We start from the raw sequence: 60,948 nt of genomic DNA, 5'->3' as shown, positions 1-60,948 counted from the left end.
ACCACATTTTAGTTGAACAAAATAATCTTATACAGTACAGTAAATATGTACATATACAGTATGATATAATACTTAATACACAGTATAATTCTACGTGTATATTTGCATATATATTTGTATCCGTTTACCGACCGCAATATCCTGTTTTATTTTGATCATGATAATTGTATTTCAAATCTATGAGCACTGCTCCATCCATGCCTTCTAGCGTTATCGTAGAAATCAGGCGTAAGCTGGCTGGTTGTTAAGTGGGTCAGTCCAGCCTTCACTTCGTGCGTGCTGGAGCTCATTGAGTAGCTGGCTGCGTAGTAGTAGACCCGTGCAGCTCCAACCCTCACAATCAGTGGCGTAATCATGCAACTATAAGTACATTTACTCAAGTAAGTAGGCTACTGTACATAAATAAATAAAAATACTTTCTTCGGTATTTCACATTTTTTAATACTTTTACTTCCGCTCCACTACATCTCAGAGGCAAATATTGTACTTTTTACTCTACGAGTGAAATTACTTGACGGGTTTAGTTTTGCAGATTTAGATTATCACAAGACAAAACACTCTGGGCCCTATATATATTTCAGCCGCTCTACAAGCTGTCAATGCGTCGCATTGCGGCATTGTGAGCTTGTAGATCTGCTATTTTCAAAAGATTCTTTATACATTTTGAACTTGTGAAATGGGCAATTCTGCACAATGAGTACAACATTTGCTACTTTCAGTATATTTTGATGGCAATTGCTTTTGTACCATTTCTTTGAATGCTGTCTGTAATTTTACATTGTAACAAGAGTATAATTTCCGTAGTATTGCTACTTTTACTTAAGTACTAAAAACATCAGGCCAATCCCGTCTGAGCCATGCAGTCAGTCGTAGCGGAGCAGAAGCACAGTTGACCTGAACGTGGTTCTATTTCTAATCTAAAATGCGTTGCAAACACGCGCATTATTGGGCCAAACCTACACCGGTGGTCGCACTGGGACTCTGCCCGGGGGCTTGCAATATTAATGGAAAATGCCTTTTAAACAGACTCCTCGTGGCCATTTGCACATCTGTTAGTGGATGATTTCTTTTTCTTTTTCCACGCGGCTTAGCAGTAGCACAAGCATTTCACACCACGCTGTACACAGCTGAGTTGTAGCCTACTTTGTGTGGTGCGTGTGACCACTTTGAATGAATCGATGTGCATGTCTCAATTTGGTAGAAGGCTTATTTTTAACAGCTGGCAGAACCTGTAAACCTGTCTTTTGTGTCATCATAAATTCACACAAAGGTCACAGGTCTCATCTGTAGCAATTATTTTGGACCTACGTACGAGGTGGTAGAGTCACGCCACTATAGTCTTGGAGGTGCATGCAAGCAACGCGGGTATCAGCATTGAGTTAGTTTGTGAGACGGAGCGTATATAAAGTGAGATCTTTTTTTTTGTCCTAGCGCAGAACTATGGCGACGTATTGTAGCGCAGGGGATTCCGACTTGAAAAATGAAGGAAGGAAGCCACGAAGCTAAATCCACACAAGAAGTAGGCTACCTTTGTTTCCTTCCCCTTTGCACATACTATGGTGAGAATGAATCAGTGGTTCACAAAGTGAGGGACCTTCAGTGTTCCTCGGTGGGGTTAAAATTCCAAATCCCTTACATGTCTGTATAACTCTTGAGGGTTAATGAAAAGGTTTGAGAACCACTCGAATAGATCATTGAACGTCTACTGATAGGGCCTAGAACTGACATGGCATGTCCTTGACCCCTGAAATAGATTAATCACACATTCCTAAGCTTAACGGCAGTGGCATGTACAGTATTTCGGTTCCACTCTCTTCTCATGACTGTCTTATGACAATAATGTATTATGTAATGGAAAAAATTAATCAGAGTTATGTCAGCAAAAATGAAATGCAACATGTGTGCGTGCGCGTTGGGGAGTTTACTCCTATCTTTGTGGAAAAACTTAAATGTCCTCACAATTGGATGGAAAGATGAGGAAAGTTTTCAAGAGGCTGTTTTTAGCGTTAGGAGGTCTACGGTTTAGTGATAGAACCCGTACGTGTCCATTTGGTTTCATTTTACAGAGTTACATTATTGTTAAACCTCTGCATTACTTAATTTAGGAAGAAGATAGCAGAATGTAGAAGAATTGTTGTTTTGATCAACGTTTGCCAACAGCCTGTCAACGATAGCAAAAATATTCTTTAGTCTTGGGGCAGAGAGGCTAAATGTCATCAAATGGTGGTCTGTGGCTTAAATGCAGAATTAATAATGGGCCTTGATATGAAAACCACTGCAATAGACAATTACACACTCCATGAAGCCTTGAATTCATGGCTTCACGGGGTGTGTAATCTATAGAAAACAAGTAATCTTTTGGGTGAACTACTGCTGTAAGGTCATAGCTTTAATAATCAATGGAAATCGGCCTCCCAAGTAAATGCCGTTGATCTGCTATATATATATCTGCTGTGACACCGGAGGGCTTGTCCGGTTGACACCAAAGCATAAACATAAAGTTGAATGTTGGAGAGGAAAAAAATGAAAGAAAAATCGTAGTGGTCTGGAATTACCCGTTGGATTCCTGAGGCTTTTGTCTTTGTAATAAAACATAACAGAAAGTTCCCCCTCAAAGCCTCCTGTTTCTCTGCGGACGGAGTGAGGGGGAAGGAACACAGTGTCCCTTATGCAAGGATTCATACTTCCTCGCGCGGCTGTGTTGCGGCTTCATGTGTCGGCAGGGGGGCTTGCTTGCATTGTTGGAAAGTAACTGTGTATTTAAGTAAGTGCATTTACTTATGTACTGTACGCTATACCTAGGTACAATGTTGAGGTATTTGCACTTTACTCGAGTATTTCCAATATCCAATTACTTTTACTTTACTACTCCATATACATCTCAGATCCAAGTTACTAGTTACATGGATTATTATTACAACGCATATATTAACCACTTCAGCCCTATGTACATTTTGACCATTTGAAAATTAACAAGCTCACAATGCGCCGCATCGTGACACATTGTGAGCTTGTAGATCTGCTATTTTCTAAAGATTTTTATACATTTGAAAACTTGAATAAAGAGTACTTTTGGTACTTTAAGTACATTTTTATACCATACATTTTATACATTGATACTTTCACACTTTTACTCAAGTACAAAATGGGAATACTTTTTCCACCACTGGGGGCTTCATGGCTCTTATGTAAGTCAAGGTTTCTGCCTGGCAGCAGAGATGAGCTGTGTGTGTGTGTGTGTGTGTGTGTGTGTGTGTGTGTGTGTGTGTGTGTGTGTGTGTGTGTGTGTGTGTGTGTGTGTGTGTGTGTGTGTGTGTGTGTGTGTGTGTGTGTGTGTGTGTGTGTGTGTGTGTGTGTGTGTGTGTGTGTGTGTGTGTGTGTGTGTGTGTGTGTGTGTGTGTGCGTGTGCGCCCCCACGATGCCAACTGTGCACATAGCTAAAATTAATAAATATGAGCGCCATACAGTACATACATCGTCCCATGACTGCTGGTGGACCAGAGTGAGCGTGTGAGGGGTATGTTTGTGTGTGTGTGTGGGCGTGCATTCGCGAACTCCCTCAGGGACTGCCGATACACCTTTTGGTTGAGCATGATAGAAGAGTCGTGTGTGTTTGTGTGTGTGTGAGTTTGCATGCATTTCAGCGTTGCCCTGTGAAAGTCATGCTACTTCTTCTACGCTTGATTGAGTGGTCCTGCGTGATGGGTTAAGTATAGGCCTGCCACAGGCCTTTCTGTAAGCCATTGTGGTGTGCATGGACACTTGTCCTAAAATCACCGTATACAACATCCACAACAGTAGAATACAGCCAGCCAGGCCCGGCGCCACGCGGGGGGCCAAAGGTGTCATTGACTTCCTAAACTGACCACATTGACCCCCTAGTCAAGACTTGTTTTCAAAGGGCGCACGCCACTTACACTATAGCACAGAATGCACAGCAGCGCACAGAGCTGACGGATGGCGAGCATACCCATAGGTATGCAAATGTACTTTGTACTTTATTATTTGTACTTTATTATTTGACAACTTTATACAAGTTACTTTGTAGATTTAAGTTATTACAAAAAACTATTAATACAACTATTTTATACATCATCTAGTCAAAAATTGTCGCTATGCAATGCTTGTGAGCTTGTAGACTGCCCTTTTTTCCGACAAATTGGAGTACTTTCACTTTGGTTTATTTCTATGCCAATACATCTGTAAAGTTTACTTGAGTAAAGTTTTGAATTCAGGCCTTTTACTTAACAGAGTAGTTTTACATTTAATTAAAAAACCTTCCACCACAAATGTTCTGTGTGGGAAAGAAGATGGAGCTCAGAGGAGCGTCAGAGAGGGTGTCTGTTGTTTAGATGGAGCTCAGAGGAGCGACAGAGAGGGTGTCTGTTGTTTAGATGGAGCTCAGAGGAGCGACAGAGAGGGTGTCTGTTGTTTAGATGGAGCTCAGAGGAGCGACAGAGAGGGTGTCTGTTTAGATGGAGCTCAGAGGAGCGACAGAGAGGGTGTCTGTTTAGATGGAGCTCAGAGGAGCGACAGAGAGGGTGTCTGTTTAGATGGAGCTCAGAGGAGCGTCAGAGAGGGTGTCTGTTGTTTACAGAGGAGCGACAGAGAGGGTGTCTGTTTAGATGGAGCTCAGAGGAGCGACAGAGAGGGTGTCTGTTTAGATGGAGCTCAGAGGAGCGACAGAGAGGGTGTCTGTTTAGATGGAGCTCAGAGGAGCGACAGAGAGGGTGTCTGTTGTTTAGATGGAGCTCAGAGGAGCGACAGAGAGGGTGTCTGTTTAGATGGAGCTCAGAGGAGCGACAGAGAGGGTGTCTGTTGTTTAGATGGAGCTCAGAGGAGCGACAGAGAGGGTGTCTGTTTAGATGGAGCTCAGAGGAGCGACAGAGAGGGTGTCTGTTGTTTAGATGGAGCTCAGAGGAGCGTCAGAGAGGGTGTCTGTTGTTTACAGAGGAGCGACAGAGAGGGTGTCTGTTGTTTAGATGGAGCTCAGAGGAGCGACAGAGAGGGTGTCTGTTGTTTAGATGGAGCTCAGAGGAGCGACAGAGAGGGTGTCTGTTGTTTACAAAGAAGATGGAGCTCAGAGGAGCGACAGAGAGGGTGTCTGTTGTTTAGATGGAGCTCAGAGGAGCGACAGAGAGGGTGTCTGTTGTTTACAAAGAAGATGGAGCTCAGAGGAGCGACAGAGAGGGTGTCTGTTGTTTACAAAGAAGATGGAGCTCAGAGGAGCGTCAGAGAGGGTGTCTGTTGTTTACAGTGGAGCGACATAGAGGGTATCTGTTGTTTACAAAGAAGATGGAGCTCAGAGGAGCGTCAGAGAGGGTGTCTGTTGTTTAGATGAGCTCAGAGGAGCGTCAGAGAGGGTGTCTGTTGTTTAGATGAGCTCAGAGGAGCGTCAGAGAGGGTGTCTGTTGTTTAGATGAGCTCAGAGGAGCGACAGAGAGGGTGTCTGTTGTTTAGATGAGCTCAGAGGAGCGACAGAGAGGGTGTCTGTTGTTTAGATGAGCTCAGAGGAGCGTCAGAGAGGGTGTCTGTTGTTTAGATGAGCTCAGAGGAGCGTCAGAGAGGGTGTCTGTTGTTTACAGTGGTGAAAAGTAACTATTTTGGCACTGCACTGCGGCGACATGGGCATAATTAAGGGCTACTCTTGCATGCGGGCCCTTTGTCTAAGACAAATTTCTTCCTCGGGAGACAAATAATAATAAAGAACCTTGAACCTTGAACTAAGTACATTTATTTCCAATTTTCAGTACTTTTACATCTACTCCACTATACATCTCAGAGGCAAATACTACTAATAGTACTTTTCCTCCACTACATTTATTTGAAAACTTTAGTTACTTTAGTTACTTAGATTATTATTACAAACCATCCAGTAACCACTTCAGGGCTATATACATTTCGGCCTTTTGAAAATAGCAGATCTACATGCGCATCCATCTGCTATTTTCACAAGATTTTTTTATACATTATACATTTATACAGTGAGACATTCTGTATAATGAGTACTTTTGTACTCATTATCAAGTATAGGTACTCATTATCAAGTATAGGCCTACATTTTGAATTCCCGACTTTTCACTTGTAACGGAGTATTTTCTATTTATTGCAGCATTGATACTTTTACTTAAAGTAAATAATTTGAGTCGTTTTTCCACCACTGATACTTGTTGAACCTCGCTGAACCTCCTGACCGGCTGACCGCCTGTGGCAGCCGAAACCACACTGACTGACTGACTGGCAGACTGACTGACTGACTGACTGACTGACTGACTGACTGACTGTCTGGCCACCGCGTGGCTTGGCAGGAAAATCATTGGCTCGCTGTGAGCTTCCTGTCGCAGAGAGGGGAGGGGAGGGTAGGGGGAGGTAGCAAAGAGTACTCACATTTCTTATGTAGAATTACTCCATTACAAGTAAAAGTTCAGAATTCTAAATTTACTTGACTAAAAGTACAAATGTATTGGTATCAAATTGTACTAAAAGTACCAAAAGTAAGTACTCATTGTGCAGATGTCCCATTTCAAGTTTTCGAATGTTTAAACATCTTTTGAAAACAGCCGATCTACAATGGCAATGCATTGTGAGCTTGTAGATCGGCTATTTTCAAATGGCCGAAATGTATATAGTGCTGAAGTGGGTAATCTATGTTTTGTAATAATAATCCAAATCTACAAAGTAACTAGAGACAAAAGTTTTCAAATAATTGTAATGGAGTTAAAGTACAATATCTGAAATAGGAGTGGAGTAGAAATTGGAAATACTAAATGTACTTAGTTACTTTAGACACCGCTGGTATGAAGAGAAAGCGTGGCATATCCTGTCCTCCCCCTCGTAGCGTGCCCTCAGGGGAATGAACGGTGTACAGGACATCCTTCTCTTTCATCTAGGATGTAATCAGGAAGTTATTTGTCACAGTGCCAACGTGGGCTATAATCCCTCACGGGAGGGGAGGATGAGTGATGGGGGGTGCATCCCTCCATTCCGACATGCTGCCATTCCGACATCCCCCCATTCGAGGGTTTAATATGGATGACGGGAAGAGCATGATGGGATATGGAGTTCTTCTGATGTGGCCATGAAATGTGGAAGTTGAACTGAAACTGGAACTGAAACGCCAGTCACTCAATGTTAATTGTATTTGTAGGATAACAATCATAACAGTAACACAATTTGAAATTTGCACCCCATGGCCAGAAAAAATAATGTAGTCTGTGTGTTTTACGGGAGGCATACTATCATCCGACAGAGCATTGCTCCGAAGGAGCAATGCTCCGAGGTCCGCTGCGGGTCGGGAGAGGGTTGCGGTTAGGTTTACCGGGGGAGGTTAGGGTTAGGGTGAGGGTTGTCGTTCGGACCAATGCTCCGTCGGATGAAAGTACTGCACTCGTGTTTTACTAGGGTTTGACTTGATTGCTGGATTACTACAATGACCATAATGCTTTGGTGGACTCACCCCACCTTGTGGAGAGCTGTCTTAAGGTGCTGCCACACTATCAAAAGAGCATGTTCTCGGCTGCGCACAGCTTCAAAACCGGGTTTTTAGACAGCTGGTGGATGGAAAAGAAGCTCCACTTCCGCGGACGACTTGCGCGACGGCCAGATTCCCGGAAGCGCTCTCCTCCGCGTCAATCGTCCGCGGAGGTGGAGCTTAATTCCCATCCACCAGCTGTCTAAAAATCAGCTGCGCACACGCTGTACAGCTTCTTCTGTCCGCGGCGCAAAACCGTTTTGCGCTTAGGTGTGGAAAGGGCTTTACTGAGACAACATGTAGTCCAAGAAGGAAGTGAGACCAGTGTCCGCCGTGTCCGGACTCCGTGTCATCACAGACACTTTGAAATACTAAAATATCTAAAAACACACATTGCCCACATTTAAAAAAAAAAAACAGGAAAGTGTTTCTTCTCTCCCAAACATGATTAAAATAAGAGCTGGTTGCAAAAGGGGTGAAGTGGCCTTTTAACCTTACTTGATTGATCGGAGTGCCAGTGCCTCAGGGCTAGTAGTTTTCTGTTTTGGGTCTTCATTAAATCATTACTGAAAATAGCCAACCTACAAACTTAGCCTACAACGCGTTGATCGGCTATTTTCAAAAAACATTTCCTCCAGACTATTCTGGGGTTTAAATTGTTAACATATTGCTTGCTATTAATGTTACTTACACATTTTTAAACTCCCCTTCTATGAGTATGATGTTTATATAAGTCTGCCCAATTATGATTTATGGTCATTGGCAAATACTATTTATACATGACAAAAACTGTTCAGACAAAATTACTCTTCTTTAAATAAATTCTTTTATTTTGCAGGTTGCTATCCATAATCAATACAGACAATAGCAATACTTTACTTTAAATCATCATCATCTCTGGTGAGCATCACAATAGAACAGTATATTGAACTATGTACAATGGAAGACGAAGACACATTCAAACCCAGTTCCCAGACCACATCGTCTGGTAAATAAACCTGTATACAGAACAACGTGGGGCCTCGAGTGTGTCGAGACCCCCCAGTTTCCAGCAACAAAGCAGAAGTTGGCAGAAAGTACAAATGTACAAAGAGCAAAGAAGTATACCTTTCTTCACGAACGACGACGACAACCAAAAAAACAAACAAAGAAAATATACAAAGAAAGTCATCAATGCAATGTTACATTTGGTTCCACAGTTGTAAACTAGCTTCATGTTACTATTGCATATGCCATCATCAGGTGACGCGTCAGCAAGGCAAAGAGATTTCTATAATAAAATAGACTGAAAGTATGTTTTCTGTACAGTCACCTCAACTGTGAAGGACAATAAGCATACAATATACTATTAACCCCACCCCACCGCAAAACCCACCCGTTTAAAAAAATCTGTAGCCAAAGTCTATAGACAGGAATAACATCAAATCTAGATAATTTTCTATGCATCTTCAATAAACGTATTTGTTTTTTGTTTGATTTTCAGTTAAACTCTTTGTATGTACACATATATACATTCAGGAATTTGAGGACAAATAGATAGCCTTAATGTGTGGTACAGTGAGGTTTATTATTACTGTCCAAAGACCACTTCCCACACACGTGAAGCTGCAGTTGTAAGTTAGCGTACGCACTCAGTACAGTACATTCACACAGTGTTTTACAATCTGTGTTAAGCAGGTTGTGTTGAGCCACTCGCCTGAGCTGTGAGTTAGGGTGGGTTGGGGACAGGGACGGCAGGGGGGATATCAGAGGACCTCCGGATTTTCGAAACATTTTCACTGGCCATTCAACTGCTTTTACCGCAGTGGTTCTCAACAGTTTGTTTTTAAATTTAAAACAGAATCCCATAACTCAAAGAGTGTGCGAATGGATCCCCAAATCCGTACGGATCCGTTCGGTTCCATTCCGTGTACACTCTCAAGAGCTACAGACCTGTAAAGGGTCCATTTGGGTACTCACCCCCTCGAGGGTCCAGCCTGGACGGGAGGGTCTGAGTTACATTTAAATTTACATTTTGTCATATGACCATGCTGCTTTTCGGTGAGCGACAAGGTCATTTGGCTAAAGCAGTGGTTTTCAACCCTTAATATCAATTCATTGCGTCAGCATTTATTCGGCTTTTGAGCCACGGACCACCATTTGATGAGATTTAGCCTTTTGGACCCAAAACTGAGAATATTTTGTCGTTGGGATTAGATTTTGTCCACAATTCCATGCTGTAATGATGTTGGCACCATAGGAGAGACAACAGGGAAACGTTGATCAAAATAACAATTCGTCTACATTCTCTAATTGTGTAGACTTAAATTAACTAATGCAACTCTTGGGAGCATCAAATGTCATTTTACACTCTCAAGAGTTAAACATCTATAAAGGTTACCAACTTTCCATTATTTAGCTGGGGACCACCTGGAACCCCCTCAGGGACCACTGGTTGAAAACCACTGGACTAAAGTTTGGTTTAAGCTCTGTGCCGTTTCACAGCATCTCTGTGGTCCAAGCAGCCCCGCCCCCCCCCACCTACCCCTTTCTTTTTTTTGTCTACCATCACTACCAACACCGACAGCCCCCGTTCCATTTCAGCAGAACCGAGTGAGTAGTGTAGACTCCACTGGAGTGGAACGAGGCCCGTCGTCAGTGAACCTCCTCGCCCTCAACACCAACGGCGCTAACCTTTTTATCGGCATATTCAAGAAAACCGCCGTACCGACCGATGATAACAACACAGCAAAATGTGGCCAGCATTGAGAGTAAAGCCCCGGTTCATACATCGGTCACATATGTTGGTCTGTCCGCGTTGCAGAATGAAAATAACTTATTTTAGCTGAAAACCTGTGTCAGTGATGTACGAGTTAAGGCTTTTATGATTTACACAGCTGCTGGGTTGCAGGTAGGAGTGTCTGAGGTTTCTTTAGGCTTGACTGAGGAATTGTGGGAGATGCAGACAGTGCGTTCAGATGCCTTGGTGTTGTGGGTGGGTAGGTGGGGGATTCTGGGCTAAAGGTAATAAACGCATGCGTTACTCTTTAAACCACGTATGCCCTAATATTCAACAACTTTGAAACTTTGTGAACATCTGTGAAGATTTTCGGTTATAAATGACAAGCCCAAAAATAGGGATGTCGGCTGTGTAAAGTGGTTAAAGACATTTAGGAAATATTTCTTTCCAGTCCAGCATGACTTGTACCGAACTAACTAAACCACCCAAAACAAAACCTTGATTAGAATAAATAAGAAATTTATATTTAAGAAAATACTTTTTAATATCAATATAATATAAATCAGCTCTCAGGCAACCCCCACTGTACAGTCCCCAAAACAATATCAATATATATTTTCTGGTAAACTAGCTTCTGTTTTTTCTTTTTAAATAGATTTCCCATGAAAGAATAACAATATACTGATTATGATAGATGTGGTAGAGGTCCAAAAAACAGACGTAATACAATAATCTTTTTCTCATATTTGATAGAAAACATAAGGACATTATTAGACATTAAGGCATCGGGTTGGTCTATATAATATAATATCCAAACATTCATGTTCCAAAAATAAATAAAATATCTATTCTACCTGTCGTTGGTGTGTGATCAGTGTACCTCTCGGCAGTGGTGGAAAGTAACTAAGTACTTTCACTTAAGTACAATTGAGGTATTTGTACTTTACTTGAGTATTTACAATTCAATACTTTTACTTCACTACATCTGAGATCCAAATATTGTACTCCACTACATTTATTTGACAGATTTAGTTACTAGTTACTTTGTAATTGGATTATTACTTTTACTTGTAACGGAGTATTCCTACATTGCAGTATTGATACTTTTTACTTAAGCAAAAGATTTTAGTAATTTTTCCACCATTGGGCTTGACTGAGAACGAGGTCGGACGTACAGTAACGTTACGTCGCCTCACGGTGTCAGAACGCCCGCGTGTTGCGAGCGCACACTCTAGCGCATGCGTGCGTAGTACCCCTCCGTTCTTGAGTGAATAAATAGTGTGTGCGGGTACCGTTGTTTTTAGTTAGATTGCTTTGTACCGAGCGAGCGACACAAGTGTGCGTCGCTGTATTCTTGAAAATGTGGGTCACAGGTTATATGACCACTTAATGCACAGGGAACTGCCAGATGTACACACATATGCATACACACACGTACAGTATGACTTGCACAGAATGGTAGACCTGCTTGTTTATATTTATCAAGACTGTGCCCCTTTTTCCACCAAAAGAACTTTGGTTCTACAACTGGTTCCGTTCTAGATTCTTGGAACCTTGGTCCTTTCACGGAACCGGTGTCCATTGTTTTGGTTCCAGTTCCAAACCACCAACTTGTAGGAGACACTCTGAACTGGTTCAATGTTAGGCGAGAAAAAAAGATCTGAACCGGTTCAGCCCTGGTGGAAAAGGGGCCTAAGTGTGTGTGGGTGTGTGTGGGGTTGCGCGTGTGTGTTTATTCTGTTATGGGTTTCAGACAGTCCACAGGGCTGAGATGTCCTCTCCACTGAGCTGGAGTTTGGAGAGGCGGAGATGGGTGGTGGGGTGGGGGATGTCGAGCAGCAGTCTTCTCTGCCTTGCACCATGTCACACACACACGACACGGAGGGCCGGAGAGAGCCTGGGACCTCCCCCTCGGTCGGACCATCAGTCTGGAAGAGACAAGAGACCACAGAGAGGATAAGCAGGCGCATTCATTGAGATTGTTAATGTGATTGTGAGGAATCGGCATCACACATCAGTATCGTTGCTGTTTCTATGTCAGTGGTTCTCAAATTTCTTCATGTCAAGGAGCCATACAATTATATATATTTGGCCACCGACAACCAGCTCAAAATATTTTGTTCCCCCCCCCCCCCCCCCCCCCAGAAGCAAAGAATTGAGTTAAAAATGTTCGCTGGGAAATAATATATAATCAAAGATTTGCACGATTTTTCAAAAATGGCAGATCTACAAGCTAATTTATGCAGTAAAAAAACCAACCAGCACATCAGGAGCAATTAAGGGTTCAGTGTCTTGCTCAAGGAACGCCCTACTTGGTCATACTACAGTCACACAAAAGTAACACAGTGAAAATGGTTTGTCTGTGGGCTTAAAAAAGAATTAATCAATGAAAAAAGTGTGACTAAATGATGATCTAGTCCTCAAGGCTTGGATGTTGGTGGAATTCAAAATGATGAATGATGACAGATTTATTAAGCAGGTTTTGTATTGTAAAAGTCCCCAATGTCTTTTCACAAACGGTTTGTTTGTTTGTTCGTTAAGTAAATAATACATAGGAATGAACCTCGCTGACAGTTCAGACATCAGACGTATTAACCCATTGAGACCTGAGACCAGATTCTACAAATGTCTTCAAAAACACGAAGTTTTTTGAAAAACGTATGTTTCTATATCTCATGTCAAGGACCCCAAAAATAATATGTATTTGGCTACCGACCCCCTTCTGAAAATGTTGTTTCAGATAAAAACATTTGCTGTGAAAGAATATATATTCAAAGATTTGCACACGTTTTAACGATTTAGTGAAGCTATGAGCTTGTAGGTCTAAAAAGTATAAAATAATAGATAATGTGGTTAAACGCTAAAGTGACACAGATGCCTTCCAAGCCTCAAGTGCTTTGAATGACTAAAAGCCTTATTGTGCAGGCCACATTCGTTCCATGCCTCCCGAATGAGATTAGTCCGTTTATTAGTGGCACAATAACAACTCCTCCACACTGGACAAACAACCACTTTCAACCTGCTGGGATCTGTCCTTTTGATGTGTGTTGTTATCGGCAAAACATTTCAAGTCTTCCAAAAGATCCATAGATTTGTAGATGGGATATATATACAGTATATATATATTTTCTTTTTTACTTTTTGTTTAAGATTACATGCCCAAATTAGGGATTGAATATTAATCCACCATCATATTAACCCATTTTGGACTGAGGTCGATAAAAAGAAAGGCTTCTAAATCCAAAAAAAAAATCTGAAAAACCGATGCGATGTTTCTATGTCAGTGGTGCTCAACCTTTTTCATGTCAAGGATCCCCAGAATTATCTCTATTGGGCCACGGACCCCCATCTCAAAATATGTAGTTCCAGGGATCCCCCAGAAGCAAATATTTTAGTTCAAAATGTTTGCTCTGAAATATATATTCTATGATTTGCGACACATTTGAATGATTTTTAAAAAATAGCAGATCTACAAGCTCGTAGCGCGCCACCGAGTGGAGCTTGTAGATCTGCTATTTTTCAATAGCTAAATTATAACATATTTAAAAAAACAAAAGGGGTTCCCGCCCAAAATGGGCTTTTTATTAAACAGAAAATGCATTTTTATCCAATCAGGATAGAGAACTCGGTCAGGATACTTAAACAAGTGGAATTGTAAGTGATGACACAAAGAAATGAGCAGAACAAATTGGAACTGGAACACTATAAAAATAAGACGATGAATGGCTACTTTCTCCTGATTAGCTGAAAATCTTGTCACCTACTGTACCTGAAAGTGTATTTTCTGTTTATTAAAGAGCTGGAGAGACTCTTTTTTTATATTGGATGAGTTTGATTAACTGTTGCAGCCCTACTCTCCATCTATCTGTCTCTCACATGCATGTCCACTGTCTCTCCTCCCAAACACACCCAGCAGGAGCTGCTGCATCCTCTGAGAATGCCCACACACAAACATATGCAAACACACACACATGCACGTTGTGTACATGTTGACCACCGCTGCCGTTCCAGCGGTGCGACTGGCGGCCTCTCTCTCTCTCTCTCTCTCTCTGTCACTATAATCCCCCGAGACTAATCCCATTGCCGTAACATTCTGCCAGTGTGTGTGTGTGTGTGTGTGTGTGTGTGTGTGTGTGATAGACACAGGAGGATTCACATTCAGACCTATGCAGCCTAAAGCGAGCACCAGGGGTGATTCCATACCCCCCAGCAGCAGAAATGTCCTAATCTGGATGGGCGGTAGTGGGGGAGGTGTGTGCGTGCGTGCGTGTGTGAGAGAGAGAGAGAGAGGGAGAGAGGGTCTTCCAAGGATGCATTGCAGGGACAGTGGAGGCTGGGTTGGGGGTGTGTGTGTAATGCAGAGTTGCAAGTGTCGCCATGACCGCGTGCCGCGCTAAGCACTGCGGCAGAGATGGCAAGCACACACCATGAGCAGTTGTACTGTAATCACACACACAGAGAGAGAGAGAGAGAGAGAGAGAGAGAGATAAAAAGAGGGGTGGTGTGAGATAGCAATATGCTGGAAAAGGCAACGTGGAACCCCCAGTCCTCAAATCGACACACGTGACGCGTTTTCCCGACACGTGGAAGGCATTACATTGTTTCCGCAGTCGGACGCGCATGCGACACTGCTCTGAGGAGTGATTTCCTCTGAACTATAGGCAAAGGAAGAGGGGGTGGATGTGAGGGAGAGGGGTACAGAGGGGGAGGGGGGGGGGGGGCATACAGGGGTCTTCAGAGGGGACCCCCAGTCCTTCATGCATGCCAGTGTCGCCCGCTGAAAGTAGCAGATCTACAAGTTCACGGAGTGAGCGCGTAGACCGGCACACAACTAAGTATAACTCGGGCTATGCTCTTCTCCAGTGGTGTAAAGTAACTAAGTACATTTACTTAAGTACTGTACTTAAGTACAATTGAGTTATTTGTACTTTACTTGAGTATTTCCAATTGTGGATTAGAGTACCCCACTACATCTTAGCTCCAAATGTTGTACTTTTACTCCACTACATTTATTTGAAAACTTTAGAGAACTAGTAACTTGAGTTATTAGTTCCTTTGTAGATTTGTATTATTATTATAAAGCAACCACTTCAGCATAGACATTTCAGCCATCTGAAAATAGCAGATCTACAAGCTCACAATGCGTTGCGAGCTTGTAGATCTGCTATTTTCAAAAGATTTGTATACGTTTTAAAACTAGTGAAACGGGACATTCTGTACCGGTATATACGTACATTTTGATTGATCCAAATACTTTTGTACTTTTACTCAAGTACATTTTGAATTCCTTTTACTTGTAACTGAGTATTTCTACATTGCAGTATGGATACTTTCACTTAAGTAAAAAAAAGTTGTGAGTACTTTTCCCACTCTCAGAACGGAACAGAACATTGGGTCAGCCGGTGCAGAGACAGATATTTCCGGATCTTTTTTATGTGTCTGAGAGAGAGAGAGAGAGAGAGAGAGAGATTTAAAACCACACACACACACTTTGAGGCTGGGGGGGGGCGGTGTCTGTGCGCTACGAGTAGTGGCAGGAGAGTGGCCGTTGGTCCTGTCAGTCAAGTGGCTCTCAGTAAAGCGAGTGGGCCAATAGACAGCCAGGCAACCAGCCCAGCCCAGTGCTGTTAACCCCCCACACACACACACACACACACACACACACACACACACACACACACACACACACACACACACACACACACACACACACACACACACACACACACACACACACACACACACAGTGGGCTGTAATCTCATCTGGAGCCGTGTGGTTGGTGGACTAAATGTGGGGAATGCTTGTCCACGCAGTTATCTAGCCATCACTCCTGTCTGGAACATCCCGGCCCACTTTAGCCTGCGTGTCAACACACACACACACACACTCGTTTCAGATTTCCTTGGCAAAGGTGTGCGTGTGTCATGGTATATTTCTTGTCTGTTTGTATTGTGCCGTATGTATTAATGTGTGATAGAACTGGTTATGCAAAATATGTCCGCTTTGCTAAGGTTTCTCTGTCCCTGTCCTGATTGATGAGCACGTGAGCCTATATACAATATACTCTATGTACCCTGTGTGTGTGTGTGTGTGTGTGTGTGTGTGTGTGTGTGTGTGTGGAAAAACACACAAGCAGGAAGAGTGGGGCGGGGGGTGAGAAAGAGGAGAGGATGAGTGGAAGGAGAGTGCAGGGAGGTCGAGAGCGAGCGAGGGCTCTCTGCGAGCCAGACACGTCTCTGATTCCCTCTCATCTGTGTCAACAAACGCCGCGCTGCGACAGGTGCGCGCATTGAGCATGCTCACACGCTCGACAAACTAGTTAGAGATGCATGGCCTTGCAACTGGATCCCCCTAACCCCTCTCTTTCTCCTTCTCTCTCCCTGACCGATATTTAGTTTTTGCCTTTATTTGACTTTTCCTCAGTATATCTGGCAATAATAATCCACATACAAGCATCTAGAATCTAGATGCAATATGACGCGTTGCAACTCAGCTATTTTCACTAGTGTTTGGTTAAATGTTCTCCAAAGTTTACCAAATCAATTTCAACACGATTTTGCCCCCTTTGTTTTTTGCAAATCATCAGTAATAATTGGTGGTCTACACGCACACACACACACACACGTGCCCTGTGGGTGCAGCAGATGGTAGCTTGTCATTTAGCGGCGAGAGAGAGGAGGTGAGAGGAGGTACAGTGCTGCGTCCGCCGGGACTGCCGCTTGACCGCTCGAGGAGTGGTTGTTGCGCACACACACACACACACACACACACACACACACGCACACGCACACTTCCCCATCTGTCACCAGCCCTCAGGAGGAACCTCTGGGTGTCGGAGAGCCTCTCCTATAGGCCTCCTTGAGGACCTCCCCCTCCTCCCCTTCCTCCCCCCACCCCCCCAACCAAACAAGCTGTCACACTGTCCTTTTCTTACGTTTCCATTTCAAACACGTCACATGGCCTGGCTGGTGGATGGAACAACAGGTAAACAAACACCTGAAGCCGATAACTTCCGTTAAAACCCATTAAGATGTGAGGACCAGATTATACAACAGCTTTCTTTCTTAAAGTCCTAGGATTCTATGTCGGTGGTGCTCAAACCTTTTCATGTCATGGACCCCTGAAAAATTAGAGGCATTGATTGATTTGACCGCCGACCTCCAACTCAAAATATTTTGTTCCAACAGCGAGCCCCCGAAAGCAAAGATTTGAGTTATAACGTTTGCTGAGCTACAGCAAAGCTAAGCTAAGGTGACACAGATGCGTTTACAGGTCTTGATGGGGTTAAGGCATCATCAGCTCAAGACGAAACAAACAAAAAACACCTGTGTGTGCAAGAAGATATCGACCGGGTCGAGCTCCTATAACCGGCGCTACGTTTTGTTGAGTCGAAGACGAAGAAACCGCGGCGCTGCCCTCCCGAGGCGAGCTGTCACGCGGTCAAGAAGCAGGGGGGCGGGGGTGGGGGGACGCAGAGAGAGAGAGATGCTAAATTCCTCGCAGGTCGGTCGGTCGACGGGTTTGCTGGTATACTTTGATCCCAGCGTCCATGCATCTTCCCTCCGAGTGTGCCCCGCAGTGTGGGGTCCTCCTGATAAACATTGTATCAGGGGCCAGGAGGGCCTCAACCAACCCCGCTCTCTATTGGGACAGAATGTTCAGTAAACAAGCAATCAGCCTCGCTCGCTATAGCCCGGCCCGGGCAACCCACCACCAGCTCCCAGAATTCACCTTGGCTAAAGAGGGGGCCTCATGCACCAACGGTTTGTTTGTTGCTTTAAAAAGCACCAAGGGCTCTAGTACAGACAGAGCCTGCCCTGCTCTAAGCCCCGCCCCTTCGCTCTCTTCTGCTTTCTCCTGTGAGCTTATGAGACTACGAGCCATCTCTCTGTTCCTCTCTGCTTGTCTTACTTCTGCTAAGTGAACAGCCTAATGAGGCAGAAAGGCAGTGAGGCACATGAGGTTCTAGCTATTAAGTGCAAATTTGCTCGCTCTCCGACAAACAGCCACTGTTGGAAAAACAAAAATCTGCTTCTCTCTCTCCCGATGACTGCTACGTGTTTGTGTGTGTGTGTGTGTGTGTGTGTGTGTGTGTGTGTGTACGTGTACATGCCAGAGTCCACATGTGCTTGAATATTTTTTTTTATTTCCATTACTTCTTTGTTCTTTCTCTCTACATCTCTATTAAAGAAGCTTTGTTGCCGCAATTACATCATTCTTACATGTCCATGTGCAAAATGTATAACCAACTAGTACTTGTTTGCAATTTACATATGGATGTCCATAATGTCCGTTCATAAATCATAACATTTTGAAGGCAGTAGACTACATCTCTCTTTCATACTGCAATGGAAATAAGCCGTTGGCTTTCTCGCATTTGTCCTTTTGATGGTGGTGTAGAGTTAATTAATTGTAATTTTCTGTACATGTAAACATTGACAATAAACGTATCAATCAATCAATACCCCCCAGGTGTCACGCAACCCCCCCCCCCCCCACTCACACACAGACTATTCGTTCTGTCCTAAAGCCGAGACAAAAGCAGCGTTACAGGCACCTTTTTCTTTTCTTTTTTAGAAACAACGCACTGTCAGGAATGTGCACTGTGACATTGAGTTACCTGCTGGCGGCGAAACAACAGACAACCCCCCCCCCCCTCCCCAGCCCATGGGGTTGCTGCCAGCCGTGCTCACAAGGACAAACGCACATGGGTCAGGAGGGCTATCACATGTCACCGCGGCGCGGCCCCCCCCCCCCCACTCGGCTCACAAAGACACGTGGGGGTAATCGTGACCGATAAACAGCGTGGGGACAGAGAGGGTCACGCCCTAACTTTAAGTGTCAACAAACGCTCCCCTCTCAGCGGCCCTGCGTTCACGCCACGGTGTCAACCGAACTAACCCCAGTACGCCCAGCACCCCCCCCCCCCCTCCCCCCCAAAACCCAACAACAGCCCCCCTGGTGTGGGGTATTCTGGGACAAAATATTGATCAGGCGAGTGAGTGGGAGAGCAAAAGGGTTTGAGGGGGGTGGGCAGGGTCACAGTGACGCGCGGCACATCCTGATGCCTAGTACCCGACCATGCGATAAGGGCCGGAAATGCCTGGGGTGCACTGTGACATTACTGTTGTCGACAGGCACGGGGAACCCACATGACTTTCATGACAACCATCATTCCATTGCCATTCGCTATGGTGTTATCATGTGTGTGCATCATCGCGGTGGCCGCTGCAGCTTCGGAAAAATACATACCTAAAAAGCTAGACTAATTCTGAAACATAAAATGCCCCTAATCCCGGCGGAATGCATGGTAATAGGCAAGGGCTTTCGTTTTAAAGCGCTTCGTTCTAGTCAAAACAAGACCTCCCGCTCGCTTAATAAAAGCAATTCTCTTGTGTAATTTAATAATGGAAAAAAGAAATCCCTCATTTATTCTGGTCATGTTCATGAACCATCTATAATAAGCATTTGTCAATTACACTGCTTACTTTACCATAACTTATACTCTATTTCTTTATTTAAAGAAAAAATCTACATAATAAATTAGAGTAGACCATGCATACTGTAGATAGGTTTCCCACACAAAAACAACAACTACGCAACATTATCCTGCGTCGTCACAGTGGCTGCTGCCTACGCACAAGGCTTGTTTACTTCAGTGCTTCTCTCTGGCCCAACATGCGTCAGCCTGGTCACGTTTCACTGGAGCTCAGCCACCGTCCCGCTCTCTTCCAAATAAACAACTTCAAAATTCAAAAAAGTGTCACTTGATTCGGGCTCAGAGCTCGCATTCACTTAAAATCGAGGGGCGGCAAACAATTTATTTATTCATTTATTCACACCGCGGCTCCCCTCAAGCACACAGGCACTCCATTTAGACTGCGTGCACGCCACAGCCACACTTCTTTATCCTGTTCATACAGTAAAACCAGCCTTTTTCTGTTTCCCTCGGAACGTTTTTCACGGCACGTTATAGCAGCAAATTAGGTCACATAGCAGCACTTTAGATATGCTGCCAGAAGACATATACTAGTCCATTCATCACAGTTATCATCACATTATACTGTATTAAGTTTTCCAAATTGAGAGGAAAATATATTTTCATACCACACGTTGCACAGAAACGGGCGTGCACAATGTCATTGATGATGCACACTCACTGACAGCCACGTCAGCCACTTCTCACTGGCTTTGGTGTGTGTGCATCCATCCATCCATCCATCCATCCAAGCAAGCCATGGTCACAGCCATCCATGCGACATGAGCGTGGCACTCACCTTTGGCAGTAGTCGCAGCCTCCTTGAATCCCAAACAGACATAGGGCGCCGTGTGTAATCCGTGGATTCCTCGTTTGCAGCTGCTGGCAGGCTTGAAGCCATGGACCAGGCGGTCGTCACACTTGTCCATGACATCCCTGTCGACGTCCAGCAGGTTGAGAGCGATGTAGTTCAGCCCGTGCTGGTAGCCGGCCGATGTACGCCGACTCATGGGGCTGCCACACTCCTCATCCGAGCCCTCGCTGCTCCGTGACGAGATGTTCTCCACCGAGCTGTGCCGCTTGGCCGTGGCATCACCACCGCGGGCAAACGAGGGGAAGACGGGCGTGACGGTGGCCGTGGACGAGAAGGTCTCGGAGCTGTGGCGCCGCCGGCCCTGCGGGTGGGCCCGGATGACCTTGGTGACTGAGCGGTCAGGGTCCACCACCGCGGAGGACGACGAGGAGGAGGCCCCGAGCAGGAACACCCCGATAGTACCTCCACTCACGACGCCCTGGTCCTCCAAAGACAGCCTCTTCTCCCTCATGGCCTCATGGCTGCTGCATTGGAGGAGAAAGTCACATGTTTTTACAAGACATCATAGTGATCTTACTAGTTACTATATCACAATGAACAAATTAATGAAAACACTGGCTGCGATTTTCATTTTGTGTTTGCTATGTGCATTTTTAGGCATGATGCTGCTACTAGCTGACTGTACGAAAAGCTACTTTCATTGCGTAATACTCATACTACAAAAAACACCTACCATGCTGTGATCTGAGGCGAGCTGGCCATTCCAAAGGTCATTTCGGTGTAGTCGCTTTTCACCAAGTCCTCGGGGCAGCCCTGGGAGCTACCGTTGTCGTCCAGGTGGTACTCCTCCGAGCACGGGCACATGGAGAGATCCGGCAATGTGTCGTCCGAGCATTCGGCAGGGGTGTCGGCCTCCTTGGTCGAGCGTGAGCCCAGCTCCAGGTTCATGTAGTCTGACAGGAGGGACCTCCTCCCGCCTCCGCCGCTGGAGCCCATCGACGAAGGCTGGCTCTCGCCGGAAACTGTGGAGGTGGGCGGCGAACATTTGCCGCCGCTGCTGAAGTCTATGTTGATATATTCACCAGGGCTCCTGGGCTCGCCGGGCAGGGGATGTTCGGTCATGCTGGGAAGCATGCGGAGGGTGTCCAAGGACAGCCTATTGGGTCTGTTCAGCCTCCCTTTGTAGGCGAGGCCACCCTGGCTGTGTCTAACTGGGGAGGGTGCCGAGCTTTGGGCCGCACCGCTGGGCTGCATCACCGAGTAGTAGTCGGACTCTCCCCCTCTGGGCCTCTGGCTCTGAGGGCTCATGAGAACATACTGGTTGTCGCTCTCTTCGTTCTTCGGGGCCTGCTGCAGCTTGGCTGGCCGTGGCAGGCTGCCGCCCACCTGTGCTGGCCTGAAGGATGTAGGCTCACTGGCCAGCGGGCCGAGATAGTAGTCCGGTGGGGTCTGGAGGGGGGGCGGGTTGCCCGGCGACATGGTGATGTACTCCCCATTACCCAGGCGGCTGTCCGGGCTCTCCATGGACGACTTGGAGCCACACCACATCCTCATGTAGCCGTTGTCCTCCAGAGAGCCACCACCGCTGCCTGGAGAGCTGGTCTTGCAGCCCCCGCTGACTCCCCCCGGCGACTGGGCGTGGCCCCGGGGGTTCACGATCTGCTTGGGGGCCGAGACGCACATGGGGCTCATGGGGACGTAGTTGTCGACCTTGGCGGACTGCGCCACGCCCGGCGTCATCGGCATGTAGCCGCCGTCTCCTCCCAGGTTACTGCCGGAGCTCCTGGCCGAGGAGCCGATCTCGATGTCCCCGTAGTCCTCCGGGTAGCACACCTTAGGGGAGGCGGAGTTGAGGCGGCTGTTCGCCGCCCTCATTAGCGTGTACTCGTCCAGGGAGGCAGAGGAGAGCGGCGCGGCCACGCGCTGTTGCCGCGGCGTGGTGAGCGAGTAGGTGCGCTTCCTGTAGGCTTTGTCCGCGCCACTGCCACCATGCCTGGCGCCGTCCATCATCATGTAGCCACATGGGTCGCTGCAGGTGTCGCCGCGAGACGGAGGCGTGCTGGAGAGGGAGTCGGGGGTGTCGCTCCGGGTCAGAGGGAGGAATCTGGCGTCGCCGCTGGGGCTCGAACCGTACTCGTCGCACAGCATGAAGCCCGTGTCGCTGAGGGAGCCGGAGATGGAGGCGCTGCAGCTGAAGGGCCGCCCCGCTCCCCGGGCCTTGTCCGGGGTGTAGATGTTGGTGGCGCCCCCTTTGGGAGACAGACTGATGGGGCTGAAGGCGGTCGGAGGGGAGTTATTATTCGACATGGTCATGGACCTGCTGTGCTGCAGGTTGGAGGAGGTCTCCAGCATTCGGCAGGTACGCCCGCTGCTAAGTGTCTGGGACCGGATGAGGTGGGTTCCAGAGCCCGGGCTGCTGCTCACAGATATGGACATGGATACCGGCCGTGCCGTGGTGGGGCACCCATCTCCCTCGCTGGCCGTTCGGACCCGACAGGACGTGAACTTCCGCCCAGGGGACGTGGCCGCCATGCTGTCCGTCCTGGACTTTCTGACCAGCCCTGTTTGACTCGGGGGAAGGTTGTTCAGATTGCGTCTCGTGGGCACCGAAATGGGGTTGGTGCTCGCTGACTGGCTTTTGCTCCGCGGCCGGAATTCCGAGAGCTCTTTCATGGCCTTCATGGCCTCCAGGATGGTCTCGTGGATGTTCTGCGCCACCACGGAGTCCTCCGCCTGCATCCAGAACTCGCCGGGGCCCGTCACCGCCGAGCGGCCCACCTCTATGAAGAAGAAGCTGTCGGAGTGGCCGCATCTCCGAATGTTCATGAGCTGTAGGCTGACCGCGGCCACCTCGGAGTTGAGCTTCACGAAGCTGATCGTCCGGCTGGACAGACACAGCCTGTACACGCCGGTAAGGTTCTTGACCTGACCCAGTCCTTTGGATTTCAAGTTGACCTGCCACACCTCCTTATAGGCGGCCGCCGCGGGCGTCATCATAACGCCGTAGCTTGAACTCGAGCTCGACGACGACTCCTCGAAGCCCACCAGCGAGGAGGTGGACGCCGGCGGGGTCTCATACGCTTTCCCCTCCGCGATCAGGTCGCCGAGCACGGCGAACCAGCTCTCCTGCTCCTGCTCGCTGTCGGCGGCCACGGCGAAGTACTCGTCCTTGGTGTAGAGGGCGATCAGGTGCTTGTGCTTGGCGTCGGCGCGCTTGTTGACGCACAGGCACTGGTCCAGGGCAATGACCCGCTTCGCCGCCGACTTGTTCCTCCATTTCTTCTCGCTCTCGTAGTACTCGAGGCGCGCCGCGGAGCAGCCGCCGCTGTGCGCCTCCCGGAGCACGAAGAAGCGCCGGTGGCCGTGCTTCTGCTTCCTGAGGTATCCGCACTTCTTCACGTCGTTGTTGTTGTTGTTTAAACTACTACTACTGGATAATAACAGGTGTCCTCCTCCTCCCGTCGCTGGAGGACTCGCCATTATCCTCGCGATTTATTATAAACTTCTACAAGTAAAAGTAAGTTCTATTTCAATCCGCGATTTTCTTTTTTCTTTCTTTTTTCTAAGGGAAAAAAAACAAACAAACTTTAAATTAAATTAAAAACAGACCCGTTTCATTGGAATCCATTGCAGGAGGAGCGCCGAGCATCGTAATAACATGTCCGCTGTCCGCAGTGGTTAAAGCAGCAATAATACTGACTGACTGACTGAGTGAGTGAGTGGGGGGGCTGGAATGGAAGAGAGAAAAACAACATGTGACGTACCTTTCGTTGGCAGAAGGCGGGCAGTGTTGCCATATTGTGTGAGAGAAACAAGCAACCAGGTCCACGAAAACAAGCCCAAAAGAAGCCTGATTAGTATACTATATATAGGCTGAAAATAGCAGGTCTGAGGTCATGATCTACAAGGTCACAATGCAGATCTGCTATTTTCAAAACAATCATGGGGGGGGGGTGACAAAATGTGGAATATTCTTTGAAACATTTTAACAACACAAATCTTGTATGGGGGTTCACTTCCTAGAAGAACAATATATATATATATATATATATATATATATATATATATATATATATATATATATATATATATATAATTATTTTTAGATGTAGGGTCCTTAGTTCGACATTTAAATACATTAATTTGGAGGTCCTTGTCCTTGAACATTAGGAAACAAGCCCAAATAAGCTTAAGTCGCTTAGAATAAGCGGACATGGCAACATAAGAAGGCGGCGCAGGTCTGCCTGGAACTGGGCCGTGCCTGTCATTCACGCGCCTTTCGCGTCGCTCATTGGCCGAGAGAGGGAGCAAGATAAACGGGTAGGTAGGTTAGGGACCTGCGGAGCCGCCCCCTACCCCCCCCCCCCCCCTCCATTCTGTAATGGCACATTGTGAAACCAAACCACTTGTATAATGAGGAGTGTATGTTTTCAATGGGGCAAAAAATAACCCCGGGCGTTCTTCTTTGAATAGATCAGTGAAAATGACCCGTGGAAAAATATTTATCTAGGCGTTTTGTGAGCTGCATTCAGGCCAGGAACATAATCAATATCCACGAGAAAAACAACAACAATGAACAATTAAGTGCAAATTGTTCAATAGTCTCAGTCTCTCTTTCCAAAACAGAGCGTTATGTACAAGGCCAGTTATGATTAGGCTACAATGCACCTATTTTGTTTGATACAGCAGTTTTCAGCAACCAATTAAGGAGGGACATATAATGTAAACATCCATCTGTCACTTACATAATCTGTTGTTTTGATTGTAGTATTCCTGTCCAACTGTACGCTACTTATACTGTAGGCCTTTAAAAAAAAAATTGTGTAGGTCGTGGTATAGGCTGCATATAGCTAGATAACACTATTATGTCAACATATAGCTGACATTGATTAGGCTATAATGTTTGTTTTCTATTAAAAATGCACTACAAATGCTGTACAAAGTCCTAAAAGTGCATGTGTTTGGGGACAGGCGCCTATTAATATATACACCCGCATACTTTGCTAGGTTGTGCGTATCATTTTACATAATATCCTGAATGAAAAAAACAACAACCATCTAATAATAAATGATGAGGGCAGATGCGTCAGACTCTGTTCCCAAACAATAGAAATACTGCCATCGTCTGGCCGTGGTGCCTCAAGGCAACATATTTTACTTATAGCTTATGTGTGTCTTTTTGTTATTTATTCTTCACAGAGACACAAACATGGGAAGTAAATAACAAATTGAAAGTACAAATATTTGCAGAAACTGTATTAACTATAGGCACTGAAAACAGAAATTGAAAGTACAAATATTTGGAGCAACGTTATCATTGGGCTATAGCCTGAGAAGGCGGTCTGTTGGATGATGATGTTAAATAGGAGGGACAATGGGACATATGTTCAACAGATCATCTTGGTAATTAGGCTATGTCCCGTGGTGGTAAAGCTCCCCCTGATCTCGCTTATGATAAGTCACTGTCACCCCTAAACCAGCCCCCCCCCCCCCCCCATGACAACACTTGGATTGGTTTTCATAATCTCTCAAAAAGAAAGAAGATTAGGCCTACACACACATCAAGGTGACAATAGGAAACAGCCTGTGTATGTGTGTGTGTGTGTGTGTGTGTGTGTGTGTGTGTGTGTGTGTGTGTGTGTGTGTGTGTGTGTGTGTGTGTGTGTGTGTGTGTGTGTGTGTGTGTGTGTGTGTGTGTGTGTGTGTGTGTGTGTGTGTGTGCACGCCTCCCCATACCTCCTCTTAATGACTAGGCTATATATTGTTCATTGTTTTTTTGTTTTTGTCTTTTTAAATCACATGCACACACAGACACTGCAGATTAAGAGAATAATCCATTCTGATATCTAACAAGTACATCGTTCTCTGTGTTGTTGGTGACAGCTAGTGTGAATTATTGGGGTTAATCTTAGCCCATAGCATGTGTTCTCAGCATTAACATCAACAGCCTCTAATCTGACTCCATTCATAAAAACAAACGCCTCTGCCTGGATTTACACGAAGGCCTGCATTTCAACCATTATTATTATTATAAACCGTCTGAGACAAACACCACTGAAATACATAGATTTGTAACTGATAGACAAGCAAAACGAGTGTTATTGTTGCTTTGATTCAGTGTGAATTAATAGATAATGGCTTTATTAAATGTAGTGTTCTATCATTATTCCCATAGCCCATTTGCAGATTTGAGTTCTATAGTGATAGTGGGCATGATTCTAACATCCATTGCCAAAGTGTTATTTTTATTTGTATTGTTTTATTTAACCTTTATTTAACCAGTAAAGCACATTGAGAGAAAGTTTATTTTGAACTGGGCAACTGGCCAATTAGAGGCAGAATAAAATTACACATCTTTACAAACATACACCACGAAAACAAGCAATAGGACATCCATGATGGTGATACACAGAAAATACCGAAATATCTCCAAAGGGATACAATTTAAGCAAGTTATCCCCCAGACAGACAACATGTAAACAAGTCAGAAGATTAATGCTGCTGATCTGATGTTGAGGCACCCAAAAGAGAGATTAGATGTTTGCCCAGGATCCAAACTAAGATGTAGTGAAAATTGCCGATCTACAAGCTCACGGTTGTAGATCTGCTATTTTAATTACACCTTAAACATTAGTTTTCTAATTTATGGAATTTCTTAGATTTTTATTTTATTTCTTCCTGAAATTACTGAAAAGAAATCATTGAGTTTTGTGCTTTTTGTGTGTAGGTAACAAACATCAAAGGGACCCATACAAATGTGCCCACGACCTACAAATGTGTTTGGGAAACCGTGGTCGAAGTCATACCAGTAAGCAGCAACAACAGCAGCAGCACAGGTGAATAACACCATCGTGTTTTCACTATAGAAGACCTTTGACTCTCACAAACCCTGTTATCTAAGGCAAACGGCACAGTCAGCTTGATCACGATAATCCCCTGGATGCTTCACACAATACATTTTGCCCCAAATGTAAAGGAGTAAAAAAAAATCTTACACTCAAGTATATTTGAGGAAAAGTGAAGTGCATCATTAAAGCCACTCTTAAAGGGTTAGTTCAGATTTTTGGACATAAAGCTGTATATGAAATACTTGCCATTAATATAGTGGTTGGAAAGGTATTAATTGATTGCCTCACATTGCATTTGCGGCACGTTGTGTGCTTGTAGATCTGCCATTTCCAACATGTGAAACCGTTATACGATTGTACGACTATAAATCAGGTATTATGTAGGTCTGTGAAATGTTGATGTGTGATTGGTGTGAATAAAGTGCTGCCACTCCTTTGCTTCCCAAGTTTTCCAAGTCAGTTTGCATTTCTTGGCAGAGCACCCAGCCAGAAGGCTGTACAATATGCACACCTGTGCAGGATGAAGGAATATTGTCTAATATTCCCACATTCCTGTGTGTGTGTGTGTGTGTGTGTGTGTGTGTGTGTGTGTGTGTGTGTGTGTGTGTGTGTGTGTGTGTGTGTGTGTGTGTGTGTGTGTGTGTGTGTGTGTGTGTGTGTGTGTGTGTAAACTAATGTACGAAAGGAGGGAGGTACAATGCTTGTCTGTAAATTGTAACATTCTTGGTTCAATCTCCATGCACTCCCCCTGGCATTAAGTGTCCTTGAACCCCTAATTTACCACCTGCGCGGCTACCTCCACCGCCGGGGTATTACCATGTTGTAATGCGCTTTGGAAAAAGATGCTGCAGCTACAGTACGTATATAAATGCACACCATTTACTTTTGTCGCCTGCGCTTGGCCAGTGAATTGGGGCAAATGATCTAGAAAGTCACTTCCTTCTGAGGTTTTCTAGTACATTTGTAGTAGGGATCAGAGGTTGTTGATGAGTGAAGTCCTGGAAGCTTGAGTACCAGGGTTGCCAGATCATTGTGCCACAAAGCTGCTTTCTGATGTTGTAAACAAAAACAGATCAGCAGCACAAGGTCACATGATGGTCGAGCTGACGACCAGGAGTTTCCACTTTAGGTGTAATAATTACACACTGGAAGCCCGTTCGGAAAAACAACGTGCAGCTGGGTGAGACCACTCGAGGACAAGAGATACCGTGCTGTAAACGGCAGGGTTTTTATTTGTTGTTATACAGCTTGACGTGTCGTTGAGCAAGACACTGACCTCTATAGCAGTGGGCGACTGGGCGTGGTTTTCCATGTAGACAGTGGTGGAAAAAGTACTCACATGTTTTACTTAAGTAAAAGTATTAATACTGCAATATAGAAATACAAATAAAAGTCTGGAATTCAAAATGTATTTGAGTAAAAATATTGGCTTCAAAATGTACAATCTTTTGAAAATACCCGATCTACAAGCTCACATTGTGCAACGTTGTGAGCTCGGCTATTTTCAAATGTCCGAAATGTATCTGATTGGCTGAAGTGGTTAATGTATGTTTTGTAATATAATCCAAATCTACAAATTAACTATGTAGATGTAGTGGAGTAGAAGTACAAAAAAAAGTAAAGTACAATTATTATTATTTTTACTGAAGGAGGTGATAGAATAGGCATAAAATGCAGCTGATTAGCATGATAACCATGCAGTCCATGGTTATCATCAAAGTACGTAATTCAAGTCAAATGATGCACTGTAATTGTAATTGTATAGAAAGAAAGAAAGAAAGAAAGAAAGAAAGAAAGAAAGAAAGAAAGAAAGAAAGAAAGAAAGAAAGAAAGAAAGAAAGGTAACTGAACTGAAACGATAGTAACACATGCATTATTCAACTTTGACTTTACACCTCTGTGAGTGGTCCATGGCCACATTAACCTGCTTAAACAAGTATAATAACGACCCTGCGCCGCCCTCACATTCTAAAGTAAGCCAGATCTGGATCAAAAGTTGAAAGGTTAACCCCTCCATCTAGGAACACACACACACACACACACACACACGCACATGCGCACACACACACACACACACACACACACACACACACACACACACACACACACACACACACACACACACACACACACACACACACACACACACACACACACACAGATTGCAGAGGGCCTGCTCAACTCTTGAGACCATTATCTCGGGGATATCCTTGGATTAATCAAATCATCGTCAAGCTACTGCAGGATTACAATAGACATATGCTGTTTGTCAAGTCCAGTGAAATGCGCAGTGGTGTTACACCCGATAAACACAGAAACCAGATGGCAGCACTGGGACAGTACTTAATCTAACATATACATATTTGATACCTACCGTATCAAATACTACAGATCCTTTTCTTTTTTTGTTGCTTTTATCATTTTATGCCTTTATTGTGATCAAATTTAGTAGGGGCAGACAGGACACGCAGCAAAGGTTGTTGGGATTTGGTTTCGAACCCGCGGCGAGAGCCTATGGTATTCAGGCCATGGGCCCCTGAGAGAGATTAAGCAGACCCCCCCCCCCCTCCCCCCACTACGTATTGTATAAAATTGTGTTGCAGATACAACTTTTCCATAGATTTTCGTAAGATAGCTTCATAGACTTGTTTGACCGTTAACAACTTAAACCCTCAACTTGTAATCTGTCTGCTCTTTCGTCCCCTTGCCCAAGCCAGACTTTGCCAAAAATAGCAGATCCACACGCTCTCAACACCTCGCGGCACGAGGTTTTTTATTATTATAATTTAAAAACATAAATTAGAAAACAGATGTTTAAGAAGTAGAGAAAATAGCCGATCTACAAGCTCACAGCGTGGTGCAGCGTGGTTTGGGTCCCAGGCAAATGATTGATTTCTGTTTTGGGACTTGAGCTAAAACGTTTGGGAACCACTGTTCTAGCGTATGTCCTGTTTACAGTTAGGGTTAGCTGGTAACCTGAAAAATGTTTACCATTTACCATGTTGGTTTTAGACAAGTGCAATAATTCCTTTATTTATTCAAGTGTTCAGTGGTATATACGGCATATGCTACTACCACGTGACCTGTGAATACCTTTACCATGTGCAATAATCAATATATTGCTATAGTGTACACTGTATATTGTACACTTTATAAGGCTACGGTGTACATTAAAAAAAATACTATTACCATACTGTATTGATGTAATCGTGGAGGCACTTAAAATTATATGAATTTGTTCAGTCATATTGATTACAAATGTTATGCACTTAACACATCTTAAACGTAGCACAAACATAGAAGAGATGCAATACACTAGCTCTTTAGTACCCGTCTCCACAAACAGTTAATGCAGGGGAAGTGCACTAGATAGTAAACACATTGATCCTTGTTGCTGTGTTCCAGTAATTTCCTTCAACATTATATTAAATCAGGATGGAATTACTCACATGAACCCTGGCGTCCCTATTCTGGGCATGTCATAATAGGCAAACATTCTGCAAAAAATAGCTCACAACGCATGATACGCATCACAACGTGATGGGTTGTGAACTTGTAGAGAGGGCCTATTATCGAAGTGATTTGGTGTAGAGGAGGAAGAAAAAGAGGGAACCAAGTATAGAGCTCTGTAGGGGACTCTGGTTAACTGAAGTACATACAGTAGGGTTTCACGTGGTTAAAGATTATGAAATAATCTGCATTGACAATAACGGTCACTTTTGAAGGCACATTCAACACCTCCCTCCATTAACCCCTAAAATTCTTTCTCCATGAACAACTGTTCCCAATGGTCACTGTGCCTTGTCACCCCCGTGTGGCCCTCGCAGAAACCCTGCAGCGTCTCCCACAGTGACATGGCCATGTAAACATTAACCAGCACTGTCCCCTTCAGCTCCCCCTTCCCAGACACCCTCTCGAGGAGGCCCACCAGTGCGCGCTGAGCCAGGACGTGGTCTGTCCCAAACATGTCAATGTTCAGCCGCATCGACCCTCCGTTATACGGGACGGGGTACGGAGGCGTGTAGAAACTGAGAAAAACAGGAGCATCCTTGCTGTCAGCCAACCATGTGAGGTTTCGCCTGGCCAGGATCTCCAGGTTGCCTTCGACCGGTCGCAGCGGCTGCCAGTCTTGAATGATGGCCCCGCCGGGTAGCTGGACTCTGGAGTGGAGTTCGGGGTGGAGGAGAACATCTCTCAACTGCTCTTTTTCCAGGGGAACCATTTCGGGGACGGACACAGTTAAGGCGCTTGCTGCCCCTGCAGAACATAACTTGTTCTTCAAGTGGGAGAGGAAGCTGTTGTAATATTCTGCTTCGCCAATTAAAGAAACGACAGCCTGTATAAGACAGAAGGAGAGATGAGAATGAGCGGAAAAGATGGGGGGGAAAAGCAAAGTATTTATCATAACTAAACATGGTACACAGACTATATACAGTATATATGCTATATGTATATTGTATGTATGTATTTGTTTGTTTGTATGTATGTGCATGCACTTTATGTGTATGCACGCAAGCATGCACGCACAGATGCACTGACCCGTCGTGCCAGCAAGCTGTACTTGGCCAGTTCGTTATCTGCCCTGGTCAATCTCTTCATCTTTATGGTCGGATAGAGCTGTCGGACATAACTGTCAGCAAACCTACAGGTTAAGTACAAGGTTCAAGGTGTTCATTCTTGTACTTCAAGCTTCAGTGTGGATAACAATTAAATTATAAAATAGACAATTATTACACGTCACACTGTGTGAGTCACACAGATGTGTGGCATGAGACCTTCAATAACATAACGTTGGTTATAGTACTATCCATATACTAGTAACTAGATTCTAGATCCTATTTAGCAAAAAACTAAAAGAAAACCATGTCCTTTAAATGTAGTCACTGACAAAAAGGTTAGTGTAGCCTATACAGGTAGTGCAAATAGCCAATCTACAGGCTCACAACATAGCTTGTAGATCTGCTATTTTCACTGTTTCTGAACATTTTGGACAACAATGACATGCCCAAAAAGGGACGCCAGGTTAAAAGTGGCTTTGAACAGACACTGTCTTAGATGATGCAGGCTGCTATTGGTTTTCATAATGAAAGACCATGTGTACTGACCTCTGTATGATGCCAGCCACACCGCGACCCCTGGCGGAGACGCACACCCTCAGGCCCTCCACCACCACTGAGGTCCCCTCATCAACCACCAGGCTTGACTCTAGTGCCACCTAGTGGAGGAAGGGGAAACATGATGTGTGACAGACAGAAAATAAAGTTGATCCAACCATGAAGGCTTCAAGCCTGGCTTGACAGTTTACCCGTAGAGAGTCCAGTTCAGATCTGAATTGACAGCTACCTTTCTAGTCTATCTACAAGCTCACAACACCCCGGCATGTGATGCATTTTGAACTATTGTTTTCCCCGGCTTTTCATGTGGTAACAGGTAACAGGTACGCTCGCCCCTTTTCCAACTCGCCCCCTCGAAAAGTGAAGAAAGTGAAGATTAGGAGACACACACACACACACACAAACTCTCTCTCCGCTCTAATTCCGCTGAGTACGTTCGACTCTGTCAAGCACTTTAACCGTTCCACAGTTGCTGAGGAAGGCAACTAAAGTGCATGTCCCAGTGACCACTGTCGCTGTCCCAGTGACCACTACGTGACACTGAAGACCATTTCCATTACCTTTTTGCTGAACTTTGAAACTAACCCTATGGGACACTTTTTGTTGCTGCTAGTATTGAATTAGCGTTGTATATATATTTTTGTTCAACTTTTTTTGCTGCTAGTATTGAAGTAGCGTTGTATATATATTTTTTGTTCAACTATTTTTTAAAGTGGCATCTGTATATATTAAATGGTTTACATTCCTACAGTTGATCTGTTGTTGTTGTTATTGTAAGTAGTAACGAGTCACGACCCAGCACACTCAAACAAAAGAGGCTGATGACCCCCCCTTGGGCCCCCTCCACTCTCACTATAACTAGACACTTTACCTCTCTCTCTCTCTCTCTCTCTCTCTGTTTAAAAGTAAAAAGTAAAAATCTCAAAGTACAGGGAAAAATATAGAACAGGTAAAAATCTCTCTCTGTTTAAAAGTTCAGGAAAATCTCAGTTAACCTCGAAAATACAACGGTTTTACAGGGCGACTTGTCCTGACTTTTGGGGGCGACTAATCCAGACTTTTGGGGGCGACTTCGCCGGGCTTTGAGGCGACCGTTCTTCCCGTTGGGGCGACCATTCTTCGCCGCTTGGGGCGAGTTGGAATTGGGGCGAGCAGTCTCGTATTCCCTAGGCCCATGTTCCACACTTTTCCTGGGCTGTGTGTGCTCCACTTCCTGTCGATTTGATCCAATGAAACTGGTCAGATGACCAATGATATCCAATGAAATCGACAGGAAGTGGAGCACACACAGCCCAGGAAAAGTGTGGATAGGAGCAAATAATTCTGGCCTCATGTTTTCCTTCAAGAATTAATGGCGGTCCAATGACTGAATGTGTCCATACCAGTGGTGTAAAGTAGCCTACATTTACTTAAGTACTGTACTTAAGTTAAAAAAAATAGTACAAACTACTACTGGAGTATTTCCAATTGTATGTACTTTTACTACTTCTCCACTACATGTCAGAGGCAAATATTGTACTTTTACTCCACTACAATTATTTGAATACTTAGTTACTTTGTAGATTTTGATAATGAAAAGCATGCATTAACCACTTCAGCCCTATATATATTTCGGCCATTTGAAAATAGCAGATCTACAAGCTCACAATGCTCGTAGATTAGTCCAGTAAATAAAGGAAAAAAATCCACTCAGTTTTGACCAAATTGGATTATTTTGTTTCTCAACTGATTCTGACAGGACATTAGGTCTACTAGCAAGGATAATGCTCACTGCTAATACCCTAAATTTGCCTTATCAAAGATGGCCCTATTGATAACCTATTATAAGGCAATATTTTCTAAATTTCTAAATATTTTCTAATATTGCCTTATAATAGGTTATCAATAGGGCCATCTTGGATTAAGGCAAATTTAGGGTATTAGCAGTGAGCAGATTATGGTATATTTTTATCCTGGCTATAGTAGACCTAATGTCCTGTCAGATTTTTGTTTTGGTTTTTGACGGGGACAAAGCTCATTAATCAACATGTCAGTTTTCACCTCAATGTAAATAAGCCAGAGTTAGCCAAAGCTACATTTCATCTGTAGTCCCTGAGCAGGCTCTTAAAAAATGTAATGATAAAAGAAAGACAGAGTGTATAGTGTGCCAGCACACAACACCATGCGTTGATGCCATGTGTGCATATGTGCTAGCACCCAACACTATATCCATACAAAAACACAATACAATACAGGAACAGATCAACATGGTACAGGGGACAGAATAACTGCAAAGTGAAGTGAAAAATGACACTGGTGATGAATACTAAATAGTGCTGATAGTTACTCATGATTACAGATTTGAATTGTTTTTAGCCACCTTTTCAGGTTGAGTTTGAAGGTAAAATAGTTGGAGGTCTCTCTTACTTCTGTATAGGGAGACTGTTCCAGTGATGGGAGGCTCTAACAGAGAAGACTGTTTTACCAAACACACTATGTCAGATTGGCACTTCACAGTCGGCGGTGGCTCAGGGGTAGAGTGCCTGGATGGTAACCGTAAGGTTGCCAGTTCGAACCCGGGCTCCCCCAGAGTTACTGTCGAAGTGTCCTTGAGCAAGACACTGAACCCCTAATTGCTCCCGATGTGCTAGTTGGTGCCTTGCATGGTTTCCGCTGCCATCGGTGTATGAATGAGTGAATGTAATGCACAATCTCTGTAAAGCGCCTTGGATAAAGGCGCTATTTAAATGCACCATTTACCATTTACAGTCTCCTCTGGTAGTTGCTCTGTCACCACTGTCCCTTCGATCTATGAACTGTTTCAGTGGTGGAGGTGCAAGTCCATTTAAGATTTTAAAAATGAGACAAGCATCTGCAAAATGCTGAATCAACTGATTAAAAAAGAATCAGTTGAGAAACAAAATAATCCAATTTTGTCCAGCCTCTGGCATTTATTTACCTGACTAGATCAGCTACCGGTATTTCCAAAAGATTTGTAATTAACCTGTGAAATGGGACATTCTGCACAATGAGCACTTTTACTTTGGGTACTTTAAGTATATTTTAATAACAATACTTTTGTACTTTTACTCAAGGACATTTTTGAATTTCGGACATTTAACTTGTAACAGGGAATTTCTACACTGCAGTATTGATACTACTTTTACTTTAAAGTAATACATGGGAATACTTTTTCCCAACCCCTAGTCAGAAATCTCAGAATGTGTCCTCACCAGTTTCCCCTGGCTGCTGCGTGCCAGTAGAACCGTCCTCCCTGGCTCTCCCAGCCACTCATGGTAGCGGTGTGGCAGGTAATCATTGCCTCCATAGATGCCTTCAGACATGGACATGAGCTCCGGGTAGTCCTCAGCCTGGGCCAACCAGAACGTTAGACCCTCACAGTCGCCGACGGACTTCCTCTCCATGCTGAGCCTGGATGTGGATATAGGTAAATGGACTGAAAACCAGTGGTGTAAAGTAACTATAAGTACTGTACTTAAGTACAATTGAGGTATTTGTACTTTACTTGAGTATTTCCAACTTCCAATACTTTGACTTCTACTCCACTACTCTGATATAAATATAGTACTACTTTTACTCCACTACATTTATTTGACAGCTTTAATTACTACAGTAGTTACTTCGTAAGTTTTGATTATTATTACAAAACATACCGTAATCACTTATATGCATTTTGGCCATTTGAAAATAGCCGATCTACAAGTTCACAATGTATTGTGGTATCTGGAAACACAATTCACATTAATAATAGCGTAAAAAATAACTGTTTTAAGCTGTCTCTATAGGGAGAGAAAGCATTCTTCTCTCTTTATAGTTCATATACTTCAGTATCGCATTGTGAGCTTGTAGATCTGCTATTTTAAAATATTTGTATACATTTGAAAACTTGAAATGAGAACTTTCTACTTTTGGTATACTTTAAGTATAGCCTACATTTTGATTCCAGTACTTTTGTACATTTTGAATTGACTTTTACTTGTAATGTAGTATTTTCTACATTGCAGTATTGATACTTTTAATTAAGTAAAACATTTGAGTAGGCCTACTTTTTCCAACACTGCTGAAAACATACCTCATACTGTGCTGAATCTAACTGATAAGTGATAAGCCTATCTCCTGTTTCTGTAGCGTGAGGCAGCTTGATGTACAAGTACACCCCCTGGACATGACGCTAGTATGTCGCAGGGACTTACCCCCAATCCAACCCTTGATGCTGAGTGTCAAGCAGGGAGGCACTGGGTCCCATTTTTATAGTCTTTGGTATGACCCGGCCGGGGATCGAACCCCGACCTCCCAGTCTCAGGGCGGACACTCTAACCACAAGGCCACTGAACTCAATTTTATACCATTGAATTATTGTGATGTCATGTTTTCACTGCACTACAATTCCAAGTGAAATGTTTCATCGTTTGCTGTGAAATTGACTAATAATAGAGCTTAATCTAATAGGATACTAATATATCTAGGTCTAAATAATGCAATTCAATCCAAATGGGCTTGATTGGCATCTAAAACATGTTTACATTGCCAAAGCAAAGTGGAACAAAACAGTCAAAACTATAATGTATATGTATAATTAAAAGGGGGGGGGGATGTAAACATTACAATTTACAAGGAAGAAATACAAAACCATATAAAGACCCCCTCTCTCTCATTGGTCCACTCACTCTCAATCTCAAACGAAGTCTACTGTGCGGAAATCCAAAGTCTACTGTGCGGCAGTTCAAAGCAGAAGAAATGTGCCACACAAGTTGCCCTGTCATTATTCAAAAACTGTTTAAAAAACGTATCCTTTCAATCACCACACTGCATGACACCTAATAAAAAGACAAACATAATAACACAGACAAGTTGAGACAACATAACAATGTGTGTTGTAGCCCCATGGACACCACTTGCTGAATATAAATAGACAGCAGTCCATAGCCTAGGGCTACTACATTACACTGGCAGACCCTTAAAAGAAAAGAAAAAGGTCAAATCAAAAGTTCAGCTTGAGACACGTCCAATGCAATATTAGGCTACATATTGACACAGCTGCCAGGTCTACAGTGCCAGCAAAGTGTAGCAGAGGAAAGCAGGTAGGCTATACTTACAAGCTTGTTGGAGAAGGTTTTATGATTTAGTGCCACTGTCTATCACCACTGGACTGCTATCCAGTGTAAAAGCTAGGCTAGCTAGTTATAGCCTACTATAACAATAAACATTAACTTTTCCGTGATTTTGCAGCATTGCAGTCATGTGAGGACATGCGTCACCGCAGTTGACTCAGTCAGTTCCGAGTCGGAACTTGGATCATTGGCTCAGACTGTACTGTATAGTAAATTAGTCACCATGAATCCTCAGTGAATGAACAAGTAGGCCACATTGATTGATTGATTGATTGATTGAAATATTTATTAACAGTTTGCAGTATTTACAGTACATTTCAAGCACAAACTCAATACAAAGACTGTTAACTGTGAGTGGACGACCCAATTAAGCATTACACTTGTTTACAACAGGGTCCACATTGTTCAATTCATCAAAACATTTAGAGACATACAAATAGACATTTCTATGTAGCTAAAGAACAGAACAGGAATTCATCATATAGGAAGCAAAAAGGGAAAAGATACATATACAGTGAGGGGAAAGGGGGGGGGGGGTGGGGTGGGGGGGATTCAGATCTTACAGAGGCCAGTTTCGAATTGCAGCCATCCGTAGGTGCCCTTTGAGAGCGGTTTTGAAGGAGTCAAGGGATTCACATGTCTTAATGACTGTTGGTAGGGCGTTCCACATTTTGGTGGCATAGGAGCGAAAAGAATTTAGTCCCTTGTTTGTGCCGAATCTGGGTTGTACATGGTTTGTTGCACTCCCTCTGGTGTTGTGGGTGTGGACTTCGTTTACATTAAGGAAGTATCTAGACAGGTACATGGGTATCTTGGTGGTGTAACGAATCTTGTGGACCAGACCCATTGCAAGATGCTGTACTCTGTCGTTGACCCTAAGCCATCCCAGCCTGTCAAAGTGGGCAGGGGTGAGGTGGGTTCGGGGGGTGAGGCCAAGTAGGAGCCTGACCAGTTTGTTTTGGGAGGTCTGGAGCCTTGTTTTAAGGGCCTTTGAGGTGCTGTGGTACCAAGAGGTGGATGCATAGTCAAAGAAACCTTGTACGAGGGCTCCTGTTAAGGTCTTCAAGGTGTTTTTGCTGACCAGTGAGGAGATCCTGTAAAGGAATCTTGTTCTTTGATTGACTTTTTTGATTACGTTGGTGGCCATTTTATCACCGGAAAGATTGGCCTCCAGGATGGAACCTAGGTAGGTAATTTGATCTTTTCGTGTGATAACATTGTCACCCACTCTAACCAAGAAGCCATCTGCCTTGCTGAGATTACTATTTGATCCGAAGAGAATGGATTCAGTTTTTCCCAGGTGTAAGGACCTTACACACACCTGCAGGGGGTCCTCAGTCAGTGTTGGCAGACATGGCACTTTCGGCTCCAAGTGATGAATGGTGGTGCTGGTGCAGCTATGCGTGCGCGCGTCATGTCTGTCTATTTTCAGAATATTTTGAAGGGAATTGGGCAAAATATCATGAAGGCATGGCTAATACATTATGAATGAAGTTGAGACCGAGAGACTTTAATTTGTAGGTAGATAGACTAGATGCTGTACACATGATAACCACCACTAGATGGAGCCATTGGTCTACTTCTCACAGAAGGGAATGGCCACATGAAAACGAATTGTTCACAACAAAGCTTTAGTTTAAAACAAAGCATATTTTATAATTTTATTGAGGTTAATTGAACATGAATGCAAATGAAAATAAAACGTTTCTACTATCTGTCTCTATAAAGACAGTAGTAGTAGTAAGTAGAAACAGAAAAGTTTAGAATGTGTGTGTGTGTGTGTGTGTGTGTGTGTGTGTGTGTGTGTGTGTGTGTGTGTGTGTGTGTGTGTGTGTGTTGCACATGGTTTGTTGAACTCCCTCTGGTGTCTTCCACACACAGTTAACAGTTACTGTTACTGCTCGCAAACTGTTAATAAATACTTAAATGAATCAATCAATCAAAGAGTGTGTGTGTGTGTGTGTGTGTGTGTGTGTGTGTGTGTGTGTGTGTGTGTGTGTGTGTGTGTGTGTGTGTGTGTGTGTGTGTGTGTGTGTTGCACATGGTTTGTTGAACTCCCTCTGGTGTCTTCCACACACAGTTAACAGTTACAGTTACTGCTCACAAACTGTTAATAAATACTTAAATGAATCAATCAATCAAAGAGTGTGTGTGTGTGTGTGTGTGTGTGTGTGTGTGTGTGTGTGTGTGTGTGTGTGTGTGTGTGTGTGTGTGTGTGTGTGTGTGTGTGTGTGTGTGTGTGTGCGCGTGTGCGTTGTACCGGTAAGTAAAGTACATGCCTGCCTGCGTCTGTGTGTGATGTCATCAAGGTTGCGTGTCTGTCTGGTCTGCAAACACCTTGAAGACCTTAACAGGAGCCCTCGTACAAGGTTTCTTTGACTATGCATGCACCTATTGGTACCACAGCACCTCAAAGGCCCTTAAAACAAGGCTCCAGAGTCCAGACCTCCCTAAACAAACTGGTCAGGCTCCTACTTGGCCTCACCCCCCGAACCCACCTCACCCCTGCCCACTCTGACAGGCTGGGATGGCTTAGGGTCGACGACAGAGTACAACATCTTGCAATGGGTCTGGTCCACAAGATTCGATACACCACCAAGATACCCATGATGTACCTGTCTAAATACTTCCTTAATGTAAACGAAGTCCACACCCACAACACCAGAGGGAGTGCAACAAACCATGTACAACCCAGATTCGGCACAAACAAGGGAATAAATTATTTTCGCTCCTATGCCACCAAAATGTGGAACGCCCTACCAACAGTCATTAAGACATGTGAATCCCTTGACTCCTTCAAAACCGCTCTCAAAGGGCACCTACGGACGGCTGCAATTCGAAACTGGCCCCCGTAAAATCTGAATCCCCCCCACCCCCCCTTTTCCCCTCACTGTATGTTTCTTTTCCCTTTTTGCTTCCTATATGATGAATTCCTGTTCTGTTCTTTAACTATATAGAAGTGTCTATTTGTACGTCTCTAAATGTTTTGATGAATTGAACAAGGTGGACCCTGTTGTAAACAAGTGTAATGCTTAATTGGGTCGTCCACTCACAGTTAACAGTCTTTGTATTGAGTTTGTGCTTGAAATGTACTGTAATTCTGCAAACTGTTAAAAAATATTTCAATCAATCAATCAAACAAACATTACTCTGTGTGACACACACGCCAGTGCACTTGGTGGCGGTATGGCACTCTAACCTGGTTTACATTCCAAACAAAGTGTAAAGAACGACGATACCGGATACCACCACCATATCCGTTCCTACTTCCTTCTAGTGTGTTCTAGTTTTTTTTGGAAGTCGCATCTGTTTGGTTTTACAAACCACATTGTTGTTATCGTATCGTGTGCGTGTCCAGATCGTGACATTAGCAGCCAGACACTGCAGACAGCATCCATCACCATGGCGGATCCCAGGATACGGCAGATCAAGATAAAAACGGGCGTCGTCAGGCGGCTGGCCAAGGAGGAGCTGAGCTACATCAAGGAGGCCAAGCAGCAGGAGGACAAGATCGAGCGTATGGTAGCAGAAGGAGGAGACGAGGAGCAGATGTACGTGATCAAGAAGCAGAAGGAGGTGCTGCAGGAGTGTCGCATGATGGTGCCGGACTGTCGCCGGCGCTTGGCCGCGGCCCACGCGGATCTACTGCAGCTGCTGGAGACCGAGCAGGACCTGGCAGAGTGCGGGGAGTTCGTAGAGGCTAGGAGCATGCTGGACTCTGTGAAGATGGATGAATGAATGGATGGATCGATGTTCATGGCATGCGCTACTTAATTGATGTCCCATTCCGTTAGTTCACGGCACGCCCTGATTGGACAACATGGAGATGAAAATCCACGTGAATCTTCATGTATTTGTTTCTAGTTAGGCTGGACACACATGGGCCTAAATATAAACAAACTATTCAAAGTGAATATCATATATGCATTTCCAATTTGAGGCCTTCTACACGTGGATATGGCCAAAAAAATAGGCCATAAATGTTCAAAGTAAATCTGAATATATGCATTTATTTCCAGATTTGGGCCTTGTGTTTGCACAATGGATGGACACATGGAGATTATTCCTTATTTGTCATTAAATTAATGTGCACCTGGCTTTAACATTCTTCTGATCTTCTCCTATGAGTCCTATATGTTTACAATAGTCACAATAAACTTCTCCTATCCTCAAACTTTGTTTCAGTTCAATATTAAACTGCTTAAGTGCAATGTAGTGTACTGCAATGAATGTACTGCGTAGCAACCAAACCACTCAAAGACTGGGCGCCAGTGGGCGGAGACGGATGTTGTGATTGGATCGTTTGTTACCAAACAAACGAAACGTTTGTTACCAAACAAACGGCAGCAGCTGGTTTAAATGTTTTGTTTTTAAATTATATCGAGATATGTTGCTAGGATAAGCATGTCTACATTCATCCTTTGGGCAAAACGTACGTGTATACTGTCTGTAAACTAAAGATGGGTTTGAATGAACCATATAGCTATTAGCCTCGATACCCAGGTTTTAATTTCGTCTGCGCGCAGTGCGCGGAAAATGAAATGGGCTGCACTGGCCTAAACTAAAAGTGGGAGTCAACCCTTTCGCGTAGGCGTCGCTCCAAATGACGTGACGTCAGGGCTTTGAGCGGTGTGCACCCCTCAAAATAACACCGTAAGGAAATCATTACCAGTGGAACTTCAAACGAGGCTATGCGAGGCAAATGAGGAGAATGGCTGAAGAACCCACCACACCGTCTAAGAAAAAAACCAACGTGTGTCGACTCTGTGGAAATCACTCCACTCCGTGATAAAAAGTGTTAGAATGGTATACTCCAGCCAGAGTAATCTAGTATTTACTGTATTACTCTGACTCCAGCAACCAGTGGTTTCCGCTTCTGGTCGACACAATAACAGTGCTGCACGGGGGGGGGGGGGGGGGGGGGGGGGGGGGCACCGGGGCTGACGGACAGATCGGTGAACCAATCAGGGTGTGCGCAAATCTGCAGAAAGGTCTCGCGTTAGCTAGTGACAAGACGACGTTGGATCTCCGACCTGCGTTAGATGAGCGGAAATAAGCTACATCGTTTCCCGGAAACGCCATTCTGCGTTCAAAATAAAATGCATGTTAAAAACGATGCTATAATTATGTCGGCTGTTGGATGGTTGCAACTTGCAAGTCTAAAACACAAAAAGTATGTAAGAGTAACCTTGGATTTAAGACTCGTATGTATATTATCGTATGTTTGTTTGTCAAAATCGATAAAATACATCTGAGTGACTGTGTTGGGTTTAGATATTATAGTGTGAGTGTGTATTCGACCTTCACATTCCTTTTCGCAAGAACTACAATATTTACATTACAATTGTTATTCGTAAATAAAAAATAGATACCGTAATAGCCTATACAGTATACATAGATCTAATTTTGAAGTACGGCTACCCGGAAGTACGGGTTTTCTTGACACGACGCGCCTTAGGTCTGTCCCCCGTCCGACCGTCCCCTTGTCTGTCCACACACACACACACACACACACACACACAATGACAACAGTCCACTGAGATGAGGAAGCTGGCGCGTGAACTGCTCAAACAACCGTTTACTGTAGAGTAGAGATCGTCTGTGCTTCACTGCTTTGACCATATCCGTCTTGTGGATTTTACTGTAGCTGCCTGCGGTTGTTCGCTGTATAGCTGTGCGTGCGTGCGCGCGTGTGTGTGTGTGTGTGTGTGTGTGTATGTATGTATATGTATGTATGGTTTTAAATGTCTTGTCAAGCTAGACAACAAGCCACAATGTTGTCCAACGCGGTGCTGTTGCTGCTGGTGGGCATGGGCTGTGTGTGGGACCCCGCAGTGTCTGCACAGAGAACGTTATCTTACGTGACAGTGGTGAGTAAAAGGCTCGCTCTTTCTTAGAAAGAATGTAGAATGTAGAACTGTGTCTAATTTGTCAAAGCATGTCTGTTATTATTTCGTCTTAAGTAATTTCCCCTAAACATTTCGATCTAAATTCATGTAAAATATAAAGGCTTATTAAAAGTGGTCAGATAGATCCATCCAGGCCTTCACATGCTAAGCAGTAAACAACAAGTAAATGGAGGATACTTGTAATAATGAGAGGGATGTGGTAAGGCAGCGTGCATAGCTTTCTGGGCATAATCAACAGTCAGGTGACTGACTGTCACTGTCTTATGTGCTGACAGTGTAATAATAAAGCCATATGTTTTGGGAGGATCTTTGCTAAAGAATCTTGAAATCAGCAACTGGGTATGTGCAAATAGGAAACTTGTAGGTGGCTTGAGTTGACGTTATTGGAGTCTGCAGAACCTTTCAACCCATGTATGTGTTTTTATTTATGGCCTGTTTTCACCATCATTGAACAACACAACTGTTGGAAGCGGTTGCTGTTCACACAAGTGTCTGCACAAAATAGGGATGCTAGGGCTCAAGTGGTTAAAAATCTATATTCTGATAGTAATAATTGGTAACATCTATAGGGGTCTCCCTGTCTCTCCAGCTTTTTAGTATACAGAAAATACATTTTTAGTTGGGTACCAAACTACCAACCTAATCCAAATAGGAGATGAATGGAACTCAGTTCAACTCACTCATCAAAATTTTGTCTGCTAATTTTCTTGTTTGATCACTTCCAATTTCATTAGTTTATCCTGCATCATGTGGATGACACTCATTGGATGACATTGGCATTCCAACCTGAAAATGAATTTTCGGTTTACACAAGAGCCGGAGAGGGGAGAAGACCCCTGTTACTGAAGAAACACTTCAGTCTATATAGCAATACTAACAAAATAATATGACCTATATACATCCTAAGTCTCAAATGCAGACATAAGCTTTGAGCCAGGAGGGTAAGAACAGTCTAAACAAGGAATCAAGGTCACATCAGGCAACACATGTTAAGTGCAGTTGTGTTCAGATACAAGACTGAACTTGTTACTTTAGAGTTGTCGCTCAACGGCAACGGCATGAATGAATTATAAATAGGACAGCAAATATCAAGTAATTAAAGATATTCAGGAATTCAGGCAGTAATGCACACACTGTAGAGGCAAGTGAGGCCACTGTCACCTAAGTGCCTCCCTTTAGAAAAACACTGACCGAAAAAGAAAGAAAGACAGAGATCCCCGACAACAAATAGATACATGGGCTGCTCGGACACTATAGGGACTGGCAGCCAATCACCACCGCGCCCATTCAGCAGAGCGACCCTCGTCCTGCCATAGGATGCACATTTTGGCCTTTGTCTTTATGGGGTGGGGGTCTGGGCCATCACCTTTAGTCACCTGGCAAGGTTTTCCTGTGGACCCACCTTGCAATCAAAGAACGCAAGGGAGCAAAATTTGAGAGAGATTTAACTAACGGTCTGAACTACAATTCAGTTATAAGTTAACTAGCCTCAGAAACACAGACATTTTTTTTTCCAAGGGGAAAAAAAGAAATATATATATATATATATATATATATATTAAAAAAAATCCCCAGCAAAATGAGGTACTCACTGCATTGTTTGTTTAACTACTTCAACCTTATTTTATACTTTGGCTATTTGGAAATATAAGTTTGACCGGCAGCTGAAGTTGTGAGCTTGGTGATCTGGCAAATATCAGTGGAAATATCACATTTAAAAATAAAATAGAGAAAAGTGGACACAGTTATTTTGTTAAGCCTTTTTGAATGACAGCTGATTATCACCAGGGCACTAATGATGTGATATTGATCACATGTATGGTGTTCTGAGGTCACCCACTTGAACACTGTTTAGTGTGTTGGTTATAGAATGCACACTATCCAGGAGTGAAAGAGGGAACTATTTGCTGACGTTAGATGAAAACCTAGAAAGTAAGTCAGAAAGTAACCTTTTAAGCTGCATTTTCTCCTCACATACTTTATATATATATAAAAAAATTGACATTTGAGGGGCATTTACCTCACTACATTATACAACAGAGAAACAGGGAAGGGAACATGATCCGAGGCAAATTCCGAGTTGTTCTCAAACGGTGTGCCACCCATGAGCCAAGTCCAGGACAGGTGTTCCTTGGGATGATCCCAAAGGATTTTTCCTTTGAGATTGTATAATGTGCATCGAAAAACAAGAGATCAGAAAACAAAGCAAACAGCAACGAACATGTATTTTATTTACCTGGAAAGATGTTTTGTTCATACGTTTGTCCATCCATCTGTGATTAACTTCAATGCATTCCATCGGACGTCTGTCTCCAGTTTGCCCCTCAGATGGCGCATGCTAGGCATACAACGCTTCTGTCCTTTACACGGCCTCGGTTTTACCAACTTCGTGTTTTGTTTATGAGTAGCGTTGATTTGATCTAGTGGCTGGTGGAGAATGCTTTGCAACTAGGTGTGAGATTCATCTCATGGTCTCCTGTGACCCGAGGAGGCATGGGGACATTAGGTGATTAACAACCTTTAGCAAGGTGAATCATCGATAGCGATGTGGGGGACAGTGTAGAATTGAGTGTGTGTGTGTGTGTGTGTATATATATATATATATATATTGGTACTATTTTGTATAGACAATATATATATAGTACCCTATATATATATATATATATATATATATATATATATATATATATATATATTAGAGATGCGCCGATCGATCGGCCACCGATCATGATCGGCCGATCATGCCTGTATCGGATCGGATCGGATTCTCAAAATAAATCAAAAATGCCCGATCAAAACAGACAGTGGGACAGTGGCAAGTCTCCTTTAAGGGGGCGCCTGTTTTTGCAGCTCCGGTCGCTGTTGAGAGCTTGTAGATCCGTCTGTTTGTAGCGCAGCTGCGCAGCCAGGGAAAAAATAAGAAATAAGTTACGGGAGGCATACTATCATCCGACGGAGCAATGCTCCGAGGTGCGCTGCGGGTCGGGAGAGGGTTGCGGTTAGGTTTAGGTGTCTGCCCCGGGGGAGGTTAGGGTTAGGGTGAGGGAGGAGGTAGTTGTCGTTCGGACCAATGCTCCGTCGGATGAAAGTACTGCACTCATAAGTTACAGGTGGAGATGAAGTGAAGTTGGAACGGACAAGCAGATGCAAGCTATTAGCTTGGCTTGTTAGCTTGAAGCTAACATCACAACCACTGGGCAGACTACATGTTGCTGTGGTAGCCAAGTCTCCTACTCCCCGGAGAATTCTTGCCTCCCCGCGCCGTTGGAGGCTGGGAGTGCCGGGCATCGCGTCCTGCCTGTTTCTGCAGCGCAGTTCGCTACGCGTTGAGAGCTTGTAGATCTGTCTATTTTTGCAGCGCTGGTGTCGGGGTTCGTTCACGTTGTCAATAAAAATATTAATTAGATTAAAGGTGGAGATGAAGTTCAATCAGTGCTTAGATTACACGCTAATCTAAGCACTAAGCTAACGATCAGCGAGCCTATACAGTATACAAGTGCTAACACTAGCAGCCTGCTTTTTATTTTAGTCTGTACAGTGAAATGTTCAGTTGTCTGTGTCCGTGCACTGAACATGTACGGTATGTTATTATTATTATATTTTTGTATTTGATGAAAGAAGAAAGCTACAGTTTACTCTCCAAGTTGTCTCTAAGACAGTGGTTCCCAAACCTTTTCACGTCAAGGACCCCCAAATTGACACTGATCAGCCCACGGACCCCCATTTGAAAAGATATGCCAGGGACCCCCATAAGAAGATTGTAGCAGTGATTCTCAAATTTCTCCACCAGTTTAATTTCAAGGACCCCCAGTTTGACTACGAACCCCCATTTAATGCCACTTCTATCTCTGAGACCCCAATTTATATTGTAAAATCAATGTTAAGTGTTAACCCAAACGGGTCCATTTGGTTCCAAACTATCCTTTTAGCTGGGGACCCCCTGGAACTCCCTCAAGGACCCCTGGGGGTCCACGGACCCCACTTTGGGAACCACTGCATTTTGAGTCTCTACAGTTTACTCTGTAACCTCCAAGTTGTCTCTAAGAGAGTCTAGAGTGAAATATTGCACGTTGCCTCAGCTTGCAAAAAAACTTTCTCATCTCCTAATTTTTATACTTACAATGTCAATGATGTGTAAGAAGAGTACAGTAGAAAATACAGTAAGTATATATGCTACACAATGGAAAAAAATATGGATTTCACGACGCTGTGATCGGTATCGGCAATATCGGTATCGGCCTATACTGTTTCCAGTGATCGGTGATCGGCCCCAAAAAACCTGATCGGAGCATCTCTAATATATATATATATATATATATATATATATATATATATATATATATATTGCATTGGGTACAAGTATAGACCCTCACCAATGGTGATTGTCTATACTTGGTCCTTGGTCCCCTCACCATTTCCTTCTTCTACACCACATTCCTCCATTTATTTGTTGAAAATAGCTGACCTACACCAGCCCAGTGCCCACGCGTCATGAGTTTATAGATTATTGCAGCCATTATTGCTGAACGTTCCCCTATTTTTGCTGAATGTTTTGCCCGTTATGATGTGCACAGAATAGGGATAGTCGTAGGGTTCAAGTGGTTAACTGGCTTTCATATAGATATATATTTTTAAATGGCCGAAATGTATATAGGGCTGAAGTTGTTATGTGGGTATTTTTGTAATAAGTAAGTAACTAAAGTTTTCAAATGATTGTAGTGGAGACTAGTAGAAGTACAATATTTGTCTCCGAGATGTAGTGGAGTAGAAGTAAATTTACTGTAAAGTAAAGTAAAATCTCAAAATTGTACAGTACTTAAGTAAATGTACTCAGTTACTTTCCACCACTGGACCTACACTGTACTGTGTGTACTAGGATCTCTGTAGGCTATCTGTCCTCGCTGTCTTATCAGGCTCTATAAATGGAACATTGTGCAATGTAAGGCGAGCTGCTTTAAATGGATAATAACATTTGCATGTTATTCCAGATCATTTAACGTCTGCACTCCTGCGCAGAACGGAACACAGTATACTCGTCATGTCGTGTCTGATACTCAAACTCAGGCCTGCGGGTCAATTCTGGTCCGCAGTGGCTCAGGCGTAGAGTGGCCGGATGGGAACGTGAGGCTTCTAGTTCGATCCCGGGCTCCCCCAGAGTTAGGCCTCTTTTAGACGGCGACGATCTCCATATAACACGTCAAAGTCCCGTTGCGTTCTCATTTTTTCTTACCCTTTACACGAGAACGCACACGTTATGATATGATGTGCTATTATGCTATACTGTCGCTAGGTGGCGATAACGGGCTGCCAAATAGACAGGTCACCCACGTACAAGAAGAAGAAACCTTCACGCAAGCCTGCGCAACACGGCTCTGGGCGCGCCACGGGATGGTATATATTTTATAATACATTAGGCTACATAGACGCTGCTGCCGCGGCTGCCGTCTATCACAAGGCTTTTTATTTACATCATGGTTTTACATTCAATATCGCTGATGAGCAGCACTTTAGGCGAGGAGGGAGGCTTGTTCAGGAACTCCATTATATCATAATTATATGGCTCTGCATCAATGTAATAAACATATGCGCTGTGAGCCAACGTGAGCCATGATGCCATGTCAAGTTTTGCGGATTCACCGTTTTGCCTGTTTATATGGAGACCATAGGAAACGGCGTTCTGAAAGATTTCCACTCTGGGAGGTGGTTTCACTTCGTTGCGTTTTCACTTCCTGAGAACACGGTTCTCGTCTAAATGACAGCAGCAAACGATACTTTATTTTGACGTTTTATATGAACACCATCCTCGTGTAAATAGCACCTTAGTGTCAAAGTGTCCTTGAGCAAGACACTGAACCCCTAATTGCTCCCAATGTGCAGGTTGTTGCCTTGCATGGTTCCCTCCGCCATCAGTGTATGAATGTGTGTGTGAATGGGTGAACTCTATGTATAAAAGCGCTTTGGATAAAAGTGCTATATGCACCATTTACCATTTTATTTAATACTCAAACTTTTGACTGGCACGTCAATTAATCAATCAAAGCAGGGGTTTTCAACAAGTGGTCCATGGACCATTTAGTATCTCTATGGCCTTCGTCAGGTATATTCTATATACCTGACGATGGCCAGGTTTTTAGAGACACATTTGCTCTTCCTGGAGTTTCAAGCGATGTGTCTCCATGCGATCAACTGGCCCCTTGCCATTTTTGTAATTGGCCCTCAGGTTCACCTATGTCAGCCATATTGCTGGCCATTTTGCTTCTTTTCTTGACACTAAAAATATTCTTTGTTGCACCCCCCTCAGTTGTTCCGTCATGGTGACCGGTCACCAGTCAAAGCCTACCCCACTGACGAACACCAGGAGAGTGCCTGGCCACAAGGATTCGGACAACTCTCTCAGGTATACAGAAACAAGACGTGCGAGCATCTGCATACATTTAATTTCATATTAATTTACACAGGCAACCATTCACAGATCCCGTTTGGCTTGGGTCAATTCCTTTTCTCTTATGCGTAGGAGGGGATGAGGCAGCACTTTGAGCTTGGCCAGTTTCTCCGAAAGCGCTACGGCAGTTTCCTCAGTGCAGCCTACAATCGACATGAGGTATGGCATGCAAGGATGGACGGTGGACCTTTCTCACTGTTGTCTTCTATCCTTTCCTATTTCCACTCTCCAGCTTCACACAGCAATGCACCAAAACACAAGGTTACCTAATACCTTTGGCCAATGATTTTTATACCACATTGATTTACAGAGACAATGTCGGGCGCATGCGTTGGTCCGACGTACTTACAGTCCGACATGCAACAGTCTGACACATGCGTGGTTGATTAAGACTCACCCGTGGCTCCTGACATGTGTTGCCGGTTAAGACTCACCCATGGCTTCCCTGTGAGGTTTGGGGTAGGGTGTTGGACTAATGCCAGTCGGATTGTTAGTACACATGCTTCAGAACACATGCACCGACAATTTCAATGACGATGACTTTATTTATTCATCTACAGAAACATTTTAATGACTTAAAATGATCAACAAGATCGAGGTGAGTGCATTAAGATCGGGAAATCATTTTTAAATTTAGTGTCACTGTGCACTGCGAGCTTTTACATCTGCTATTTAAAAAAAAAATCCTAAGTGAATTTCTTACTTACTTAACTAATGATTTAGAAGGCATTTGTAGAATCGGCCTCAAGTCTTAATGGATTAAAGTTCAAAACTCATCCTTCTGTCCTCAGATTTCGGTTCGCAGTACCGACTACGATCGCACCCTGATGAGCGCAGAATCCAACCTGGCAGGTCTGAACCCTGTTGTTCACGTCTTTCATCATCTTTCTCCTCGTCCGTCCTTCTCTTCTTTTATAACTTTGTTTTGTCTCACTGTTACATTATCTTCATTTTATATATATTTTGTATATTATCATCATAATCTCTTAGGACTGTATCCGCCCAGCGGCAGGCAGGTCTTCAATCCGGACTTGGAGTGGCAGCCGATACCTGTACACACAGTACCGCAAGACCAAGAGAGGGTAGGGGGGGTGTGTGTGTGTCGCATGTACAATAGTCAATAGTGTTGTGAATGTTCTATCTTTCATTATATTATTGTATATATATAATATTATACCTTGGTTAGTTTCTACCTTGCATTTGGCTGAGAGTCATTTCTAATGAGTGCCACGGCCAGTTACTCCAGATAACAGCACTCCAGACACATTTGCATGCCTTGTTGTTTACCTTAACAGTAACCTAGTAACAGCCGCCAACTGTGGTAACATAGCAGTTGTAGTTCCTATCGCTTTGCAACAAATACTACACTTGAGGAAGGGCAAGACTATTGGATGGACAGAAGGAATAAAGCACTGGAGCATCTTGGTCGGGTAATGGGCTCTATGCATAGTGCATACGCGCCATTTTGTTAAGAACTTGGTTGGGCCCCTTCCCTACTTCACATGGTGTTACCGATGATACTAATGAAGTCTCTGTTCCATTCTGGGAAGCAGAGTCAGGTTGTTGCTATTGAGCATGTTGGCATACTGGAAACACTCTGCTACACAAGTGGGTCTCAAAGTGTCCTTGAGTGGGTTCCAAATGTGTTATGGGGGGGTCCTTGAAATTAAAAAGTTTGAGAACCACTGCACTAAATGGAACAGAGTTAGTATAATCAGTAACACCTGTGAAGGAAGTAGGGCAGCGGCCCGGAAGTAGGAAGAGTTATTCTGTATGCATAGAGCCTATTGTCTTTATTTTATTTACAAAGGTGCTAACTGTGTATGTGCAGAAGAGTACATCTTTATCAGAGTCATGGTATAGTATGGTATGGTAACACATTTGAAGAGTTGAAGAAATGTTCTACAGATGTACGGTGCTATGCAAAAATAAAGTTTTGACTATCACCTCTTTTGGCTAAAGGGACTACTCTCTGTATAGCTCTCTCTCTCTGGTTCTTTCTGGCCATTTGTCTCTGTCATCTGTATGCGTCTCTCGTCATCTCTCTCTCCAGTTGCTGTCCTTCCCGATGGGAAAGTGTCCCCGATACAAGCAGCTAATGAATGAAACAGAGCACTCGGAGGAGTTCCTCAATATGACTAACACCTACAAGGTTCTCCTCTCCTTTTCCCTTGAATTCTTTTTTAGATCAGCCGAAGCTGAAGCAGAAATTAAATTATTTCCAGATTTTTCTGTGAATTGGAAATTCTCTTTGGTTTCTATATTTTTGATGCTGTTTTCTTACCTAGTATGGCGTCCTTATTAATCTGAGGGATAACAGCACTCACAGAACCGTCATTCATTTCTTCTTCGTGCACTTGTCTTTTAGAGAGTATACAGTAGTGGCAAGCACAGCATACATACGTTGTTCTGTATGCTGCTGTGTCAACAAAATAAAAGTGCCTGATGGACATTTCCGCGAATGCTGGTAATTCCTCAGACTGGAAAAATCTGTTTTCTAGACCGAGCACCCCGTAACGCACGACTAGAAGAAACGTGAGCAGTGCATCCTCTTTTAAAGTAGTGTTGATTTTAACAGCAATTTTTGTTTTAGTCATATAGTCTTTTGAATAGAATAAAATAAAAAATGTAGTCACATTTTAGTCATCTGAAATGTTTTAGTGTTGTTCTAGGTAGTCAACGTTTTATTTAGTATTTATTTTGTTTTCCTCTTGTCATAGTTTTAGTCGACGAAATCAACAATGCAGTTTTAAGTTAACATTGTCCCTTTTCTCAGGACTTCATAGAGATGGTGAAGAATAACACAGGGCTGAAAAATGCGACCGTGGAGTCCGTGTGGAGTGTGTACGACACGCTCTTCTGTGAGGTGAGGAGGACACACATTTGCGCACCACGCACACATGACACACTTTGAGAGACGCATAAAACGTACAACAATGTGTTTGTATGTGAAGACATGCACAAGACCGTGTATATCTAAAACCGTTACTTTTCAGAAAATCGATAAGAATCGATCCAATTTAGTCATGTTAAATACCTTTCCTTGGTTAAACATTTATATAACCCACAGAAAGACATTTTCTAAAACGCAAATGTCGAAAAGGGCAGATCTGCAAGCTCACAATGCAATCACATTGTAACGCATTGTGATCTTTTAGATTGCATAAAAAGATGAATATGGAGATTCAAGTAGTACTGCAGTCGTAGACTGCCAGACATCTGTTTGATGACAGCCGGAGAGTAGCGCTTTGAAAACAAGGAAGTGAAAGAAACCAACCTGTTCCTTAAATAAATGTACAGTTTATCTTGACAGAGAGGATCACATTTAGCTTCGTACGCACGTGCAGTTTTAAATGGAATTGACCAGATCCTGTCCTCTAAGCTGTCTTTTAAGTAATTATATAATATCTACTTGTTCTTAACGTGGCTTTGGAATCTATAGGATGGTCTGTGTTTATTTAATTATTTTAGAAATGGTATGATTCTAAAGACTCCCCACGAGTTTGTCTTTTGAAGTGGTACTCCAGTTTCCTAATAGTTTAAGCAACACATATTCTTTACCTTGCTGAACACTATCTACAATTTAAAATGTACAAATTAGGCATTTAAAGAGACACTCTTATACAGAGCGGTTTACAATAAGCAAGGTAAACACAAACATCAAACACAGAGTGACGGTGTAGTTCCTCAGTAAATTAGGGTCACAGGTAAACCAAAACTAGGATCAGTTTAAACAATATACTATCAAAAATAATCTGCACATTGAAACTAATAGCAGCTAAAAGGTGAATCTAGCATCGATCTAAACAACATGCTAATCTAATCAAACACTGTCTGTCCTTGGGTGCACCCAGTGACCCAGGCAATATTTTATATTGTATAGCCTTTGGTGTAAATTGGTTTACATGTGGGTGGGTGTAAAATGCAGAGAATGCTGTTCCAGCATACTTCCTTAATGAGTTCATTGGTGGTCAGTGGAACAAGTCAAGTGGAAGTGGAACTCACACTCTGGTGGGAAAAACGTAATGGCTTATATTTGTTATATGCATCTATTCTGGGCATGTCATAATGGGTGAAAATGGAAAAGCCGACCTACAAGCTCAAACCACATAGTAAGGCCGTCGATGTACATACATTTGTTAGCTTGTACATAAATTCATCAATTTCCATTTTCACCATTTATGTACAATGAAGTATTTCAGAGTTTTAACTAAGGTGACCTTCACACCAGAAAGCTTTACTATGATTAAAACGAATCCTGCTGCACATTGTCGGAAAGTGTGCTTCGTTTGGCAGGTGTGAAGCCTAATGTGCATCAAAGAACCGCATTCTACTCAGCCTAAAAACGGGGGTTTCGCTTCGCTTTAAAACGCAGCAGAGTGCGGATCACTGCAGGTGTGAATGCAATCGCATTAAACATATGGGAGTGAATGTACCAATGTGGGATGAATAAGTTGGTATTTGGCACACGAGAAGGAAAGAGAAGGCATTATTACGCAACGACGCATAAAGATGACCCGTGACCACACGTCGTTAGTGTTGGTCTAGGTAGTCAACGTTTTATTTAGTATTTATTTCGTTTTCCTCTTGAACAGCATTCTCTGTTCCTCTTGGCTTATATGCTGAAGGTTACACATACGAACAATGCAGTGTACAGGATATATAGCAAGAGAATGGAGGCGATTAGGTTCCATCGCACATTTGCACAATGTTGCAGGTTGCATAAAGTGTTTGCACTCCTGGACCGGGAATCATAACGGGCGGCTCCGCTGATCTGGAGTCAGATAAAAATGTGTGTTTGTGTAGAGTAGGCTACTCCTAGTAACCTACCAGGTTTATTTAATGTAGGTAGGCTTTAGTAGGCTAGCCGCTACTTTATAAATGTTTAAAACAAGTTAGTAAAGTTGTAGAAGACATCCGTTATTGCGCACGCACGCACACACGTCCAGTCCCTGACGATACACACTGCAACCACGTTACCATCACTTTACGTCCTAAAGTCCTAACTATCACTCAAAGTATATATATCTTTAACACATATATATTTCACTGTGTAGTTTATGAATTGATAATTCATAAGGTCCCTGCTGCGTTTCCAATTGCTGCGGTTATAGGCTACAGCGCAGTGTGAAGTCAAACCGTAGCAAATTAAATATGCAAGAATCCCAACTTCTCCGCCCATTCGCATCAAGTCTACCGAAGTATTAGGTGGGAATATGACCTAAGTAGCCAGGATATGTCACCCAACAAGGTTGGTGTTTTTGGGAGACCAACCTAGATGTGGATGACGTGTTCAGGTCATGTCAGACCAGCCTAACCTGATCTAGTGTGATCTTTTCTGCAGATCAGTACAGTACAGTTATTTGTAAGTAGTAGTGTGTTTTGTACTGACCTATTAATAATTGCTTCATTTCTTTATTTGTCTCAAGACCAATATAGATGCATTGATGTATAGATATGTATTATTTGAATTTTCATTTCTTTATTTGTCTCAAGACCAATATAGATGCATTGATGTATAGATATGTATTATTTGAATTTTCATTTCTTTATTTGTCTCAAGACCAATATAGATGCATTGATGTATAGATTTATGTTGGAGTTCTGTCTTCATAAAGGAAACTAATTTACAACTTTCGGCTTATCTATTAAAGGAGAATTCCATGCTAGAAGGCATTCTTGCCTTTATTTGTAGTTGTTACGTCCCCACCAAAGAGGTCCAGGTGTCACTCAAAATTATTTGTATATATCCTCCTATTATCCTCTCCTCTCTCTTCATAATGTAAATAATATCCCAAGCGGCACACTTTACTACTTATTTCGATGGAAATAAGCGAATTAGCATATAGCCTCATTCAATTAGCATTCAATGCAATGCAATTCATTGAGGGCTTATGGTAGGGGAAATAGCCAATAAGGAGTTTTTGCACAAAAAAACACCTGGACCTCTTTGGTGGGGACGTAACAACTACTAAGAAAGGTAAGAAAGCATTCTAGCATGGAATTCTCCTTTAATTTGTGTTCGATCCATGTGTCTAGGTGAGACATGACCTGCTTTGACACCAAATAAATGTCTCAATAGAAGAGCAAGGAGACAAAATACAAGCACCCCAATTGTATTAGTTATGCAAGCGATAATGTAGGACGCGGCGGTAGTTAATGAAATATAATTCCCTTCAGGATGATTAAAAGTCTCAGTGTTTAAACATTCTGTCGGTCATTATTTTAGCCGCTTATTACACGGCCACTTTATTAATAAATTAATAAATTGACCCCAGATAACAACAAAGTTTTGTTGTAAGGTATTTCCTTGCTTACGGTAATGATTTTACTTAATGTAACAGAGTAATTATACATTGCAGTATTGATACTTTTATTTAAAACAATTGAGTACTTTTCCCACCACTGCAGATACTTAGCAGGTGGTATATATGGAGGAAGGCAGACTTTCTGTCTAGGGTCAAGGCAGAGGAATTTAGCAACAACACACGATTGAGCACACCATTTGAGGTGAAAGTAAACCCAGATGAGATCAGTTTACTTCCAGCGTTCTGTAAAAGTTCCAACGTAAACGCTTTTACGATTTTGAAAAAATAATCGTAGTCTTCATAAATTGAGTGATCACATCATAACATTATGTGTACAAATGTTTACTCAAAAGGGCACGTGGAGAGATGTCTTGTCATTTGTTATTTATTGTCTTCGATTTGGGATCATTTGAACTTTTCCTGTTTGCGTGTTTGTTTTGTATGTGCATGAATGTGTCTCTGTAGTCGCGCCACAACCTGACGGCTCCCGATTGGGTTACTCCTGACGTCATGGAGACGTTGAGGATACTGAAAGACTTTGGCTTTCAGGTAAGGACACGAGAGGTCACAGAGGTCATCACATTAGGCCAGGGGTTCTCAAAGTGGGGTCCGGGGGTCCTTGAGGGGCCCCCCTAGCAAAATAAACAATTTTAACACTTAAGCCCCGGCGGTTTCTTTTTTTCCCTATATGCACAAATATTGGGTCGACCCCACTCAGCATGAAATATTTGCAAAATGGCCAATGCCAAATGCATTTTGTACTCTACTATGATGTGTTATACGTTAGTATACTGTATAAGTAAGTAGGTCGGAGTGGTTTATTGTAGTAGTTTATTGACAAGTACGTCTATATCCCCTTTACAATGTATACTAGACCCCTTGTAGATGGATTGCTGAGGTGAAGCGCAACACCTACCGTCAGCTCCCAGTACTTATGTCCAGTCTAGTTACCAACACCGTTACGCATACGCTGAGTGTGTTGCTATTTATTCTGTCCACTTATCTTTTTTAGCAATGTTAAGATGGTAACGCGAGAAATAATGTTTCCCCCTTTCATCAGGTCATGTTTGGAGTCTACAAGGCACAAGAGAAGAGCAGACTGCAGGGAGGTAGGTCACCGTCGGCTTTGTTTAGAACATCATATAGTAAATGCACCTCATTGCCACCTATATTAGTTGACTGGGTCCCCCAGGGGTCTACCACTATTTTTTTTATTTTTTTTACCATTTTGAAAAACATTTTTGATTACCGATCTACATCGACATGTTAACTTGTGAGCTTGTATATTGGCTATTTTGACTATTCAAAAATGTGTATCAAAATCGTAAAAGAAAAAAAAGGCAAAGATGTTTAGGGATAAGGGGTTTAGCATGGACGAAAATAGAGCCCTCTCAGACACAAAACTTGGAATATTTTGTTAGTGTTGTCCACAAGTCCATGCTGTATTGATGTAGGTACCATAAGAGAGATAACAGGCAAACGTTGAACAAAATAACAATTCTTCTACATTCTCTAATTGTGTAGAGACAGGGAAATGTGAGACATGTGGTTAAAGCCCTCCATCAGCCAGTTTTACTTCACGCTTTCTGTGTTTTTCCACCACTCATTCATTCTCTCACCGTGATGAGTTTAAGGTTGTGGTTTGACATTGACCGACAGGTCAGGTCAGTGGTCACTATGGCAATAAGACACTGACAGACTAGGCTGCTTCTCACAATTGTGTAGTAAATGGGAGTGCACCCTTTTTTGAGTGGTGCAACCACTCCAAGGAACAGCAATGTCCGTGTCCACTGACCACCTATGTGTTCACCTATGTATCCGTGTGTTCACCTGTGTTGGTTAATGAGCACGTATAATGAGTACCAGTAGGGGCGCTGTTGTGCCAGAACAGAGAGAGGGATAGTGCTGCACTGTTGCCTGCTAATGAGAGAGAGAGGGGGGGGGGGGGGGGAATTGCACCACTCAGTTCTCCGTTCACCCCTTTTCTCCACAATTTAGTCGTTATGCCAATTGATTCCTACCCACACACATTTATGTGTATTGTCACTTCTGTTGTACGTACCCTACTGACTCAACTGCCAGTAAGGAGCCCCCACCGGGAGGACGTAGAGCCTTCGTCCTACTCCTCCCGCCCAACACTCCCCACCGAGTACTATGTTTAGTGACAAATGCCCAGCTTCCCTCCCCCGAACACGGGCCAATTGTGTTCATATAGACGCTTGACAAAGCCGTAATGCAGTGCACCGCAGTGGATTTGAAAGGCCCCTTTTTCTTTTGTCAAAAATGCTCCGTAGTGTCTGTGGAATCAATGCGTCGCGTACCACAGGTTAGGACTGGGAACATTAAACGTGTGGAAAAACACTACGCTCCAAATAACAGCAGGCAGTTTTGCACATCATATACAGCAGTGGTTACCAAACGTTTTAGCTCAAGATCCAAAAAGGAAATTAGAAGTTTTCCCGGGACCCGGGATCGGCAGTTCGGTAGTTCTTAAACATTTGTTTCATAATTTCTTCATGAAATTACTGAAAAAAGAAAAGATGATACGTAGCTTGCGGAGTTAGTTCAGTCAGATATACTCGCAAGACCCACATGTCATTCGCTGACGTGGCAATCAGCTGACCAATTGGGTGGGGTATTTAAGATCTATGTCCCTGCTCTTAATGGTTCATGATGGTTGTATAATTGTGCCGAGCAGGGAGAAAAATGTAGCAGAGCCGAACGGCAAGATAAAATGTTATATTCACACTATTCACTATTCTCATTCTATAATAAATATTTGTTCAATCTATTCGTGAGTTATCTGAGTTTGGATTATTTTCTATTCACAAAAAATGTGTCCGAGACCCACACATGGGTCCCGACCCACTGTTTGGGATACAGTAATTGGCTTTAGGTAACCCCCACACACACACACCTATACAGAGGACTGAGCAACATGTGATTGTGAAATCAATCATATTTATAGCCAGAAAGAAAGCCTACTGTACAAAACACTGGTTTGAACTGAACTGGGTCATGTTTACACTGTATCTGTACTCACTCTCCCACACTGCGATCCTCATTCATTCTGCTCATGATGACACCTACTACCGAAAAATCACGACAGTGAGTCATACGGTTTGTGCAGCAACTTTGCAGCTGTATGAAAAGCGTGAATTATGCTCTTTCTATGTGCAAAGTGTTAAAATGCATAAAATGCATAAAATCCACCGTAGATATGTCATGAGCTACTTCCTGTCAAGAAAAGTGTTGTTTGGAATTGCTCTTTCTCAATGGCCCTGCCTAACACCTGTTTTGAATTTGCATATAATGCGGGAGGCAGCATGAGGTTGCTTTACTGAAAACAAGCACTTGAAGTTGCTCATAACATATCTACAGTGGATTTCTATGAGACAAATACTTTGCAGATAGAAAGAGGATAATTCACACTAGATCTGCTATTTTTGGGGCGTGTGCGAGTCAGCACGCAACCAAGTATAAATCGGGCTGATTCAAGCAGGATACAAGTTCCTTGTATCTGTCACCTGTTACCCACACAACTCAGGGTTTGTCTTTCTGTTCATCTCTTATTTTCTGTTCCTCTTCTCTCTCTCTCTCTCTCTCTCTCTCTCTCTCAGGTGTCCTGTTAGGAGAGATAGTGAAGAACCTCTCCAAGATGGCCGCCCCTGACCCAAAACAGCGTCTCAGGATGATGATGCTCTCTGCGGTGAGATTATAGTGATGATGATGATTATAGCACTAGTACTACTGTCACTATAGCTACTGAAGACAATAATCTGAATAGGAATCTGTAATCCTGTAAATACGATAACTACTGTAATCATGATTCACTACCTATTATTACTACTACTACTCTGTCTCCTACAGATGCAACATTGTAACTATGGACCTTTTATAGACTAACACTAAAATAAACAATGCAAAACTAACTCAAACTAAAAGAGCAAAACTAAATAGAATTGCATGTAAAGATAGAATTGCATGTAGTCCGTTGGTGTGTGAGTTGGTAAATGGGCGACTCGTTTGGTATTGGTGTAACTTACTGTACTGTGTGTTTCTCAGCACGACACCACGGTAGCAGCCCTCCAGGCCAGTCTGAGTGTGTTCAACGGCAGACAGCCTCCCTACGCCTCCTGTCACATTATTGAGCTCTACAGGGACCACAACGGGTAACATGCACATTACACACACACACACACACACACAATTTGTGAGCTTGTACATTTGCTATTTCCACTGTTTGTTGAACAACAAAGTATATCGTTCATTCAACACATTTTATTGATGTGGAAATACAAGCATATCATACTCATGGATTTAAGTTCTCAGTCGCCACTACGTCATTGGGATTCCACAGCAGCCATACTGTATGTCTTCCGTAGAAGCATCTCTTGTACTAAAAAGTGCCGATCTACAAGCTCACAACAGTGTTGTGAGCATGTTATTAGTAGTTATAAGATTAAAGAGTATTTGAAGTGGTCAAACTAGAAATAGAAAAGATGTTCAGAAGGTCCATGACCTGACGAAGATGTAACTGAAACATCAAAACGTTGTCGCTTTATTATGTAGATCTAATTTACGAAGTAGCAAGCGAGTGTGTGTGAGCGCACACACACACACACACACACACACACACTGAGAAGAACACGTCTGTCTGCACACAGGGATATCATTCAAGCACACAGGAAACATGCATTTAAACTTTAAAGACATGATTTGATTTCCATTAA

At 43.5% G+C, this 60,948-nt stretch overlaps 4 protein-coding genes across 5 annotated transcripts in view; 2 read left to right on the top strand and 2 right to left on the bottom strand.

The window, feature by feature from the left end:
• Positions 1-8,278: 8,278 nt before the first annotated feature.
• On the bottom strand, positions 8,279-24,167 carry LOC310854404 (insulin receptor substrate 2-like). 2 transcript variants are annotated; one of them, XM_083759032.1, is made up of 3 exons: positions 21,217-24,167; positions 20,469-21,007; positions 8,279-12,118 (listed from the first exon to the last, which is right to left on the bottom strand). In XM_083759032.1, exons 1-3 carry the CDS (start codon positions 23,961-23,963, stop codon positions 12,114-12,116), a joined length of 3,291 nt encoding a protein of 1,096 aa, XP_083615158.1. In that variant the 5' UTR covers positions 23,964-24,167; the 3' UTR covers positions 8,279-12,113. The 2 variants fall into 2 exon arrangements, with proteins under 2 accessions (XP_083615158.1, XP_083615159.1); XM_083759033.1 differs by having other exon boundaries at positions 20,469-21,004.
• Positions 24,168-30,727: 6,560 nt separating this feature from the next.
• Positions 30,728-35,849, bottom strand: LOC310853940 (putative N-acetyltransferase 16; the record flags this gene model as incomplete). Its single annotated transcript, XM_083758414.1, has 4 exons — positions 30,728-31,667; positions 31,871-31,973; positions 32,437-32,546; positions 35,658-35,849. The coding sequence occupies 4 exons, from the start codon at positions 35,847-35,849 to the stop codon at positions 31,086-31,088; spliced, it is 987 nt and encodes a 328-aa protein (XP_083614540.1). The 3' UTR covers positions 30,728-31,085.
• Positions 35,850-40,796: 4,947 nt separating this feature from the next.
• LOC310854207 (tubulin-specific chaperone A-like) lies at positions 40,797-41,729 on the top strand. Its single transcript, XM_083758753.1, has one exon. It carries the CDS (start codon positions 40,959-40,961, stop codon positions 41,292-41,294), a length of 336 nt encoding a protein of 111 aa, XP_083614879.1. The 5' UTR covers positions 40,797-40,958; the 3' UTR covers positions 41,295-41,729.
• Positions 41,730-43,014: 1,285 nt separating this feature from the next.
• acp2 (acid phosphatase 2, lysosomal) overlaps positions 43,015-60,948 on the top strand; it is a 20,916-nt gene continuing 2,982 nt past the window's right edge. The window contains exons 1-11 of the mRNA XM_083758537.1: positions 43,015-43,426; positions 49,767-49,862; positions 49,980-50,066; positions 50,699-50,759; positions 50,898-50,989; positions 51,961-52,059; positions 52,684-52,773; positions 56,681-56,764; positions 57,276-57,324; positions 59,836-59,924; positions 60,281-60,387. Coding sequence (XP_083614663.1) covers positions 43,301-43,426; positions 49,767-49,862; positions 49,980-50,066; positions 50,699-50,759; positions 50,898-50,989; positions 51,961-52,059; positions 52,684-52,773; positions 56,681-56,764; positions 57,276-57,324; positions 59,836-59,924; positions 60,281-60,387 — 980 coding nt within the window. The 5' untranslated portion in view covers positions 43,015-43,300. The remainder of the gene's footprint in view (positions 43,427-49,766; positions 49,863-49,979; positions 50,067-50,698; positions 50,760-50,897; positions 50,990-51,960; positions 52,060-52,683; positions 52,774-56,680; positions 56,765-57,275; positions 57,325-59,835; positions 59,925-60,280; positions 60,388-60,948) is intronic.

This window comes from Protomyctophum parallelum (assembly GCF_964188405.1).
Source record: "Protomyctophum parallelum genome assembly, chromosome: 23".
NCBI lineage: Eukaryota > Metazoa > Chordata > Actinopteri > Myctophiformes > Myctophidae > Protomyctophum > Protomyctophum parallelum.
This window is presented reverse-complemented; position numbering and strand designations above follow the sequence as displayed.

Coding starts and splice junctions, on each gene's coding strand:
- LOC310854404 (XM_083759032.1), bottom strand. CDS start 23,963: ATGGCGAGTCCTCCAGCGACGGGAGGAGGAGGACACCTGTTATTATCC. Junction 21,008..21,216: donor TCGCCTCAGATCACAGCATG/GTAGGTGTTTTT, acceptor CCTCCAATGCAG/CAGCCATGAGGCCATGAGGG.
- LOC310854207 (XM_083758753.1), top strand. CDS start 40,959: ATGGCGGATCCCAGGATACGGCAGATCAAGATAAAAACGGGCGTCGTC.